Source organism: Momordica charantia (assembly GCF_013281855.1).
Source record: "Momordica charantia cultivar OHB3-1 chromosome 11 unlocalized genomic scaffold, Mcharantia_2.0 BLBB01000011.1, whole genome shotgun sequence".
In the NCBI taxonomy this organism is placed as follows: Eukaryota; Viridiplantae; Streptophyta; class Magnoliopsida; order Cucurbitales; family Cucurbitaceae; genus Momordica; species Momordica charantia.
This window is the reverse complement of record NW_028275159.1, coordinates 4662744-4731726: the sequence shown is the minus strand read 5'-3', so window position 1 is coordinate 4731726 and position 68983 is coordinate 4662744. Positions and strand designations below refer to the sequence as shown.

Below are 68983 nucleotides of genomic sequence, written 5' to 3'. Positions count from 1 at the left end.
TCTCCGTCTCGGCGGTGGAATCGATGGACGGCGCCTCCGATAGCCTAATTTCCGGTGTGAAATTTTCGTCAGTGGTTCCGGCGAAGGCGAGCGGCGAGAACAAGGTCCAGGAACTGACGGCAATGGATCTCGTGATGAAGCTTCATTACATTAGAGGCGTCTATTTCTTCAGGCCAAGCGAGGAAATAAGGAATTTGACGATTTACGATCTTAAGAAACCTATGTTCCCGCTGCTGGAACTTTATTTCGTCGTCTCCGGGAGGATTCGGCGGAGGATCGAAGCCGGCGGCAATCGGCCGTTCATCAAGTGCAACGATAGTGGAGTGAGGATCGTGGAAGCCGATTGCCAGAAAAGTATCGACGAGTGGCTGTCGATGGAAGATGAGAAGTACTCGCATCGCGATCACGGCCTGGTTCACAGTCGAGCGCTCGGTCCCGATCTCGGATTTTCCCCTTTGGTGTTCATCCAGGTACGATTCGCTTTAACAAAAATCACTTTCCGAAACAACAGTTGATATTTAACATAAATAAATTAGTAAAGCAGAAAATAAGATCTTGTGGAACTCTCTGGAATTGCAGATGAATTTCGTTGTATGCGATTTTTTAAATTTTTAAATGGTTTAATCTTTTTTTCCCGTTTTAACAATATGTACTGAGTTTTTTGAATTTTAAAATTTTAAAATTTCAGTTAACTTTACTCAATACTATCTTGTTACGAAAATAATGGTTAGAATGTAACATTTACAAAGATCTCTTACCACGCGCCCATGTTTTTTACAGTTCAATAATATGGAGGGTGAATATTCAAAAAAAATGTGGGGTGAAAATTCACACTTTCAACTCCTTATTTATTAACCAATTCAAGTATAATAATGAAAAATGAATTATTTATAGTTATCTTTAAAGTTTTCAAAATTTTATGACGTTTTTCTAAGTACTCGAAATTTACTAACTTTAAATATAAATGTGTATAAAATATTGTTGGCTAACAAAATGAAGAATGGGATAAATTTTGAGATTAGGACTATAGGTAAATTTTAATGACAAATTAAGTTAATTAATAACAATCTAGCATCTATGTATACTTGGAGAAAGTAATTAGATTTAGTTAATGAAGGATTTAATTTCATTAACGAAATATCTTTCTTTTTCTTAAGAAGAGGACAAATAAAATTTAGATAAAACTTAATTGATTAAGACTTATCTGGAAAAAAATTGAAGGCTTTGCCAATTGATTGTGACATGCTTAAACAAAATATAAAAATTAAGAAATATTATTAATTAAGAATATGACAGCACGCAACTACGAATGATGCAATATAGGAGGTTGGGTATTTAAAGAAAATGTCAAAATTCCTGAAGCCAAAGACTCCTCTTTCAATGTTGACACGTTGGACTAATTTCTCCACCTATCATTTAAAGTTATAGAAGTCTCACGTGATACGATTGAAAACTTTCTCCCTTTTATTTTTTTTTTCGTTTTTGAAATAAATACGTGTAAAATTAATGAAGAGTGCCATCTCGCCATATATCCCGATTTAAAACCAAACCACATCTGATTATTTATATACACCCAACTGTAAAGGTAAAAGTACGATAGACAATAGAATATAAGGAAACGATTTAATAGCTTGTCAGACACTTTAGTTTTAAATTTTAAAATTTAAAATACAGAATTACATTAAAAAAAATAAAATTTTTAATAAATAACTATTTCGTTGTAAACTCATTTTATAATACATTATAAATGATATAATACAGTAAATAATAATTATACAAAATTTATAATAGATGTGAATAAATTAATTAATTATATTTTATATATATTTATAATTAATTTATAAATATATTATTAAACACACATTAAATAATTTAATTTTTTAAAATATTAAAACATAAAGTCTCTTTCATATTTTCAGTATTAAAATTTGAAAATACGAAAGAGACTCAATGTTTTGTTTTTTCCATTGTTTCTAAATTACAACTTTCTATTTTTATATCACCAACTCAATCAAATGCACCTCAATTTTTTAATTTTTAAAGTCATAAAAAAATTTAATTCTCCTTCAAAATTATATATTTTAGTAATTTTTTAGTACACCATGTGGGTCCCTTAACTTTTTAATTTTTAAAGTCACATAAATTTTTTTAACTCTCCTTTAAAATTATATATTTCAACAATTTTTTAGTACAACACGTGGGGATAAGGAACTATTATAGTTTTGGCTAAATTTTTTTTTGATTTGTTCTCTTTTAATAAACCCAAATTATCATCTAAGTTTTTAGATATTACCAAATAACATGGTTACATTAAATCTCCAGTGTCAGAGAAAGTATAATCTAAACAAAAATTCTAAAATTATACTCATGTAAAAAGAAAGTTAAAATATGAGAAATTAAATTGGAACTTTTGTGTACACTGCACCAGCTGACTCGGTTCAAGTGCGGCGGACTCGCCGTGGGACTCAGTTGGGCTCACGTCCTCGGAGACATATTCTCGGCCTCCGCCTTCATCAACGTCTGGGGTCACATCATGAACAACCGCCGCCCGGTATGCCAGCTCCGCACCCACACGCCCACCATCTGCCGGCCGTCCGGTTCAACCACTCAGACTCGGTCTCCGGTTAAGCGGCTCGACCAGACTGGCGATCTCTGGATCGGCTCCAGCGACTGCAAAATGGCGACGCGGTCGTTTCGAATCATGGAGGAGCAGCTGGAGCGAATCTTGAGCATCGTCCGCCGAAATCGAGCAGTCGCCTTCTCGAATTTCGAAGCTCTTGCTGCGATTTTCTGGAAATCTCTGTCCAAAATACGGCCGGACTCGGATCTGAAGACGATCTCGATCTATTCGACGAAATGCCCCAACAGAGAAGGCGAGATCCCGATGAACGGAATGGTGATGAGCGCCGTCAAAGCCGATGCGCCGGTCACCGGAGCCGAGGAAGGTGCGTTGGCGGAGCTGATTCTGGAGAAGAGGATTGACGAGGGCGGAGAAATCGAGGAGCTGGTGGAGAAAGAAATGGAGGAATCGGACTTCATAGCGTATGGAGGAAGATTAACGTTCGTCGATTTGGAGGAAGCGAACATCTACGGCTTGGAATTGGGAGGACAGAAGCCAGTTCATGCGAATTATGAAATTGGGGGAGTTGGCGACGACGGCGTCGTTTTGGTGCTTCCAGGGCCACCGCGTGATGGCGGAGGATACGGCGGTGGCCGTAATGTGACGGTGATCATTCCGGAGAAACAGCTACCGGCCCTGATCGATGAGCTGCAGAAGCAATGGGCGATTATTTGAAATTGTGGCCGCTCTGTGAAGAGGTCAATCTCACATAAAACAATAATAATAATAGTAATAACTTTTGTGATTAAAATTGCAGTTTAAAACAATAAATTATTATTATTATTTTTTATAGGAAAACAGTACGATTTAAAACGAGCTTGAAATATAATAATTACATGTAATTTAAAAAATGTAATTAGATACTTCCCCAAGTTAATTTAGATATAATTTCATCTGGAGCCCACATGGCAATAACTTAATCATTTTAATTTAGTTACTGTACTTTCAAATTATTCATTTTTTTCGCTGTAGTTTCATTGTTTTTCACTCTTTCCTTTCAAAACATTTATTTTGATATCTATTTACAAAATTTATATACCTTACGAAATATTTCATACAAATTTATCGCTACATTTTAAGCATTACATTTTAACCATTTCACTACATTTTAAGCATTACATTTTAACCATTTCAGAGCATAAATTACTTCATTTAAACCTTCTAACAAAGAACGGTCTATATTGTTTGTAAAAAAAAACAAAACAAAAGGGATTTATAAACTCGTGGTGGAAACTATTAATTGTATGGTTCTGTTACTTCTGTACATACTTTGCAGATTGGTCCAAATCCACTGGGAGACGGTCCACGGCCAGAGCTGATGAAGGTGACATGACAATAGAACCATACTAGGAAATACATATTTTTTGAAAATAATTAAATTCCTTTCACTTTTCCTCGTCTTGAATTTCCTGCGTCTTTATCACCATCACGAACTCGTCTTTTTTTTTTTTTTGAGACAAAGACCATTATGAACCTTTAGTTGCCTCTTTAGTCTTCTTACTTTTATTATTATTGCATCTTAATATATGCATATTCAAATTTATATATAAAGTTGTTAGGTTTATTAACATAACTCAACGGAATTGATACATACTTTTTCCATTGAGGTCGAAGGTTCAAAATTTTATATACTTCAAATTTGTATAAGTACATGTTTGGCAAATTACAAATTTGTCTTTGAACTTTCAACCCCAATACGTGTAGAGGCTTGCAAAAGTCGTCATGTCAGTAGACTTTTTTTTAGTACAATTATGTGGAGGGTAGAGATTTGAACTGATGCCCTTTTAGTCGGAGAGAGATATGCCTTAACTAGTAAGCTATGCTTATGTGACGTACGTCATCAAACTAGTATTCGTAGCGGGATGGGTTGAATATTTATTTAATATTATATTATTTTTAATATACGTGCCTTATTTTGTATTTTATTTTTTTCTCTCTTTTCCCCACTTTGCCTCCTTTCTCTCTCTTTTATCTCTCCCTTCTCCCCTCCTTGCTTCTCTCCTCCTCCCACCTGATTCTAATCCATCACGCGTATGGTCCTCATTACTCAATTATGAATGCGCTTAAACATCGTAGGCAGTGATCCTTTTACTTCCCTTGCTTGTTTTGTTTTCTTGTCTAATTTTGGAACAGTTAAAGGGATTTTGAACTTTCGGATTAGCCATGTGGGTTTGTTTCACTCTGTTTTCAGCCCAACACAGAACGTGTTGGTTTGGTTGTTTTAAGCTATTCTGGGAAGTGATAAGTGGGAATTGCTGAATCTTGAAGTTGCTCTGTTTTTTGCTTTATCTCATTACCTGCAGAAGCCATGGCAGCTTGTTTTCACTCGTCCCGCTGCATTAGCGGTGCTTATTGAAACATCTTTTTTTTATTATTATTTTCTTTAGTGTAACATCTTGGGTTGGGAAGGAGATTCGTACTCATAATCTCTTGGAGGTATATGTCAATTAACGTTGAGCTATCTTCATTTTGGCATTGAAAGTGGAAGTTCGAATTCGTGACCTTTTGGTCAGAGATAGCTGCATTAACCATTTGAACTATGCTCGGTTTGGCGCTGTTCTTGTTACATTAAACATTAACAAAATCTACTTAGGCGAAGATGAATACTAATAGCAAAAAATTTTTTAATACAATACGTGGAAGGAGATCGAACTCACAATCATTTGGTTGAAGATATATTAGAATTACGAGCTATGCTCGCTTTGACTTATTGAGATTAAATTGACAATTTAGGACAACATAATATATTTTAAAACCTATACCTTAGATAACAATTTTTATGTGTACCTAATTGTCAAGTATCTTATTAAATTGTCAAATTATTATGTATTTTTTTATGGCTTTTGAACATTTTTTTTAATACACGTTGAACAAATATTCGAACTTACGATATTTTGATCGGAGATAAATATTTAACAAGTTAAATAAGCTTAGGTTGACTAGTATTTAGGCATATTTATTCCATGTGTTTCAAAGTATGATTATTAATTAATTTTTTTGTTGTGTATGTTTTTTTTTTCAAACTAATTAGAACACATAAATGAAATATATTTAAGAAAAATTTTAAAAGTCAATAAAGTAAAGTTTAAAAGAATTTATAAAAATATCAACACCAGCATAACTATTGTATTAAAAAAGTTGGAAGTTTGTATTGGACTCTTGCATATTGATCTAATTTTAAAAAAGATATTTCCTAAAAAAAAATACAAAGATATGAGTTCTCCTATTCCAACTGTCTATTTTATTTTATAAATTTTTAAATTTTTGGTCAATTAATATGTCATCAATTTATATCTTTAATTAACTTATGTAGCTTCGATATTCACTGTATTGGTGAAATTTAAAATGAAATAAACTTAAAGAGTTTTTTATTTTTATTTTTATTTTTTTGTAAAGTTTTATTTAAAAGATTAAAAATCAAAATAAAATAAATCTTAAAATTAAAGAATTTAAATGAGTTTTGTCGAGAGAAAAAATAATAGAAAGGAGATTATTTTACGCTTAGGAAAACAACCGTAACTTCAGAAATGATGGGTAGGAATATTTTCCAATTTTCCTTCAAAAAAAAAATAAAAATAAAATATATATATATATATATATATATATAATTTTTTTTCCCCAATTTGCCCCAAAATCGTTACTTCCAGTTCCAAATAGCGATCTATTCGGTTTCCACGAGCGCCAATTCTCTGCCAGCGTGTCCACCATCGAGCCCTGCACCCTCATCACCGTCGCCGATAAGTCCGTAATTCTGCTGCAACTGCAACGTTTTAATTTCCCTCTCCGGCTTCGTCTCATAACAATTTCCGAGAAGCGATTCGAGTCTCGTCGGCGACGGCCCACTGCCGGTGCACCTCTAGGTCCTTCTTCTCTCTATCGTTCTTTCCTTTAAGTTTTCAATTCATTGCTTCGCTCTTTTCTTTAAGATTCCATAAGTTTCTCTGTCTCGTTCTAGTATTTGCAGGGTTTAGGGTTTTGGCCGACTTCCGATCATAGTATAATTGGTTACTTTTGCTTCTAAGGCTTCTCTGATTCTTGCTCTTCATATGCGATTTCATCATGGGCTCTCTAATGATTGAGAGAAAAGAGAAGCAAAAGAAAGGGATAATTAGTAGTGAGGATGATATTTCCACTCTACTCGAAAGGTATCAGGCCTTCCCATTCCTAATTTCCTACTCTGTAGTTTGTACTCCATATTATGGAATTTTGGTGATTTTTCCATCTGTTTTTTGTTTGTGGTTTATCGTTATTGCTGAGTTTGTATACTATACGTCACGTAATTGGATGCCTTTAATGAGGGCTGTTTTTGGCTTGTGGGGCAGATATTCGGTAAGGACGATACTGACATTGCTTCGGGAGGTGGCCCAGGTTTCGGAAGTGAGAATTGATTGGGACAAGTTAGTGAAGAACACGTCAACTGGGATTTCTAATGCTCGAGAATATCAGATGTTATGGCGGCATTTGGCTTATCGTCACACGTTACTGGAGAATATGGATTGTCTTACTGGTCCACTGGTCAGTGTAGCAGTTTGCCTCAGTGACATGGCTATCCCTTTATTTTTAAGTACAAATTTGTGGACTTAGTTCCTATTAGAAATCAATCATGTGATTTGAAAAACTAGAAATAAGTTTTAGAGAAAGATTTGAAGATGAATATGATTAGTTCTATTTAGATGTTGACCAAAATGCTGACCGAAATGGTAAGAAAATGATGATTTTACTAATATAGCTTATTTTAATCATAATTGTTTAATATCCCTTTGGGGACATCCCATAAAATCAATCATAATTGTTTAATATGAAAAAATAAAATCTTATGAGTAATTCTGCAAAATTGACTATTCTAGTCTTGATTTTTTTAAATTCAAAATCGGACCATTTTAGAAGATTTTACGTTCTTATTATAGTTCTAACTTCCGAGAATGTGTGAAGATATGATCTGTGGAATGAAACTTTGTGGTGCTTAAAAGTTTTCAGCTATTGGTGATACATTGACTCTGTTATGAGTTGTATGATCTCCGAATTCATTCTCATATTTTGCCACTTCATTTATGCCGTATGGAGTGTTTTTGTTTATTTTGTCTGATCCACTGGTCTTGTTCCCTGATATTGTAATTTGTCTCGTTGTGTGGCTGTGAGAGTCCATTCCTCCAGTAACTTATATGATTATGGTTGCATATTCACTTTATGATAGCATTATGAAACAAAATTTTGACGTTTGAAAGACTTTCTGTTTGTTGAAACCACTGGAAAAATTGTTGCATTACAACTGATATACATGGCATGAGTCTAATTTTCTGGAGGAGAAATTGTTGAATTCCATGGTATGTGCTTACAATTGATACAAGCCACGAGTTTAATTTTGCTCAGAAAAGATGCTCATAATTTGAACTTGTTGCATTACATTAGTGATTCTCTTATCTAGGCGTTTGGTTTACAGGATGATGATAGTGATTTAGACTTTGAAATAGAGTCTTTTCCATCAGTGAACAGCGAGTCCTTAAATGAAGCTGCAGCATTTGTGAAGGTCAGTCCATCAGCTCATGGAACAGTTTTTCTTGAACTTTGATGTCCTCAAAATTCGATATAAATGCTTTCCCAGACAGTGATAATTTGCTTGTAGTTCTAGATTTAGCTAAACTATTTTATGTGAACATAGACTGCACCTTTAGTTTCAAATTAATGTCTTGGCAGGTACTGATTGCCAATGCTATACCGAGCGAGTCAGATATTCCTAGTAGTTCTGCAGTTGAGGCCCCATTGACTATAGGTATATCCAATAGTCAATCATCTAGAGCCAATCTTGAAAATCCTCAATCTGGTTGTTTGTTGCAAGAGATGTATGTTGCAATTCCAATTTCCATTCAGAGACAGCCTATTTCTTCTACACCAGCCGTATCAACTGAAGTATTTGATGTGAATGGAGCAGCCGGTGGTAATGCAGCTTCTCGAAAAAGAAGAAAACCCTGGTCAAAGGCAGAGGATATGGAACTGATTGCTGCTGTTCAGAAGTGTGGTGAAGGGAACTGGGCGAATATCTTGAAAGGAGATTTTAAGGGGAATAGAACTGCTTCACAGCTATCTCAGGTGTGTTCTTTCATTCTTTCTTTTCCAATGCAATCTCTGTTTTTGTACATTCTGCTCTATTCTCCAACATTTTTTTTTTATAAGAAACAATTTATTGAATAAAAAGGAGGGGAACAAAAAAGCCTAAGGACAAGGGACAAGACATCCCTCTCCCAAAAGAACGCTGAAAGAGAAGAGCTCTCCAACCGTGTAAGATTTGAGATAGGCTGCAATAACAAAAGAATTTTCTGTTCCTATGACACCACCAAGATGCCGTGATATGGATACTATTACAAAATGAATCAACCGAATTGGCCTTATCCCCTCGAATGACCAATGGTTCCTTTCTGACCATATTTGGCACAAGAGGGCTCTAAAAGCATACCCCCACAATTCTTTACATTTGCCGTTGAAACTCCATCCTTGAAAACGTTCTGCCAACCACTCTTCAATCCGCGTAGGCATACACACAGGTATCCTAAACACTTTGAACAAAAACTGCCGCCCCCTTTCAGGAAAAGAACAATGCAAGAAAAGGTGAGCTAAAGATTCCTCATTCCCCATACAGGGGCAGCAGACAGAAGGGGATATTTGCCACTCAAGGCATCTCTTTTGTAACCTTTCGTGCGTGTTCAAAGCTCTATGAGTGAGGGACCAAAGAAAGACCTTGATTTTCTTAGGTGAATTGTCTTTCCAGATTCCGTTGATCAAAGGGGACTGTAGTTTTGGGGTAGTTTCCATCAACTTCAGAAAAGAGGACTTTGTGGTAAACTAGCCGTCCTCCTCCAAAGACCATCTGGCTTCGTCCACCCCCTCCCCATGAACAACTGGATCCAGAAGCTGAACTAATCTTAGCCAACACTTTTGGTTTGTATTTTGGTACTATGTGATTTTGTAGACAGTCTATCGTCCCCATCCATAAATATATTGATAGATTTTACTGAAATAATGATGTTTGTATGTATCAATTTCCATGGAGGAGATTCTTATGAATCCAACCTTTCGAGATAAAGGGGATAATTCTTTGGCATGCGTATTTGGCTTGAGATAAATGGTAGAATTTTTAGAGGGGTTGAGAGGTCTTGAGAAGAGGTTTGGAAGGTGGTTAGGTTCAACTCTTCCGTTTGAGCATCCGTCTCTAAGCCGTTTATTAATTATCAGTTAGGTCTTATTATTTTGAATTGGAGTTTTTTCTGCGCCGTTAGATTTTGGGCTCCTTTTGTGGGGTTGGTTTTTTGTAGTGCCCTTATTTTTCTTTCTTGGTTTTTCATTAATATATAAATGTATATGTATATGTATATATGTATATATCTATATCTGTATATATATATATATCAATTTCAATGGAGACCATGACTTCTTTAGAAATAAATTATCCAATATTATATCACTTTCACAAATACATTCCTTATATATTCTATCGACATATTATTGGCGATAAACTTCAAAAGATGAGCCTTAAAAAGTTGCTTCCTAACTTGTTGTCTAGTGAGGTCTTGATGTCTGGAATTTCACCCAGTTTTCTGGGTTCAAATCCTGGCAACGGTGTGTTTATCATGTGAAGCTAAACGTTTGTGATGCTCTAAGCATGTAGTTTGTTTAAGCAAAACTTTGAAGTCTTATTTATGTCATTGAATATTCTTTATTCTCCCTTTATTTCTCTATTAATTTTAGTTTCATTTTCTGTAGAGGTGGTCCATTATTAGGAAGCGACGCTGTAATTTGAATGTGGGAGCTAACGCCACAGGTACTCAGATATCTAAAGCTCAGATTGATGCTACACACCGTGCATTGTCCTTTGCGCTTGATTTGCCCGTGAATAACTCGAAAACAGGTTGCTCTATTGACCTTGATTACTCCCTATCGACGTTTCAACTAAACTTCAGTTATTTATGCTTGATAACAACATCATTTTTGTTTTTAAAACGTACGCTTACTTCCTCACAATGGTGAAACATATTTGAATTTCAAAAACAAAAAATAAGTTTTTGAAAATTATTATTTTCAGTTTTTAAAAAATTTGGCTTGGGTTTTGAATTATTCTTAAAAGGTAGGATAGAAAAACACGGTAGAAATAGTGGAAGCAGTGTTTTTTTTTTGTAAACAAGAAACAAAATTCCCATTGTTCCTCTCTGGATATAAAACGCCAAAGGGGAGCGAAAAAGAAAAGAAAACAACCAACGAAAAGCCAAAAAGATGCAAAAATGATTAACTTAGACGACAACTGCACCTGAAAACCTAGACAAAAAATATTCCCGTTAAGACTAAAATCCTTTCTTCAAAACAAACACATAAAACACTTTCTTCAAATCAAACCCAAACATTAGAGGTTGAAATCATTAGTCTTGATTTCAGAGAGCAAATAGTGGAAGTAGTGTTTAGAAACTTAGTTTATCTTAGTGGATCCTCCTTCGGTAAGTTTATTTTATACTCTGGCTTGAATCTTCAGTTTTTCTTCTATAAAAAATAGTGGAAGTAGTGTTTAGAAACTTAGTTTCCATTTTTCAAAAATAGAAAATCAAAAACAAAATTGTTATCGAATGAATCAGCCTTATTTATTAGCTTTTTAAATTTTCATTCGGAGTGAAAATTAACTAATGGATTAAAAAATATTGATGCCAGGACTCAATAAAAAATATTCAGAGATAGATAAGTTAACGTGATATTATTGTTTTAAGAATGATATCTCAAGTTTGAGAAGTATGGTTGTAATATGTTTTGTTGCATTTATCATCTCAATATTTTCTTTGAGCAGAGTATTCAAACATAAACAGTTGCATTATCTCTTCTGCAAGTGGTGCCGAAGCTCCGGTTCAAATGCAGAATCAGTCTCCTCAGATTCCCAAGCCTTCAAGGCCAGTGCTGGTAGAGCCTTTGCCTTCAGCAGTGAAACCTGGAATCGACACTTCCAAGAATGCATTGATGATGAAGTCTACTCACAATTCCGATTCTATAGTTCGAGCGACCGCAGTTGCTGCGGGAGCCCGCATCGTTTCTCCATCAGATGCTGCATCTCTACTGAAGGCTGCACAGGCAAGAAATGCCATTCACATAAAGTCCAGTTGTGCCTCTTCGATCAAACCACCTGTGCATGGTAATGCACCAATTCACTCGGATCCACGCCCTAACATACATTACATTTCCACGGGAAAATTGGCATCTCCAGGTTCGAACTATGTCGGTGGTAAACCGAATGTGGTATGTAATAACTCAGTGAAGGCCATCTCGCCAATTGTTCTGCATCATCGTTCCACTTCTGCTATTTTGATGAATGTGCAGTCAGACCAAAGAAGCCCAGCAACCGAGTCTCCGTCGAAGCGAGAGATTAAGAGTTCAGAAGAACGCAAAATGCCTGAGCCGGTTGCAACTCCGAAAGAGGAGGCTCGAGAATCCGAAGCTGTTCGGGGAGGAAACTTTGCTACCGAAAGATCAGATGGGGAATTGAGAAGTCTTTCAACTTGCATTGAGAATCACAATGGTTCAAATACGGAGATAGATGAAAATGGTATTAAAGCAGGATGTTCCGAGCAGGTCGAAACGAAAAAGAACGCAAATGATGTCGAGATTAGGGGTTCACCAGACACTCAAGGAAGCAAGAATGAATCCGTAGCAGATATTGTGGGCCATAGCACACAAAATGAACAGATGAACTTGAAAGCATATATTAGAAGGTGAATGCATAGACAATTTTTGAAACCATTGTACAAATGATGAATAAACAGTGAAGGCACAAAATTTTCTGTAGGTGTAAATAAAGAGTGAATCTTGCAGTTGCAGTGATACGGAATTCCATGTTCTCTTACTAGAGAGTGAAAATTAATTTTCCAGTTTTTTTTCTCAGAATTTTGTGTAAATAAATATCTCAATGGCAAGACCAACATTTGTAAGGTCATCATATTCAACATTTGTATGTAGGTTTCATTGTAAGTCCCTTTTTTTTTTAAGACTTCATTAAAAGAAAAATTGCACGCAATTCTATAACTTCCACACCTTTTTTTTTCCCTTTTTTCGTGAGTGTTCGGTTTACATGCACTCTTGACCTTAAAACATTTGGTGTCGAAAAACATATAAGAATTACTTTCTAAGGTAGGTAAACTCATTATTACATTCTAGGATGGATATATGCATTTTACAATATTTAAAAGCTTAATTGAAAGTTCGAGACTATGATTGTGCAATCATTTTTTGAAAAATATTTAGGTGATAACCGGTGAGCATTTTTCTCTATGTAATCAGTTCATTATTTAAAAAATATATATATCTATTTTTGCATTTTTCTCTATTATTTGTTAAAATTTTAATAGTGGCCAGTAACTACATATTTTCCTTTTTTTTTTTTAAGAAAGATCACAAAAATTAGTCGAGGCATCTAGACGAGTGTATCCAAAGCCTTTCTCCTATCTCGTAAACAAGAGTGATACAACAAAAGTATGAGTCTTTAGATTTAAAAAGGAAACAGAAAAAGAGAGAGAGAGAGAGACAGAATTTATATCTAGTTTTGAATCTTGATCTGTAATTGAAGGTGATAATTCATTGTTGAAATAATTGGCATTGAGTTGGTTTCATGATATCTCAGGAAATTACACCCCCAAAAGAAGAGCTCATCACTGGGGTAGGGGCCCATTGGCTAGATCACTATATTGTTTCTCTAGTTGAGGACTTACACATGAAAACAGTGATGGCTTCTGCTTCTTTAACTTAACCCCAAACAAGAAAGACCGTAGCGGAATTCGCGTTCGGCTTAGCGATTGTTTCGACTGAGCTTGAATGCTCTTTGCTGCTGAAATGCCAAAGTCTTGGTCGAGTTTTTCCAAAGCCTTCTCAACTTGGACCTGAAGTACACGTACTCGTCCCTGACCCACGTTTAGTTCATCATCGATCTTCCTGTTTTCCTGTTTCATGTTGAGAACTTCTCCTTGAAACTTTGCAGCCTGATACTCACTCAGTTCTCGTTCTGCATTTTCTTCATCTGAACCTTCATCTGTGATTCTTGATATGTCGTTTTGTATGTCGCATAACGATGTGAATCTACTGGATAGTTCATCTTTCAGTACTGCACTGTGTTCCAACCAGAGGGATAATTCAGTTTGAATCTCTCTCAAATGTGTGTATATCGGCCGGGCTTCGGATTCCATCGAATTCTGTTTCACACTTCCTTCTTGCTTGGGGTTTTCTTTCAACTTCTGTATCTCTGATTGCAGATCCTGGATTGAAGTTTGGAACTTCTGAATCTGGTGGACTGTAGTGCTAAATCGCAGCCAGAATTCGAGATTCATCTCCAGTTGCCCGTGGATATGGGAGCGGAATCTTTCTTCTGTGGGTGACATGACAATTGATTTATCAGCCCCATTTGACTTCTTGTTCTCATTCTCTTTTTTTGCAAAGCTTCTTGAATCCCTCAATGGTTTGTGGCTTCTATCGTCTGCAGGCTCGGTTCTTGGTTCACCATACAAATCGCCAATCGTAACTCGAGCTATATATGGAGATGGGGATTCAGAGTACATCGAGCTAGGAGCATCATGAATGCTTTCTTGGGGCTGCTCCTGGTCCACATCTGTTGCATTATTCTCAGATTCTGCATTTGTTTCAGCATTATTCACCAATGATTTTATAACATCGTCTTTTGTGGAAATGGCATCTTTCAATTCTTTAACCTGCATCGCCAATTCGAAGATGCTATCGCGGTTCTTCTGTTCGACTTCGCTCAACTTGTTTCTTACATCTTTATAGTCCCTCAGCACTGAAGTATACTCCTCCAGTAAAAGCCTCTCTCTGTCTTCTAATCCTTTCAAGAACAGCTGCCTCAAGGTTGGATGTTTTTGTTCCTCCTTTGATCCCAATTCATTTGCCTCCTCCATTTCAAGAAGAGTATCTTCTGTTTGAGGCTGTGATCTCTCATGATTTTCCTCCTGCATTGATTCATTTGCCTTATTTTCACCTGAAATTGATTGTTTCTGTTCCTCATCAATGAGATTCTTCAGAGTTTCATCTTTCCTCCCCTCCAATTCTGAGTCTGTTGAGAATGTTGTCTCAGCATCAGGAACCAGTTTATCGGTTTTTTCCTTGGCAGCGGCGGACGCCATCACATCGGGATCGGCTGCCATCACGTCTAGTAAGAAGTCGGAACTTTCGACCTCCTCATCCATATTCATGGTGTGCAACTTGCCAGATAAGTGGTCGAGATCACAACTTGCTTCGGTGAATTTGGTTTGAAGATTGTTGTTTTGTATTTCTACATTCTGGTTTAGGCTTTTGACTCTGGCCAATTCCTCCTCCAATTCTTTTATCCTCTTCTTCATGATCTCTGAACTTTCCAACAGACTCCCCTTCTCCTCTTCCAATTGCTGCACATTTGCTTGGAGCACATCTGTTTCTGATTTTAATCTTTTTACAAGAGATGTCTGAGAAGAAACTTCAGTTTCAAGTGTCACAACCTTATTTACAAGTTCATCAATCTTCTCAGCCAGCTCAGAAATAGTGAATGAACTGTTTGAATTCATGTTGAGTAGATCCCTGATCTTGGGGTCGAGGAGCTCTATAGCTTGTCTTTCTTCTCCCATGGCAGCAAAATGTTGGTCTGAGGTTTTCAGTTCAGGTTCAGTGGTTAGATCCTTCTGTAAATTTGTGGATTCGTTATGGTCTGTTGGTTTTGGAAGGAACTTATGTTTGAGGCTCTCAAATTTTGTATCCACAAACTTGATTCTGTTCTTCTCTTGTCTTGCTTCTTCAACCGTTTTCTCCTGTTCCTGTTGCAATTTCGTCAGAGTTTCTTGGCAGGATTTTAGAGCTGTTGCTGCCATTAAAGTACGAGCTTCGCTATCTTCAATAACAGTGCCAATGCCGAACTCGTCCTGCAAGTTGCAGACTCTTTTTTGCATCGTTGTGATACTGTTTTCAATCTCAAAATATTTCTCGCACTCGCGTTCGTACAAGCTCTTCACAAATTCCATTTCGGTTTGTTTAGCCAAAATTTCTTTCTGTAACTTATCGATTTCTTCCAGTGCTTCAGTTTTGTTGAGCCCAGATTTTGGAGTTGAAATAGCTCTATTACTAGAACTGCTTGAAATTCTCCTCAGTTGTGACTTCTTTATCATGGAAGGAGTTCTAAAACCCCTCTCAGGAAACTTTGGAACCTCTGGAATTCCTGGTTTTGGCGAGCCGTCCAATTCGCTTGAAAACTGGTGAGGACTATTGGCAGAAGGAGATTCTCGAGGGAAGAATTCTACCTCGCAGTCGTCGTCATCAATCGTGTAATGAACTCGTTCGGGAAAGATTGAAGCTATCGTTCGATTTGCTCCTTGAAACTCTTTCGATAGGTGATCATATCTCTCTGCTAGGGCTCGATATGCCCTATAAGATTCTGAGACATGTTCTACCAGTTCAGGCCTCTGCCTGTAATACATTTCAGCTCTCTTTGCAAAAGAATCCCCATCGCCTTCGATGATTCTCATCATGCTATCAACCTTCTCCTCCATGTCTGCGATTGCAAATCAATCCAAAGATCATTTTAAAATCACTAGCAGCTAACGATATTGCAATAAGCGATACATGTCGTATCATCGAGCGCAGATTGCGAAGAAAAGAAAATCAATCAGACAGAGGGTGGTCATTCCAGTCCAATCGAATCAATACACCAAAAAACGCTACAATTTACGAATTGATCATGAAAGCAAAACATTCAATACGCTCCAGATTGAAATCCATAAAACCACATGGACGACGTAGGAGACTCTCCAGAACCGAATCAATTTTAGAAAGAACAGGGATTCATCTCGACAATGCAGAAGCGAAACAAAAATTGCAGAAAGAAGAATTATGGCTAAACGTACCGTGGAGGTTCTGTTCGAGCCATTTCGACTGCTTGGTCCTGATGTGACTGGCCCACCACCACGAATATGCATTACTTGCAGCTCTCTGCAACATCTCTCTCTCTCCGTCTACAGAATCGCAGAAGATCCAAACTCCATTTGAAGAGAACAACCGTCGATAATGATAACGATGAAAACAAGAAACCCGCAATAGATCACAAACATCAGCAGCAGCAACGGGCTACAGTAATGGAGGACAAGAGGATTGGATTGCAACTCTCAGAATCATAAGCATCACGTCTCCTTCTTCTTGCTGCTTATACAGAATCGAAAAACGAAAAGAAAATCGTGGATGAAGATGAAGATGAAGATGAAATCAAGAAACGGCGCCAGCGAGCAATGGAGAAGAGGGAAGTTGAGAGAGAGATCACAGACGGAGCCTCCAGTCATGGAGGAGAGGATACAGCGGCTTGTTTATAGGTGTTGGGAATGGGGGAAGACCAAGCCTTTCAATCTACTGCCACGTGGCAATGCCAGGTTGGCTTATTTTTTCTGCTTCACTCTCTCTCTCTCTCTATTCTGTTTTCTGTTTTCTTTTTTCCTTCTTTTTTTTAATGTCTTGTAAATAAAATTGTTCTAACTTCTAATCCAACCAGTTTCTTCCCCTTCTCAATCTTCTAATCTACCATAATTTATTGCTAAAAAACCACTTACTATTTTACCTTTCAGACAAAAACCACTAACCATTTCAGTTGTCTTTGTTAAATCACTAATTTAATTTTATGGTAGATGGTTATACATACTTTGTGCATCTCTCTCAACTTTTTTTTAATATTAATATATATTCTTTTTAGGAATTATAACTCTGATCTATTAATCATAGACATGTATCAATTCCATATAATCATTTTCTGTTTTTTTAGATTATTCTAGTTTTTCTTTTTCATATATCTTAAAAATATATCTGAATTTTTAGCAAAGTTTTTTTTTTCAAAATTGACCTAAATTTAAAAATATTTATAAAAACTGTCTAAGAAAAAAAATCAACACTTGTGTGAGTAATTATTCATTTTTGTTTCAAACAGGTGAATAAAATAACGGAAGATCTGTGGTGGACCTTCTTGGGCCTCAACTCAGAGGGCTTATGAAAAATTTTGGCCCGATATTATTGACGCAGCAGCCCTGAACTCGGCCCTGAAATATTGGGCCAGGTTTAATGTAGCAAAGATTATTAATGCTGAGAAATTGTGTCTAGTCATACTAAGATTACACAAATGTCCATTTTCTTATATATATTTATAAATTTAGAATCTCAAGATAAATAAGTTTTATTTTTCTAAATTATTATATTTTAAAATTTATTATTTTCCGGCGAGAACTGAGGCAATTTAATGTAAATATTTATATTAATAATTAAATGATAATATTTTAATAAATAATTAAACAAATATAGTAACTAATCATACACTTATTCTTGTTTAATTTTCTGGCATTTATTCTTTACATTTTTCGGTGTATATTATTTTCTTGCGATCTATAGTGTAGGATTTATGGTTCTATTTCTTTATTAAAAAGAGAAATTGTTGGTCTAAGGTTTATGAGGTAGAGTTCGGGGTTTTATTTATATATTAAAAATAGGTGAATATGGGTACCTTGTTAATTTTTATATAGGTCCATCATAAACATAAACGAACTATCTATTTTGACAAATATGTAAATATTAGAGTTTTTAGACAGTGAAGTCCAGTTGTCTGTTACCTGTGTTAATGCAACAACTCCCAAATTAGGCACTTGGCTTTCGACCTTTTCCGTTGAGTTCTTATAAGTATTCATTTTTTTTTTCTCTCCAATATTACATTGGAAAATAAGGAGTGGGAAATCAAATTTACAATTCATATGGTAAAATTGATGTTTTTTGGTTTTATAGTAATTAAAAGATGAATAAATTTATCTATATTTAGATTAGATAGGTAAATTACTATATTTTAAAAAATAAAAAATAAAATAGAATTATGGTGGAAAGTTAAGAAATCAAATGAAATAACATAGATAATGTAGTTTTATTTAGTATAATAAGTATTATTGCGAGTCCGAAGAGACAATTAGTAAATGTCTTTATAACTATATATTCATGTTGACCATAAATAATGTAGATGGTGGTTATAATGTACTTTTTTCAACCCATTCTCTCACAATTTTAGCCTTCAAGACTTTAGGTTCTTAAAATGAGTTCAGCCCTTCCACTTTATGGAGAGGTACGAGAGCGTGAAAGTGTCGCAGTATCTACATAGGTAGCTTCTATACGTTTGGGATTGATCAAATTTCTTTGATACCTATCAATATCTAAGTTAATTATCCGACACTTTATTTTCATGAGTTAATTATCCAACACTTTACTTTCGGTAGGAATCTTCGTGAACATTCTAAATTTTAAATTTATAAGAAAGATTATTAGAGTAATAAGATATATTATTAATATGGGCAACACACCTTGGATTGATATTCGAGTATAATTTGATAAATAAAACATATATTACTATAAAAAATGAGGGAAAAAAGGGTTAAATCATGTAAATGTGTATGTGTCCTGAAAATAAATATCATACGAGAGTGTACAGCTGCCATTTCGCCGACGACTCGCCGTGAGCTGAAGATGGAGGCCTTGGGCAGCTACTCTTTACCCACCGCAACCGCATTTGCCTTCTCTAAACCCTCCGTTTCTTCTTCTAAGCCGCCATTTCTCACCTTCTCTCGTCGAGCCATGCCGGTGTTTGGGGTTCTCAGTGCATCTCGCACCGCCGACGCGGCGCCGTCCGTCGCCGACTCGCCGGACAATCACGCCGACAAGGAGGTCAAGCTTTGGGGCGGCCGTTTCGAGGAGAGCGTCACCGACGCAGTTGAGCGATTTACCGAGTCGATCTCCTACGATAAGCAGCTTTATAAGCACGATATCAGGGGGAGTCGAGCTCATGCTTCTATGCTAGCTAAGCAGGTTTGTTTTGATTTCTCGCCTTCGTCAGAATGTGTTCGTTCTGTTCATTTCTCTCTTTTTGATTGTTGCATTTCATTTGATTCCACTACTATCTGGAAAAAGAATACAAATGCGATTGATTTCACCTGTTTTAGGTAATTTTGTTGTCTTGTCATTGCTGTTTCATATGTTGAAGTAAGTTGATTCAGGAATGCGGACACATTTGAACTCCTTAAGCTTATTGTAGTTTATCAGTTGGCTTGTTAATTGAATCTTTGAGTATTTTCCTTTTCGCTTCTTTAATGAATTGAAACTTATTACTTTAGGGACTGATGAGTGTTGATGAGAGGGACAGTATTCTTGAAGGTTTGGATGAAATTGAGAGGCGGATTGAAAGTGGTGAGTTTGTTTGGAGAACAGATAGGGAGGATGTTCACATGAACATTGAGGCTGCCCTGATTGATATGATTGGTGAACCTGCAAAGAAGCTGCATACTGCTCGGAGCCGCAATGACCAAGTTTTGACTGATTTTCGATTGTGGTGTCGGGACGCAATTGATAAGATATTAGATGCTATTAAGTACCTTCAGGTTTCCATGGTAACTCTGGCATTGTCGAATGAGGGATTAATCGTTCCGGGTTATACGCATTTACAAAGAGCACAACCCGTTCTTCTCCAGCATCTGCTCTTAGCATTTGTTGAGCAGGTAAGGTTCTTCTAATGAAATTACTCTGTTTTTATTTGCCTAAACCAAAGAGCTTATTGTTTACAACTATTAGGATAAGCAAAGAGTGATGTGGGGGTAAATAGACAACATCTACATGCATGAATATTTTTTATTCATTGCGATGGTGCTAGCAGTAGCACTATGCTACAACTTGATGGGGCTAACTCTAGCCTAAAAGAAAATAGAAAATTCTTAAGGCTTGAACTTGTTAGGATTATTACATAAAGCATAAGCTGCATAACAATCAACCTTACTCATGGATTCTTAAATAAAATGTCGTTCTAGGCAGTTTATTTATTCTCTCTAAAATTAAAATCTCTTGAAGACTTGATTGTTTTAAAATCATTGTTTTATAGCTTGAAAGAGATGCTGGTCGTTTATCGGATTGCAGAGTTAGGCTAAATTATTGCCCACTAGGTGCATGTGCGCTGGCTGGCACAGGCCTTCCAATTGATCGTTTTATGACTGCTGATGCTTTAGGGTTCACTGCCCCCTTGAGAAACAGGTACGAAACTTCATTTCTTTCTCTCTTATTATTATTATTATTTATTTATTTATTTATGGTAAGAAATAGATATTTCATTGATGATATGAAATTTACAAAAAGGATTACAAAAAAGGCCTTCAAGCTTGTCAAGAGATCATTAAGACTATAATTACTAATTAGTAAAAGGGTAATAGAAACATCTACACCAACCAAGAGATACAACCATAACTCTGTCAAAAAAAATCTTATTTGAAAGCTATAGAAGTTACTAAAGATGCTGTTTTTATTTGATATATTATTGAAAGTTGTTTTATATATGTATGTGTCTATGGTAGTCTATGGTAGTTTATAATATATCAGTGTGCCAATTTCTTTTTGTCTTTGCTTTCTTGTTCCAAATTGTTCTCAGGTTGTTAAGAAGCTGACTAAAAAATTTTCATACACACACATATTGCCGCATTTATATATATAGCTCTATTATCTCCTACACTTTGATAAATAATTTTGGCCATAAAACAGCTTTGGAATGAGACCAATTTCCATATTAGGAAGTAAAAAATCTTCAGCTGATCCTGCTTTCACTTTGCTTTAGGGAATTTTAATGACTTTCTTTCCCGCATCTGGTTTTGTCAAATCAGTAGTAATGTATAATGTCCGATTATCTTTACAGCATTGATGCAGTTTCCGACCGAGATTTTGCCTTAGAGTTTCTTTCTGCCAATGCCATCACTGCTATTCATCTTTCAAGGCTTGGAGAAGAATGGGTGTTGTGGGCTTCTGAAGAGTTTGGATTTATAATGCCAAATGATTCCGTTTCGACCGGAAGTAGCATAATGCCTCAGAAGAAAAATCCAGATCCAATGGAACTTGTTCGTGGGAAGTCAGCTAGAGTCATTGGAGACTTGGTCACCACTCTCACCTTATGCAAAGGTCTGCCTCTGGCCTACAATCGTGATTTGCAGGTAAAATCTTTTTACGTTTTGTTTTGACCTTGACCATTTGTTATATGTAGGAGAAGGGAACATTTGCAAAGCAAATTTTCTTGTGATTTTAATTCCTCGGTGAATGCTTCGTTTTCTTAATGATGTGGTTTTTAATACGAAAAACGTTCCTATATTGAATAGGAAGACAAGGAACCTGTATTTGACAGTGTAAAAACAATATTGGGAATGCTTGAAGTGTCTGCTGAGTTTGCTCAGAATATTTCTTACAATCGGGAGAGAATACGGAAAGCTTTACCTGCCGGTTTTCTTGATGCCACAACTCTTGCTGATTACCTCGTGAAGAAGGTTGGTTTGACTTGCAAATATCTTTTTTTTCCTCCTTGTAGGCTACTTGGTGAGAAGCATCGCTAGTGATCTTTCTCGCCATCTATATCCTTTAGAATCCTGAACACATTTCATTTATAAGAATACTTGAAAACGAATAAAAAGTTTTACTATTCTTTTTTTGAATAAGAAAAAGGTGATATATAGAAGGAAAAGAACAGCCTAAAGGCGAGGGGAAGAGAATGCCCTGCCTCACAAAAACTAAAGAATGATAACTTTTCAATAGACTGTAGTTACAAAAGAAAACCTTGTGGTTTAAGCACCAAGTTAGAAGCAGTAATGTGTACACAATTACAATTCTCAACCACCATGGATTAGTGGATTGCCCTAGTGACACCAGAGGTCGTGACGTTTGGGGAAATGGGTTCAAACGGTAGCCATCTATCTAGGATTTTAAAATCTTATGAGTTTCTTCACAACTTAACGTTGAAGGGTGAACGGCTGTCCCATGAGACTAGTTAAATGACCTTGTTTTTCATCTTCTAAGAAAAGAAACGAGAAACTAACATCAAATTTATGGCCTGTTTTACTGTATCAGGGAATACCTTTCAGAACAGGTCACGACATAGTTGGGAAGTGTGTGGCCTTGTGTGTCACAAAGAATTGCTGCCTCCAGGACTTGAGTCTCGATGAGCTAAGAAGCATAAGTCCAGTATTCGAAGCGGATGTTTACGAGTTTCTCGGCCCCGAGAATGCCATTAATAAATTTTGTTCATATGGTTCCACAGGAGCAGCCTGTGTTGCTACTCAACTCGAATACTGGGTTAATAAACTCCAAATCGATCAGCAGTAGACGACCTGGTTTTCTGAGCAATCTGGAAATGGCGGTCTTCCTGCAACATTCTTAAGAAGGTATAAATTATAGGTACTGAGAATAGGTGTGGGTTAAAATTAAGATACGTTATGGCTTCTCTATCAAAGGAAAAAGAATTCTGTATGAATGTTTATTGCCGAATTTTTGCTCTGCTCTAAACTGAAATTTGATGCTTGCTTGGTTTTTTATTTAGAAAATTACGAGTTTCTTAAAACCCACATACGTTTTTAACACAAAATTCAAAATGCATCTCAATTTTGTGTCTAATACTTTTGAAGTTTATACATCTACTAAAACAATTTAAATAATAAAATTTAAAGATATTAGTTATAACTCAAGTAGCATGGGGTACGGAGAATTCCGTATAAATTTGCAAAGAAGTCATCAAAGTCATGTTGACATGAAAAATGTGGAATCAATTCTTTCTTCGTTAATATAGTTAACAAAGTCTACAAAACTACATGAGAGTAACGATTATAATTATAAGAATCCCAGGGGAAAAAAAAGATTCCCATCCACAGTGGATTAGTATATGATGAATCAATCATTCTAAAATACACCAACACAACAAATCCTTCCAAACTTATCTACGGTGCATTTGGCCGCCGTTTTCTTCACCTGCGGCCACCGGAAAATGACGTCACAAAGACAGGACCACCTATTTTATTTTACCGGTTGCAATTCTCTTTCTCGTCCACTCTCTTTGGAACAGTAAGTTCATGCTGCTCTTTGTTGCCGCCGACTGAATCTTCCGGCTGATCGGAGTTCCTCTCCCTCAGTAAGTTGCCGCCGTTAGCGGCAGCGGATCGCATGGCTCGGGGAAGTTTCAACGGGATGTTGACAACCTCACTTGGTTCGGTCTCTGTCTTCTGGGTGGTGGCGGTGGTCTCAGAAACTGGTGGTGTAGGAACTAGTTGGATTGTAGATTTTCGCCATTTCTTTCTCTGGTTTGGCTTCTTTACATTTGTTTTCGCCTGTTTGGTTGAGGGGAAAAATGGTATAAGAAGTGAATTAGAATGCTGGAAATAAAATTATCACCATTGTATTGAAACAATTTTCCACCGGTTGAAATTGGCATATATATATATATATATATAAGCTAGTTTAAACACACCTCTACATCTTTCAAGAAACGGCTCCTTAGATGTTTATGGTTCTTCATGTTTTGCAAAAACAATTTATTTTTCTTCGGATAATATATCATATCATAAAATACATGAGCGAGTTCAAACTTACGACGTTTCAAAAAATGACACTACAGGCGAATTACAAGCGGTATAAGGTGGCTTGATAGCACATTTGTTTTTGGTACAAAGTATGACGGGTTCAAATCTAGTCATCCCGGTAGTTAACAACTAAGCTAGCCTCAAATATGTTGGGTATTTTAATTGAAAATTTGTTGTGTATGATTAAAAATTAAATTAGATTATGACAATGATTTCTATAGTTGTTATATGAATAACTGACTATAGAAACAAACTCTAACCAATAAGGAGAATGAAAACATACCACTGTGTTTCCTATGTCTGATAGAGGCTTTCTTTTTGTACCACCATCTTCAGCAGGAGGAGCCTCACTCGGTCTTCTCTCAGCTAAAGCATTCTGCAGCAACCTTGCACCATGAGAAACAAGGTCACGACTCTCCTCGTCGGTTGCATCGTTTTCCGAACCACTTCGAACATCCCCGACTGAATCCGGTCGTATCGACTCATCCCGCTCGCTTTTACTACCTCTGTTTGCACACTTTGATGGTCTGCAACCACATGACAAGCCACACGCACCACCGCTGGCTCTACATTGGCACTTTGTTGTCTTGCAATAAGAGGATCTGCTGCAACTGCAGCATACACTGGTGGTAGTAGCAGTTATGGTCTCATTCACAAGAACTACTCCTTCACCAGAACTATCCAAGTTACAGTTTGTACTGTTAGTGCCATCTGAGACAACCATCATACTTGAACGGCCCTTGGCTTTGGAGACTCTTTTTCTGCCATGTCGTCGTTTCATAGATTTCTCCCAGTCATAATTCGCGTCATCGACATCTGAATAATCGGAATCTGAGGTATCCATGTCTGCTAGTAAAAGGACGGAATTTCGATGCTCCTATTCACAAACAGCATGGAATTCAATGATATAAATAAGAGGCGGGAGATACTTATTTTGCTGGAGGAGAAGTGTTATGTTATCTACCTGCTTTCGTAAATCATAGTTATGGCCCCCACTGTTGGCCTGATCTGAAGAGCTTCTCATGGTATGCTTTTTCAGAGCTGAGTTCTGCAATTGAATCTGTATGTAAATTCAAGCTGTCAGGGCTAGGAAAAGTTTTACATTTTGAAAGGGAAAAACGTTAGAACAAAGGAAGAACATCTTGGAAAAGACAAGGAACTTGCACTAAATGAGAATCTAGGAAGCGGAACTAAGCTAGAAAATTCCACCTGATGAATAAGTTCGGCCTTTTGCTCTTCTGATTTCTTTAGCATACTGCTAAGATTCACTATTTTTTGTTTCAATTCTCTAATTTCCGAATCCTTCTCCCTAGAAGCAAACTCTTTATCCCATAGCAAACACCTAAAAAAAAGGCAGAGAGAAGCACAAGCTCATTATTGAAATAATTAAAATTAGAGACTCCGACCAAAATTTTGTGCTACAGTATAGGGGCGATTGAACTTAGATAAATCATGCTAACCCAACTCAAAAGAACAAAAGTTGCACGGGTCAATTTTCAATACAGACAAAGGATCATTACCTTGAAGAAGATGCTAAATTCATCAAAAAATTCATCATATTCTTTGCATCTGCAAGAGAACGAACTTGATGCCAACGTCCCCTACCACCAAGAACGCGTTCACGCTCTTCTGCCTCCGACAAATGCGAGGCCATAGAAACCAGAGAGCTGGATGAAGTAGCAAGCATGTTTTCAAGAGCAACAATCCTTGAATTTCTTGCACCGGGTGACATTTTTTGGGTACAATCACTGTCCGGACAATTCAGATAGGTAATCATGTTAATATGTAATTATTTTGCACCCAAATATTGCAACCAACCACCAAACAACAATACAACTTTATTCACCACCTTAAATTAGCTCCCCTGTGCAAATCTGCTTCCTCCTTAAGCTTTGCCAACTCCTTGGCCATTTTAGACCTCCTGAAATAGCAAGAATTTTCATTACAATATTGGTTTAGATAAAGATTTATTTGAGGCTACCAAGAAAGTATGAGCTAATTTTCACGTGGGTGAATTTGGGATGATTTTGTAATAATGAAAAGTATTTTCACAAATTTTCATCGTTATTCGATTTTATAGTAAAAATGATTTATTATTATTATTTTAAAAAAAAAGAAACACTGAGGTTGAAAATCCTTTTTCTCAAAAGAATACTTATAGGTAAAGCAATTTTCAAAAGTGATCCCAAACTCGCTTTAAAGCAAACTTACTCTTCCATTTGACGTTCATATTCAGAACGAACTTCATGCACCCTTACTGTGACTTCAAGTTCATGCTCAATATTCTGCATTATAGCCTTCAACAGAAAGGAAAAAAAAAAATATTCATCTTAGGCATCCAACCATATACTGTGTTGGAATGCATGAATTGAATAGTCTTCTTTTTTTATCTTTTGTTACTCAAAAGTTAAATACCTGAATTCCAGGACCGTTCGTTCCGACACCTGCAAATGGAATGCAGATCCCAATAGTTAACAAAGTGAAAAATTAAAAATAAAAATAAAAATAGAAGCCTTCTTAATGCCATATTAAACTTTACTAACTGGAAGTTTCACGTGCTGCCTTTCGAGATTCTAAAAGCTCTTTAAGCCTTTTTGTTGCCTGAGCAGCTTCTTCTGTCTTTCTTTGCAAGACCTGTTATACGGACATATAGGCATAAGAACCCTCCAAAATAAATTTATGATAACTAGTGTGCTAAGAGGCAATCGATTTACCATTTTCTGCCTTTGATTCAAAGCTAAGAGCTTGTGCATTTCGTACTCATTTCTCCTACCCTCCTTCTTCAGCTGATCGTACGTGAACAGATATAAAAAAAAATACGAAAAAGAAATATCTATACCATATACAAATTATGCTATAAAGGAAAAGTTTTATGTTCTCATTTTACCCTTTAGTACCGCACCATAAAGGGGGGCCAAAAATGGAAATACAAAGGCTGAGTTTACAGCTTCAATACCTGTAGAACTTCCTTCTCTCTCGAAGCCTTCCATAATCTAAATTGCTCAGACTCCTGCTTAATCTTGTGTTGCAGTTGAACCTAATATAAAACTGCGTTAGAAGTTTCTGTGAGTAATGTAAAGGTCTCGAAGTCTTTAGGACACAGAGATACCTTCTGGGTCTTAATTCTCTGGATCTCGTCTTGTAATCTTTTTGCTGCCTCATCACTCTTTTGCTTCTGTCGCAACAGTTGAGCCTGAGCATCTTGTTTCTTCTTCAGTTCCGAGACCTAAAATCCAAGATATGAGACTACAACACAAGGAAATGCTTAAAGGTTTGAGGGCCAAAAAGCAACTCAATTTACCTGGGTTTCCAAGAAATTCAATTTCTGAAGATATTCTTGCTTCAACTTTTGCGCACCATCATCAGATGTAGAAGATATGTTTGAAAGATTACATCTGAGTTCCTCAATCTCTTTCTGAAAATCAACAAAGATAAAAGCTAAAGATATTTCTGGTGACAGTTAAGCTTGCAATATATTTTGGATAGAGCAATTACCTGTAAAGCTCTCTTTTCTTGTTCCAATTCATGGACCTTCTTTTCATAATGGTGTTTAAGAACAGATGTATTCGCACCAGAAAACCGTTTCATTTCAGCCTACAGCACATGAGAGTGAACATACATTACAAAGACAAACATATAGGAAACAGAACTTATATGAAACAACCTCGGAACAATCAATCTTATACAAGGCAGCTGTCTAAATGTTCACAGTAGCTTTAGATGAAGTTGACACAAACAATCTATGGATTGGGGGGGGTGCATTAATGAGCTGAGGGAGGAAGGCTGTCCACGCCATGTTGTAAGATTTAGGACAGCCAGGACTCAGGATTGGGTAAAAGTTCTCGTGTGAGAAATAGGCTCCTAGAAAATTCCATTCTTCAAATTATTCTTTGAAATTAATAACTAGATTTCTTTCTGGTCTCTTATTTATTGGAGTTACTATAAATTATAACGGATTAACAGAAATTATAATTTATAAAAAACAGTAAAAGAAAAATTGATCAAATACAGATATCCGCAAAGCCTAGATGCCTGATGGGAGTACCTCCTTCTGCTCAAGTTTCTTATCCAATTCTTTTAGCTCCCTATCGAATCTTTCTTGAATTGTTGAATGTTCAAGCTCCTTTTCATGATCTTCAGTTCCATCTGCAAAAACCAATCAGCCCAACATACTATCAAATCCATAGACATAAAATATAGACGTCAACTGTATCCATAAGACTAAATGATAATAATAAATAATTGGCATCCATCTCCATCAAAAAATAAACGCATCCTCAGGACCTCAACATTTTTAGATAACGACAAAAAAACCAACAAAGAGCAATTCGTCTTTGTTTGCAAGTAGCTTGCTTCGTATTTTGATCCATGATAAGGTACATAATGATAGAAAAGGCCATTAAAGCGAACATTAAACCACAATAACATCTATTGACATATCCATAGAGATTCTCATACTAACCTGAAATATCCACAGCTTTGGAATCATAGTCAGATGAATACTCATTTGCACATGGAAATAAAATATTACTAGCGTGTGGCCTATCATCATCGAACTCAACAAGGTCAGCATATCGACTGTGCTTGGGGTGGTTAAAGCTTTGCAAACGCAGTAGCTCCCCTTCTAGTTCTTGAATTTTTGAAACATAACTCTTGACTAATTCACAATCCTGGAGGGAAAAAGAAGGTCAGGAACTTGCATCTGGAAGATGTGTATTTCTTGGTGCAAGCAAATGTAAGAAAGTAAAATGCATCCGACCTTGTCGAAGTTGGATTCAATCTCATCTAAAGATTTACCATTCCGCACTGATTCGATTATCATGGCCAGTTTGCCTTTTTCAACCTAAATTATTCAATGCATTAGAGATATCATATCTCAACAGTAAACTACTATTGAGTATAGAACCTAATAGAAATTTTAACTAACAAAGAAATATTTAAAAAAACAAAAAACAAACCTGAGCATCAATAGCACGTTGAGACAGATGCTCGCAAGTGACTCGACGTTCTTGAAGCTCCCGCAGTAGCTCTCCATTGTTTGCTTCAAGTAATGATATTTTGTGCTTTAGAATCTAGACACCAGAGCAATGGAAATTAAGCATCTATATCATGTTACGGGGCAGCTCATGCAGACAATTCCTAAGGATGGTATATACCTGAAGTTCCTCAAATGGTAAACCTGCATCACCGCGGTAGAATAGAAGCTCAGCTTGCAACTGCTCAATTTGACTTCGCATTTTCTGTATCTGAGCTCCTACCGGATCCCGGTTGATCTTTAAAAAAAGAGAGAGAGAAATAATAATGAAGAAAGAATCTCAAAGAGAACCAAGAAAGGTTTAAAAAGGGTTAATTGTAAATAAAAACTTACGACTGCTTTATTTTGAATATTACGAGCACGATTAGCATATTTTAGTGTGTTTAGGGTCTCCTCAGCATTTGAGTCAGCAGGACTAACACAAGCTACACATATGGATGATAAATATAATTAATAAAAGAAGAGTGGAAGATACGTGAAGAAGTTCAAAATCCATCAGGAATGCTTCAAGTGCTTTGACTAAAAAACAAAGGTTTACCAATCATCACCGTTCTGCTGTTGCCTCCAAGAGAATCCTGTAAATTCAACTCCCGGTTAGTCAAGTCACGATTTTTGTGAAGTATAATACTACGCATCAATTATTAGACTAAAATTTCTAGCATCTTTCTCCAATAAGGACTACTCCATTGAACTTATTCATTATCGTACTCTACATCCTTCCAGCTTGTTTAATCATGTAACAGCATACCGAACCATTTCCTTAAAGTTCCATCATGTGAACAAAAATTATTGTCAAAGGTCCAGCAACTTTATGACTACTTGGTCTCATACTAAAGATCTACAAGCATAACAATCACATCAACCAGTCACAATTGAATTGTTTCAACTAATTAACCAACATGCAAATGAATAAAGCAGTGTAGGTCAAAAGGTTTTTGGGAAACACATGTATAAATATGAAGTTCCTGTATTTACTTAAAAGAAAAGAAAAACATGCCTGTAGCAAGCGTGTTAACTTGCTATCACGGTAGGGAACGTGACATCCTTCTCTTCGTTTCTTATCATCTCCCAATGCACTTATAACATTGCCGAGAGCCAATAGGCCCTTGTTGATATGAACCCCTAAGAAAGACGAGCAACCAAACAAAAAAAATTTAGTTACCAACATGTGATGCTTAGGTCAACTACCAGCTAAAAAACAGAGGTTTAATACAAAAGTCAGAACAAGTTAAAACATTTTTCTGGGGGTAAGTTTGTCCTAAGCCTTTCTTATTAGCAGGGTAGCTCTCATAAATCTTAATATCTTATACAATAGCATTATCAGCCATACCTTCTTTAAAGCGCATGCCATCAGCACCCGTTCGTTTTGCTCTTTCAGAACCTGCAAGATCCACCAAATGGAGCTTTGCACATAGAATGTCATCGCATGAATCATCTTGAGACACGCCTGCAAGGCGTCCAGGCTTTTTCTTTTGCTCCATGGTAATGGTAAAGATGGCATGTGATCGACTGAAACATAATGCAAAAGGACACCATTACCATACTTTAAAAGATGAACTAAATGAAATATGTCAATTCCACATTTTAATGCATAATAGAAACAAAATTTGACCAAATTCTTGCTGATTGAAAGAGTCCAACATGAGAATGTACGAGCAGCTTAATACCAAAATTAGCTTTCGGTTTTCTATACCTTGTAATTACAATGAAGCAACATAAAGTATTTCAACTTACATTGTACAGAAATTGACGATTCACATCCAAAAGGTCATTAGACAGAGAGAGCTTTTAATTGGCAGAGTAGATGTAGAGTTTTAGAGTATCGATACAAGGAAAAGTCAACAGAAGTATAAATTATGTAAATTCTAGACCTTGACTGACTATTCATGTTGGTACTTCCAGTTGCACGCGCTAATGAACCACGAGACAAGTAAGATGTCATTTCTTCAGTCGTCCGAACCTCTGCCTCAGTGACACCCACAAGCGTAATCCCACCATTTACAGTTTCTCTTATTTGTATTGGAACTCGTGAAGGGACAAAAGGTTTTGTCCCTTCAACCTTTGTGTTAAGGCAAGTATTTGCATCAAGCAAATCAAACACTTCTTCCTTAAATATCTGTCATGAGCATATTCATGAAATATGAACAGATTAGGTACTAGTACATATATCTCAAAACGATCGAAGAAAGTGGGGGGGGGGGGGGGGGGGGGGGGGGGGGCACTTGGGCAGTCAGTTATGTATTACCTCGATAAATGATACTCTAATCAAGAATTCTGTAGAATCTTCCAATGCCTCAACCTTTTTGAATATCTTTTCCATTACTTTGGGTATTACTCCATCCTTACTTCCTCCACCAGAATAATTTGTCCCCATTGTGTATGTCTTTCCAGACCCCGTCTATAGTAATTAGAATAATAAAGATCATCATACAAGCATCAAACCAACCATATAAGTCAAAGTTGAAGCATTTGAAGAAAAGAAGCTCGAAACAGAAAAATGTTTAACCTGTCCATAAGCAAGGACAGTGGCATTATAACCCTGAAAGAGCGCATCAACTAGTGGAGCAACACAGTCGTCGTATAATGCATAAGATGGCGATCCAGCACTACCATACACATTATCATAGGTGAATACGTGTGAACCAATTTGAACCTGTTAAGCACCAACAATTAACACATTCAATTTTACAAAACCAAAATCCCAACCAACTCATCCGTTTCAGGTGCACAAACAAAAAACAGGAAACGAAGAGACATGTTTCCACAGAACGACTCCATATCCAAATGACAATAGAAGCAAAGTATTCCACAAAATCAACATAATGCCAGAAAGAAAAGAACCAACACCTGAGGCTCTCCATGAATAACTGTAATACAATCTGTACATCCAACCATTAGCTCGGATGTAATCAAAGGTCTTATATTAACAGCAACACGAACGCATTGCGAAGAATCTGCTGATTTCCCGTCCAAGTTCTCCATTACAATCAAAACGCAATCCTAAATGAACTAATATCAACCTGTTCCAAGCAAAAACCAAGGAAAATAAAAATTACATAACCTCCAACCACCGATCAGCAGAAAACTTTGCAAGTTTTGGATGAACTCCGGAATTTCTCAAGCACATTTCTCCGGCTAAGAAAAAACTAACCGAATCTGATTAAATTATAAAGAAAATGCGATCCGAAGTTACCTGAAGAAGATCGAGAAATGAACCCGCAGGGTTGGGGGGTGGCGCTGTCTGCGAAGGATTTGAAATTCGTAATAACAACAAAACAACAAGAACAAAGCTGTTCGTGCGATTTTTAAAATGGCAAAGATGCAATATCGGCCGATTTTTATTAATTGAAATGAATAGGGAATTGGCGCCCAGGGCCGGATTCAAATGACGAAGTCACGTGTTGATCACGTGCTGAACAACGGCTTTCGTTTTATTTGAAGATTAAATTTGGGAAACAATCGGCTGCGTGCTGCCCACTTAAAATAGAACTGGAGGTCTGGATTTAATCCACCCAGAATATGTCACGTGCAACTCGCGTGACCTGGCACTGCTCTATACAAATAAATTGCAATTATCGGATTATCTACTAAAATTGAATATCTCATAAAAGTTTATCCATTCTCGTAATTATATAATTATCTTCTTTCATACGTCCTAATAAAAGTTTATAGATTATTTTTCAAAAAAAAAATATATATTGTAGTCGATCTCAATTTTATATTTATATTTATAGTATTCTCAAAATGTGATTATTAAAATATCAAATTCTACTCGACGTCAATCTCCAAGGAGATAGAAATCGTAGAAGTGCTCCAACATTCTTTATATTCTTACGTTATGGTATATAAGACAATTTATTTTAGGGAAAAATAAATAAAAAAGGTAAACAAATAACTTAGAAGGATGGTAATGGTAGTGAAGGAAGCAATAGTTTAAAGCAAGGCTTCGACAAATTATTTATTACAATTCCTGTATTTATTATTATTATCTTTCAAGGAAAACAGTTCTTCTGTATTTATTAATAAAAGGCTTAGGATTCGGGCTCAAACGGTAATAAGACTGGGCCAATGGGGCCCACAAAGGCCTTTTACAGATGCCCACCAAATCAGCCCGTGTTCGTTACGGTTCAAATAGCGGTCTGGTGGGGCCCATGCGGTTTATTTTCAAATTGAACGGGCGGGTGATTGGATGAGTAAACCCAAACTCTTTGAACCAAATCAAATTAGTTTCAATTTATTTGGACGAATAAAATATATTTTTGATGCATAAGATTTAGATTTAGTTTTTATTTTGTCCATGAATTTAAAAATCATCATTTTTTACCTTCAAGATTTAAATTTTGTTTTTATTGGATCCTTAAATTTCAAAAGCAACATGAAATTTGAATTAGTCTATCAAAGTTTGAATTTAGTTTCTAATTGACGCTTAAATTGAGTTGACTTTGCAGAATGATGATGTTGTACAATTAACATTACATTGACCACATAATAAAAGACTTCTCAAATGACTCGATATGAAAGTCGATTTAAAGACGAGCAAAGAGGAAGGGCTAAGGTGTTGTTGGAAGAGTGAAAGAAAGGGTGGAAAAAATAAGGGAGGGAGAAGGACGATGAGAGAAAAATGTTACTAAGAGAGAATAAATAATAATAAAATTTATCCGACTCATTTAAAAAATAGATATCACTTAAGTTTAGTCAATATATATTTGCTACCACATCGTCGTCATGTTAGGTCATATAAAGGTAAATTCAATTCAAAGATCAATTAGAAATCAAATTCAAACCTCATGGATCAATTAAAATTTAAATTTAAATTTCAAGTAAAAAAAATGGTGGTTTTTAAAACTTAAGGGTCTAAGTGAAACCCTCAAGAACCAAAAGTTAATTTTTTTGTAAAATCTCACATATTAATTTTTAATTTGATCAATATCCTATAAATTTATAAAATTTACAATTAAACACAATAGGTTGTTTGTGCAATTTCCCGTAAATAATAATAATAATAATAATAATATTAAAGTTGAAACAATTGATTTTTTTTCCTTAGTTCGACAATTGCAAAGGTGAAAATTAAATTGTCGACCTGTAGGATAATAATTAAGCGCATTATCCACCAAATCATGTTCGAATCTGCATATCCAAATTTAGTGAAATAAATATATAGAACATGATTAGGCATTCAATAAACCGTTCAATATATCATTTACTCTAAATCATATATTTCCACTATTAGGTTTAAGTCATAAATTTAATTTTAGTTCATTTTCGAATTTTTTGTTTTAACTTTAAAATTTATATTTTAGTTAATAAATTCTCAAAAATGCAAATATTTTTTGCGTGTTACTATTGATATCAAATTAATTGTTTATAGATGGGATGATGTAGATTTAAACATTTTTTTTAGTTATTGTTATTATGATATCAGTTGTGATAAACACAATTTACACGTGTCTTGACTAGTTGATATTAGCATATATTAGTAGATATTATGTGAGATAGATATCATATGAGACGTCAATTCAAACTCAACTCGACTGATTAAGACATGTATATTTGATCAACAAATCAAATATTAGAATTTACACCTTATATATTGCTAAACTAAAAAAAAGTTAATCTACGATAAATATTAGGTTTCAAATATGACTTTTTTTTTTTATGGAAAAAGTAATAATAAAACAAAATGCCAAAACAAAAAGGGCAAACCAATACCCACCTCTGCTATGGCTTCTAGTAGCCTAAATGTTATCTTGCTAATAACTTCCTATGCTTACCAAAAGCTGGTTGTAAAAATAATTTTTAGAGTTTTAAATAAATAATAAAATCCAACTTGCAATATTTTAGTTGAAGTTATATGCCAATTAATGTTAGCCAAAATTAAAATATGGAATATATTGATATTGACTTTATTAGTTGGTTGGTAATCTTAAAGTTAAGGTGACTGGTAATCTTAAAGTTAAAGTGGTTTGCTAAAGCCAGACCACCGAGTACAGTTCAAGTGGTTAAGACACTTATTTTTAACTAAAAGTCATGAATTCGAACCTCACCCCACATGTTGTACTAACAAAAAGTGGTTTGCTAAACTTAACTATTGATACATACGTGAATACTACCGCAAATATTATAAAAATTCAATAAAGAATATATTTTTTTTAATAAATTATAAAGAATACTACCTTAACATATCAGAAAAATTTCAAAACAAACATTTGTTAATATTTTAAGTTGAAAGTTGACATGGTAGAATTTAAAACGACGTGACAATTAATATAGAAATTAACATGAACATATTGGTCCAAATTTGTCCAAAAAGTCTTATTCCTCAATTATCTATCTACCCAATTTTGCATTAATCCCATTTAAAAACGATAGATTCTTCGTATAAATTTCCACGTTAATTATCACGTTGTTTTAGATTACATTACATTAACTTTTCGCTCAAAATATTAACAAATATTTCGTCAAATATTATTTTTGAAATGTTTACCAAGTAGCACTAAATTGTTTAAAAGAACATGATTATTTGTTTTTTTCTTTTTAGTACGAATATGGGTTTTTGTATGTGATAATATATATATATATATATATATATATATATATGTGTGTGTAATTTAGCCAATCTTTTTTAATTAGAAAAAAGGTCTACGTATTACGAAATCCTGTACATTAATAAAATACCATATTAATTAATCATTGGCTAAATTTGCATCAAACTAATGGCCAGATGTTCCATCCCAAATTCCCAATAACTTCTTATTCCCACAAAATAATAATAATAAATAAATGGCGGCCTTAAGATTCTCTCACACAAGGCATAGTCCAAATGACGTACATGCCCTTGTATTTTGAGTGGTAAGATAATTATAAAAAAAAAATGTTAATTTTTATTTTTCACAACTTTTTTCCCACTTTTGTAATGTCTATTTAGGATTAGTATTTTCTAAACTACTCCGTACTATTTTTCTTTGAATAGACTATTGATTCTTAAACTTGAATATAGTCTATGTGATGACATACAAAATTAATGTTAGATTTGTAGTATGAAAATTTTGTAATGCTAGTTAAAATGAATTTTGCATAAAGGTTAATACAAAACACTTAGAAATATTATAAACAAAATAAAATAAATATAAAAAATTGATCGTTTAACTTAAATTAGACACATCTACCTCTAAATAGTTTTTGACTTTTAAAATATAGTTTTGACAATTTTTTTAAAGTTATTTTATATTATTTTTAATTTCCAAATGTACTACTGACAAATACAACGTTAAAATGATATTATATGATTATACGAAGAAAAAAACAATAATAAAGCAAAATTTTACCATGTTGAACATGTGAGACATTTTTTAGTTTAATGATTTAATATTTATATTTGGTGAATTTAGAGGGAGTGAATTAAAGTGGATTCCTCTTGAGAATGATTGTTTAAAGATGAATGTTGATGCATATCCATCATATTTGCAAGAAATCGATATGGGTTGAGAGTGATTGCAAGGAATTCATAGAGTTGTATGGCAGTGACTCGATCAAAATATTTGGAGTCTTGCATTGACGTGTTTGTAATAGATATATTGGCTCTTCTTGGTGACATGTAAATGGTAGAGTTTGAGTGCACAAGAGCCTAGTTGAATATGATTCCTAGCTTTGGTACTGTATTATATTAGATTCATTATATTATATTAAAGACTGATAAATAATAAGGAAAAATAAGTTAATTTTAAATAATTTGGGGAGTTTAACAAAATTACAATAATAAAATCAAAACTGATTTTAAAAAATAGAGATAAAATTAAAACTAAGCACCAACTAAAATTTTAAAACTACAGCGATTTATATATTGAAATTAAGCTAAAATGAAAGACACAATAATTTGAGGTATTTGTTTAGAATGGAAAAGCTGCTTTTAAGTTTTAAATAACCTCAACATATTTGAAGGGCAAATGAGTATTTTCGGGATTAAATTTAGCGTTACTTTTCCAAAATTGGAAAGAGCGTGCTACTTTTCAATTGCGTGCTGTATCGCAATCCGTGGCCTCGCCTCTCAGGTAAGGAGAAGAAAAGGAGAAAAAAAAGGAAAAAAAGAAGAAGAAAGAAATGGAAATGGTTCGACGAATGTAAGAGAATCCAACTTCTGCCATTTCATTTCGTGACATTTTCGATCGAGAAAAACAAGAAAGCAGAAGCTTATGCAATAGCAAAATCAGGGCCTCTTATATTTTCTCGGCTTCCAAACAGACCCGATAATTTCGGGAAGAAAAAGAAGAGGAAATTTTGATGGAAAATTCCAATAGGGCTGAGGCAGAACGCTTGCTTGGAATCGCTGAGAAACTCTTGCACAACCGTGATTTCACCGGTTCCAAAGATTTCGCCATCTTAGCTCAAGAGACAGAGCCTCTGTTGGATGGCTCCGATCAGATCTTAGCGGTCGCCGATGTGCTCTTGGCGTCGGAGAAGCGAATCAACAACCACAATGATTGGTATTCGATCCTCCAGATTGAACGGCGATCTGAGGATCCAGATCTCATCAAGAAGCAGTACCGGAAACTTGCGTTACTTTTACATCCCGATAAGAACAAATTTCCGTATGCCGATCAAGCTTTCAAGCTGGTCGCCGATTCATGGGCTGTATTGTCAGACCACTCGAAGAAATCGCTCTACGATGACGAGCTCAATCTCTTCGCTAAGATCGATTTGTCTCAGCAGAACAAATTGCCGGTTCGCCGAAGCCAGCGCAGTGGGAAGAAACAGCAAGGGTTTGAGAGCCCCGACAGCGGCAACGCCGATCAATCTCCGAATCAGCAGGTGAAATTATCGACCTTCTGGACCGCTTGCCCTTACTGTTACGTATTATTCGAGTATCCTAGGGTTTACGAGGGTTGCTGTTTGCGGTGTCAAAACTGCAAGAGGGCATTTCAGGCGGTGTTGCTCCCGTCGCTTCCGCCGCTGGTTCAGGGCCAAGAAGCCTACTATTGCTGCTGGGGATTTTTCCCGATGGGGTTTGCGGCTCAAAATCCCGAGAAAAGTGGGAAGGGCGGCGACACAGCGCCACCAGCAGCGGCGTTCCCCAGTTGGATGCCCCCAATATTTTCGAACAGACCACAAGAAACGAGTAGGAATGGAGAAACCGCCGCTGCGCCGCCGCCTCCGCCGCCGGTGGGTGTAGAGAGAGCGGCAGTGAATGCTCCTCCCGTTGTTAGCGCTCGGATAGTGAGTGGCACAGGTAAGAAGAGGGGCAGGCCACGGAAACATCCGATTGCAGCCTAAGTTGTAAAATTTTTCGAGAAATAATGATATAATATTTATGGAGCCGATTGGGAATTTCTGATTCTCGTTGTTGTAGTTTTAATCTAAGCGGTGTATGTCCAGGCGAGTTAGAACAAAAGAAGGCTGAAGCTGGGAAACCTGAGGTAACTTTTTGGTGTAATGCAGCCTTCTGTTTTTCATGTTAATTATAGGCATCAGATGTAGAAACTAGATGCTAGTTCCTCATTTACTTCTTAATGTTTATATGTAACTTTATTCAAACCATCAATTATAATTTGGAGTTCTTTATCCAACAAATGTGTTCTCATCGTATCATGAACTAAATTGTGAACTCCAAATGGGTCGTTGCTAGTCCGCTCGAATATGGATTCCTTCTTGAACTAAATTATGAAGTCAGTAGTTACTTGGCACAAACCATTGAAGTAGTCTTGCTTCTAACTTAGCTGTTGTATTTTGATGGTTCTGTATACAATTTACAAAAGTTTTCTTCCTTCCCCTTTAGAAAATCTCCATGAAAATGATTAATCTGAACAGAATGGTGGGTGCTTGGGGATCAATTTTAAGGATGTTGCTTTGCTTTCAGCAAGTTGTTGTTGGAGACTAAGCTATTGATCAAGTTATTCATTTTCATCCATGGTCCTTGTTTGGTAACCATTTTTTTTTGGTTTTCTGTTTTTGAAAATTAATCTTATAAGTTATACTTTCACCGATTTATTTCTTTATTTTTGTTAGCACGTTTTTAAAAAATGTTTTCATAGTCAAAATATGAAAACTAAAAAAAGTAGTTTTCAAAAACTTGTTTTGTTATCGCAATTTAACTACGAATTCATGAGTGTTTTAAAGAAAAGTGAAAAACATATCAAATAAATGGAATGGGAGGAAGCAAGCATCATTTTTTAAAAACAGAAAATTAAAAACGAAATCCTACCGATGTTTGCTCTTCTATGCTAGAAAATTTGGATATGGAGAAGTTTTTCCCTTTGGTCAATGCGTGATTGCTGCTTTAACTTTAGTTGGTAATTAGTTCAATATCATGCGTTACATAACTACTAGCATCATGATTTATCAATGTGCTGAGCCCGAATCTCAAACTTATGACTTATATTCTTAATAGTTCTGTTTTGGAATGAAGTGGATATATTTTTAACTCCATGAGACAGTGTCATGAACCTTTTCACTGGATCTTTCTATGGTGTTGTTTTGCAATCTGGTTATGGACCATAGTTGCTTTTGGTTACATTATGTGGGGTCTACACCCTTTGTTTATTTTAGTTGAAGGGAGTTTGTACTATAAATTATAATAGTTTTGGAAATTTCCTATGTAGTATAACATGATGGCCTTTACCGAGCTCCATTAGAAAACTAGTTTCAAACTCTATTTAAGTTCTAAGATCTATATATTTTTCAAAGATGTTTTCATTGTGATCAAGAGAATGTTTCTTTCTTCCAGTCCGTGATGTGTTATCTGCACTACTTTTCATTGCTAACCCGGAGCGACGAGGAATAAAGTCAATTCTGGCTAACTTGGTAATTAGTTTCTGTCTGATGGGTAGATTTTAACCGATCCATACACTGATTTGCTTTCTGTTTTGTGTTGTGTTATACTACATGACTAGATGATGGTGTGAAGTATATATGAATATGATATGCCTCAATTAGAAAACTAGTTTCTATAGCTTCCAAGTTCTAGGATGCATGTTTTCCAAAGATGCTTAGATCACTTGATCAGGAAAATGGTTTCTTTCTTTTGGTCCTCCTGATCTTTAAAAATCTATTTTATCGCTGTCCCGTGGCCGTGTGGAACGAAGTCATTTCTCGGTAACTTGGTCGACTTCTGTCTCTAATGGGTAGAGTTTTAACTGCAAGCTCTGCTGTTGGATTTTTTGTTTGTACTTGGCAGATGATGAAGAGAGGGAAATTATGGCCTTGCCTTCGCTATTCTAGATTGGTTCTCTCAACCCATTTTTGTAATGGGAAAGAGATGTCCCTCTCTTGCCTCCTAAACTTTTTTTTAATGGAATGTCTTGATAGCCACTGGACAACTTGGAGAAGGAGAGAAAAAGGGCATTATGGCCCATAGAGAGACATTGGATTTAGACCAACCTTTCTTGGCCAGTCACTGTTTTGGGTTTTGATAAATAGTTAGAAAGCCAACAAAACTTGACCAAAGCCAAAGCCGAAAGTATAGACCACACGAACTCAAACTTTCGTAGAATCCAGACTCTTTTCGACTTTCTCGATCTTGAAGTTGTATGAATTCAGACTTCGAAGTTGAAAATTTGTAATTTCTGTACAAAACTATTGACTAGGTGGGTTAAAGTACTTATCTCTTGATCATACTGGATTAGAGATCTCAAGCTCGAACCTTTTGATGAGCTCAATATCGAAAAATCTTGATGTCTCTTGGGTCCAGACCTTAGAACGAGCGCAGGTGTCTGGATATAGGAGAGCAAAAGCTCCAACCGTTATTAAAAAAAAAAAAAAAAAAAAAAAAAAAAAAAAGTGGGCTGAAGCCGAATCTGAAGTGGGGAGGGATGATGGTGGGTGTATTTAGTGAGTCATGTTACTTCAAAATCCTTATTGCCTTCCAGAAGATCAAATTTCACATTTCATTATTCCACCCATTCACTCACATGGCTTTGGCAAGAGGACAAAAAAACAAAGTCATGGGTGTGGGTCTCTCCTCTCCCTCTCTCTTCTGTTTGACATTCTACATTTTTTGTATCCCTGCAATCTAAATTTGTTAATTATATTTGAATTTTTTCAATTTAACCGTATGAAAATTGAATTACTGAGTGTCTGGGTCGGTTTATGCATACTACACGTCTAAACCCATGCAACTTTTACTATATTTAGTTACCAAGAAAACTCGTTAAATCTTAAGTAGGTGATTATCATAGTTGAGAACTCATTCCATTTTGGAGTCATTTATTTTTTCACTGGCCCTAATTGATCACGAGACCAACTTAGGGTGGTTATATAGATTGAAACTTTTGATGTTACCCTTTATATTAGATGATAAACTTTGTGGGGAGCTTTTTCCCCCCTTTTTTCTTCCTCGATTTTCATTACTTTCAAAGTAATTCACATGAGAGAGAATCTTGATTTCCTATAGAATTCAAGTGGTTATCGAGAAAATTTGTCTTTGTTTTGTCGTGCTTTGTGTCTATTCAACATATATAACAATGGACCACCGTTTCATTTGGGATTTTATTGCCTCGTATGCTCATTTCTTACACACTTGGAGAAAATATTTCTTAATGGGATTGAAAACTGAAATTATAAATTACGAAAATGACAAATATTTGAGATTGAGAAATAACAATTTTAACTTGAAAAAAATAAAACATTTTCTTAATCATATAGTCCGACAAAATGGAAGTAAGTTCTAAGCCAATAGAATCATATGGACAATGAGAGAGAGAGGGAGAGGCCATGTCCACCATAAATTAATTAATAAAATAAATAAATTAAAGAAGTCTGTCCAAAATCCAGATGTCTGGAAAGTGGGGAAGTGGATATCAAATCTTCCATTTATGGAAATAGTACTAGGATTGTCATCATCCATATTCCAATATTAATATTTTCTCTCTCAATTTGTTTTTTTTAAATAACAAATCCCAAGTTAATTTAATTTTTGTTATGTTAATAACTTTTTTTTTGTTGCTATTTTAAATTCATGTTTTTAAAAATAATGCTTCTAAAGTTGAGGTAAAAGATAAAGTAAAAAAAAAAATTACTTTTAAATTTTAAGCACGATAATCATTATCTTTACAATTATGGATTTTGAAAAAGAAAAAGAATTCTAGATGTGAGATATTACTGTTATTATATAAATGATTCTGTTTGGAGTGGTAAAATAAATTAAATTGACATAATCACCGCATCCAATTACCTTTATCTTTTTATTTTTTATAAACAGAAAATTATTCGTTTAAAAAGTTTTATACAAATATTTTGTTTACTAATGTTTTGGTTGTTTTTTTTTCCTAATATGAGTTATTTTGTTTGTTTTTATCTTGTAAAAATTTTGATTTATTTAAGGTAAAATAGAAAAGTAATCTTCTATTTATATTTACGGAGTATAAATAAATTGTTAGTATGTGTTCAGATAATCAATTTTATAATTAGTCGTTTTCTTATTTTATTTGCAAGCATTCTTTTTTCAATAAAAAGTAAATAGATGACTTTTCAATATAAACCAACTATAAAGTTTATAGATAAGTTCATTCAATATAATTCTATTCACATTCAAAGGATAAACTTTACTCACTAATAGACAAGTTAAATTTATTTATTATCAGAAAACAAAATCTAATACTTTCAAAGTCTATCCTTACAAGTTGCCCAAATTTTATTCTTAATTATTTATTTCAAACGGGAATAAAACTTGTTGATGCCTAATTAGTTTAGAAAATTATACTTATTTTTCTAGCAAATTTTCCAGTATTATTCTATAACCTGTTTTCTATGACAGCTAAAATTTGATAACTAAAAAAGGTAAATAGAAAGATACTAAATCAAAATATGAAATTTAACACATAAAAATTAAAATAAATTATACTCAATAGAGCGTGTCTATGAAAATATCGACATGAATAGATATTTTTTAAAAGATTATAAAAATAAAAATTGATAACATATATTTAAATTAACAATTTTAAAAATTAGTTAAAATAATTAATTGATATATTGTTATATTTATATTTTTAGCAATATTATAAAAATATGATTCACCATCGTAGACCATTGAAAATGTCGATAAAAGTATCGATACAAATTTAATACTCGGCTGCCATTGTATCAATAAAATAAATAAATAATTAGCAATTTCTTTCCCGTTCCCCGGAACATTCTACATACCCTTTCTCTCTCCCAATATAAATATTATATATAATATAAATAATATAAATTTGTTTGAAAAAAAAACAAAAAGAAAATTCATGCAGAATGGTTGTTCGCATAATCTAAATCCAGAGAGCCTAACCCTCAGCCATGTTCCCCAAGCCTCACCACCAACCACCGCCCCATTCCCAATCTTTTCCCCGCTCCTTCTCCGTCGCCGCCACTCCGCCGCGCGATTCTACCGACGACGATGCCGGCGCCGACCCCTCGCCTCTCACCCACGCCATGCTGCCCAAAGAACCGGCCTCCGGCGGCGACGGAGCTTCAATCGAGGTGGTCCGCCGCCCCCGCGGCCGCCCGCCGGGCTCCAAAAACAAGCCGAAGCCGGCCGCCGTCGTCGTCGCCGCCCGGGACGCCGAGCCGGCGATGAGTCCTTATGTACTTGAAGTTCCCGGCGGTAGCGATATCGTGGAGGCTATTGCCCGATTTTGCCGCCTCAGAAACATAGGGCTTTGTATTCTGAACGCTTACGGAACCGTCGCTGACGTCACTCTCCGGCAGCCGTCCACCTCTCCGGCTGCGAACGTCACGTTCCACGGACGATTCGATATCCTCTTCGTACGCGCGACGTTCGTGCCTCATACGACGTCGTTGCCCGTTCCGAGTGGATTCACCATCACGCTAGCGGGACCGCAGGGCCAGATCTTCGGCGGCTTGGTCGCCGGAGCTCTAATCAGCGCCGGAACCGTCTATGTGATCGCCGCCTCATTCAACAATCCGTCCTATCAGCGTCTGCCATCGGAAGACGAGGTCAGAAAATTAACCTTCAGCGACGTCGAAGAAGGCCACTCTCCGCCGATTTCCGCCGGCAAGGATAGCGACAACGCCGCCGAGACCTGCGGGCTACTTCCGATGTACAACACTCACTCATCCTCCGACGTCATATGGACTCCCGCCGCCAGACAACCGCCGACGTCGCACCATCGCCAGTACTAATACTTCGATTTCCCCCTTTCAATTTATTTATTCTCGAATGTTCCTCTTTCAATTTGTGAAGTTCAGTTCCATTAGGGTTGCGACGCTGTGATTATGTTGGATTAATGTCCAGTGTTTCAGATTTAGCTTTGTAGAAGACGGGAAGAAATCGATTGGAATGCAACCTTTAGAAAAAAAAACTTCAATGAATTCAACTATCGCATGCCTAGAATTCCCAATCAATTACAATCCGAAACCTCCAATTCGAGTCACAAGAATCGCAAGTTTCCACTCTGAAATCGATATTCGTGTGTAATCGATTGGCTGATTTCTGATTGCATTGATTTGATTTGATATGATTTGATTTTGGGATTACATGATGGGTAAATGGGAGTCTCTGATTCCTTTTCTTTTTTGTTTTTGGTCTTTCTGGGTCTGTGGAGATAAGACTTGGCGTTTGAATTCAGAGTGGTGGTGCAGCTGAAGCATTATGATTTATGAGTATCTGTGCTGTGACTCTGAAAATTGCAGGTTCTTTTCCTTTCCATTGCCGTCTAGAGAGAGAGAAACAGAGGCTTGGGTTTAAAGCTTACCCTTAAAACTTTGATTTGATCTTTATATTTCTTCATACTCTCTCTGTTTTTTTTTTTTGTACTTTATTTTTTTGTCTGTTTCCTTTTGCATTGATTTCTCTGACCCAAATGGATCAGAACTGGAGGAGAGAGAAAGAGAGAGAGGTGTCTAGAAATTGGAGAAGCAGCCTAGAAAGTAGGGTGGAAGAGATTGAGGGGAGCCTCCCCTTTCTCTCTCTCTCTCTTCTGCCATTGGAATTGGAATTGGAATTGGATTGAACATTGGTTCTTGTTGGGTAAAAGATTGGGGGATCTTTATCCTTTGTGTTAAATTAATATTTTAACTGGGGAAATAAAAAAGGTACAAAAAATGATAATAGAGTTTTTCCTTTTCTTTTATTTTATAATGCCACGTGGGAATTTAGACTTAATGACATGGGATAATAATGTATTAATTACTGGATTGAAGAATTTCAGATTTTAGAAATATATGTTTTTTATTTTTGAATTTTTTGTTAAATGAATTATATACGACTTCGAGACATGATGAGTATGTATGGTTGGTGTTTTGAAGTTGGCTTAGTATGGGAGGTGAGGAAAATGTAATAAGGGTAAAAAGGGTTTAATTTTTTATTGTTTAGAGATGGAAATGAATATTTTTGCAGTTTAGAAATTATAATGGAATAAATTGGTAGGTTTTTTTTCTTTTTTGAGTTTAACAATACGTGGGAGTCGGTATCTTACAACTCAATTGGTTAAAGTACCATTTTTTAATCAAAAGATTGTGAGTTGTAATTTTTATTTCTATTTGTTATACTAAAAAAATTAATATGTAGGAGTTGGTGAAGCGATGAATTTTTGAACTCCACTATGAAAACTTTCAATTTTTTAAGAGGTAAATAATAATTTGATTTCTTGAATTATGTTTTATGCTTAAATTTAGTTCTGTGTTGCGTTTTTCATGGTTTTCAGACATTGAGAGAGATTTCATATTTCCATTTTTATCTTTATCCTTTATCTTTTTTTTCTGAAAAGATTTTCAAGGTTATTACAACTTAGATCTTCAGATGTTGATTCAAATTTGTTTGTAAATTTGGTATTTAATGTTTCGATAAATTACTGAAATCGGAAAATCATAATATTGAAAGGGATTTTTCTGTTTTAAATGATTTAAAATTGATTAATGGTATAATGATTAGAATAGTTCGTTTTTTCTTTTTTATGAGAAAATGATTAGAATAATTCGTTGGCTATTGGCTTACTTTTTTAATCAATTATTGAGGATCCCTTTGATAGTAACACTAATATGTCTAATTTTAATAAATTTGTTTAATATTAATTTATATATTTTAACATTTTAGTAGGTCTATTATCTTAAAGATTTTAAAAAACAAAGTACCAAAAAAAAAAAATAATACAAAATTTTCTTTACAAACTTGTGCCTTCCAACGAACCCGAGCTCATCCACTTGTAATTTTCGAAAAAAATGGAAACATAAAATTGTTGATATCATTTTGAAAAATATAAAAGATGGGTCTCAAAGGTCAAAGTTTATGATAATTGAAGCTAAGATGAAGTTGGATTGCATTTGGATTTTTGGACAAAATTTTTTTTTGGCAAAAGCATAATTTTCTTATCCACTCCCATTGAATTCTTCCTTGGTTGATTTTGAATCATTTACTCTCAAAATAATTATTTTAGGTACTGTTCTGTCACTTTACTTCATTTTAGTTTTTATATTTTTAAAAAAGTGACAATTTTAATTCATGTTTACACAATTTTAACACAAATTTCGTACAGATCATCTGGAGATGCACAATCATTTAAAAAGATATCAAAAGGGGTAAAGAGAAAGAAAATGGATCCAAATACGCTCACATGTCACATTGTAGAAATAAGACCGATAGAGAGTTCATAAGGGATCATTTACCTTCCACTCTCCAGTACTAATACATCTATTGATCATCTCTCACATATCTGTTTGCACTTTCGGTCTTTTTTCTTTTTCGTTTTTTCTTGGGAATCGAGAGGGAATACGTTGCAGCCATGGCTGGTAGGAAAAATTGTAGGCTAGTGTTGTCGAAGTGCTTCTCGGGCAAGAGCATATGAATGTAGAAGATCCTTTGACTTCTCTGCCCTTCAAAGCAGCATGAGAAATCCACCAAATCTACCTATGCGATTCGCACGAGTCAACTTTTTTTTTTCTTTTTAAAGACGACAAGGATCACAATTTGTCATCAAAAGAAGCAAGAGTCGTCGACTTTTGATTAAGCCGATCTATAGGTCTTCCACAGAAGTTGTCGCTCAATCAAAATAATATAATGAAAATAATGTGGTGTTAAAATTATGATAAAAAAAAATGAGATGAAAAATAAAACAAAAAAGTCATTTTGAAGATGGGAAGATCACTTGGGACACTATTATTACCATTCTTCCAAGTTGCCCCAAAAAGGTCAATAACTCTCATCACAACTTTGGGAATTTTATATATAAAAATGGGTATCGACAAGTTGACAATGACATGGGCATCAATCAAATCTTAGATTGGACAGGATCTCATTCAAGTGTTACTACTTATTTACACTCATAAAATTTATTTATTCATTTTCATTATTTATCCCTTTTTTTAATTTTATTTTTTCCTTGAGTCAGTAGTAGTTATAAATTGATGAGGATTTGACTTGGGTGTTTAATTTTTAATTTTTTTATTTTAGATGTCTGTCAATATTTAAAATCTCTCTTCAAATTTTTAGCATATTTTAAATTTAGTTCATGCAATATGCAACAAACATGGGAGAAAAATAGAGAGAGAGAAAGGTAAATGAGAGATGGGCACGAAAAATATGTCATAAAGAGAAAAGTAGACATGAGAAAAATTATATGCAACGAAAATTGGGAGACATACGTTAAAAGAGGAATAGATAACATCCCTATTTGTTTTATATTTTTAAAAATTAAGTTCGGAGACATTGCTTCCAGATATGTGTTCTTTATTTTAGTATATATTTTTTTATAAATATTTTCTAAACTAAGTTAATTTTGAAAAAAAATTCAAAAAATTACTTTCGATTTTGAAATTTGGTTTAGTATTCAAATATGTTTTCTGGAGAGTTGAAAATTTTACTAAGGAAATTGTATAAAAACAAGTCTAATTTTTTAAATATAAAAAATAAAATAGTTACTCAACCGCGCTAAATGATTGAGAGATGGATATCTTAGAAAAGAAAAATTAGAAAGTAAGAGTACTATTTTAGAGTGAAAAAAAGTTGAGAGAGAAAGAAAGAGAAAAGTTTGAGAGAGAAGTTAGAAAACAAAAAGAGGCGTTGGTGAGATAAAAGACAACATGTAAACGAGAGATAGTGTCAACTTGAAAAGATAAAATTTTGAAAAATAGAAATTTGTTCATAAAAGAATTCAAACTCATAACCTCTTAATCAAAGAAAGGTACTTTAACCATTTGAGCTATGCTCGGTTTGGCAAATACATCTTAATGTTATTGGGACTTGAGACAATAAGAACTTAAAAATTAGTAATTAGTAATTAGTTATTTCTATATGTTTTCGGATATCAAATGTAGACGGTTAACCCATAAAATTAATGGAGGTGCGTAAGCTGGCATAGACACTCACAAATGTTATTATTTTTTTAGTTCAACAATTTATTGTTGCTCAATTAAATGTTAATTCTCCGTGAAAATCTCCATTCAAATTGCTAATATAAGGAGGAGTCTGAAATGTCTATAGTAAATTTCACATTCAAATATATATAGACGCAAGATGATTGAACATGGATTCATTTTTGTAATTGAGATGGATAGTAACCCTCTAATTAGAGTGGCAGATAATGAGATGATTTAAAAGACCATCCATATAAGAAACAAAAATCAAATTCATAAATCTCGACTGCCATTTTAATTCAAACATTTTTATCATTTTAAGCGAAGATTAGGAACAATATTTTCAAAGGAAAAGCTCAAGTAAATCGTTTCAAATGTCAAAAATTTTAAGCAAATTACTAAATCCAAACATGAGATTCAAGAGACCTAAAACACCCTTGACCCTAGTTTTGGCGCCCCTTTTGTTGACTTAAAAAAAATATATTGTATTGAATAATTATAATATTTCCTGGGATAGTTTAGTCTTTTCACTTTTAAAGTTGTATCCAATAAAATTCTTGAAATTTGTATAATTAGATTTTTCCACTTTCAATCATACAATTAGATTTTTCCACTTTCAATCTTAAATTTTGTGTCTAATAAATCATGGACATATCATATCATATACACAATTTATGGTCCTATTAGACACTTTAAAACTCAAGTGAAATTTTAAGAACCTATGGATACAATTTTTTAATTTATTGTAATTTAACCCAATTTTGTCTATTAAATTGTTGAATAATAAAAAATAAAATATGAAAAAATAGAGGTCACTACAATCTTAATATTTCTCTCGTTACACGTTTGCCTATTTTATATTTGGGTTTCTTAAATTTCTTTAAACATGAGAGATACATGGTTTTTTTCCTCTCTTTCTCAACCTTTTCTTAAAATTATATTTAATATTTAACTAAGTAAAAGAATATTTTAAAAACTAATTGAAGACTTCTTTCCCCTGTTTGAAAAATTTCTTAATAAATTTCTCGTGGGTTACAGTGAATTCATCATTACTATTACCATATAAGCTAAAGTTCATCAGCAGCAAGAAAGCCCCTAATATTCTGTCAAAAAAAAAAAAAAGCTCCTAATCTTAAATTCTTTCTCTAATTTTTACAAATATACTAACCTCAGAAAAGAGCTTTATTATCAATGGTTTATACACTGATTCTTTTCAAATATTTAACTGCTACTCTTCTAGTTATTCCTAATTCATAAATTCAAAAGTAGAGCATTGTCCCAACTCTTATTTACCAATTTCTAACTCAATGTATATAACAGTTAAATAATTCAGTATATCGTTTCTTCAGTTGATTTTCTAATACATACACTACACTTTACATTGTTATAACCTACATGGTCAGTGTTAGTTTCCCAACTATTACTACTACTACTACTTACTATTTTCTACCTCGTCTACTCGAGTCAGATGGCAAAATCGGAACGCTTCCCCTCCCCTTGCCTGCAAGACCTTTAATCCCCACAGCAGGCTCGACACGAGCGGGAGAAGCTGATGCGTACCTGTCCTGATCAGCTAGAGGTGAATGACTGAATGCTTCTTCAAATTCACGGGAGATGAGTTAGATTCGGAATGTTTTGCCAAGTGTTCCATACACGCCCCGGATCGCCAAATATGTAATCTGACAACTCATCGGCACTTGTAGAGTCGCGAGTGCTCTCGGTACTGTAGGAACCTTCATCAGAAGTACTGCTGATGAGAGATGAATTATCACTGGATGAGTCCTCTTCAAAAATCCTATGAATCTGGGGATGTCCAAAATGGAAGGAACCAATGCTTCCATGTTCACCAGGATGTTCCTTCACGTATAACTGATGTGTGGAAGTGGTTGTGGTTTTAGTTGCTGCATTCCTTTCATCGGTCCTGGAATGCACTCTGGCCTTAGGATCGGGAGTAACAATGCCGTGCCGTATCAATCTCGGAGCCTTGGGCAGGCACCTGAAATATAGCTGATCAAATCAGAACAGATGGAAGCAAAGAAACTAATTTGATTTTAATAGTTCCCGAGATCGGTTACCTCGAGTAAAGAAGCATGTAAGCCCCTTTCGTCAATACAGTTTCAAGGTCCACAGGAGTTACCTACCAATTACAACAACAAAAAATTATGAAAGAAAGCTTGGAAAAAAAATACATGTTAAAACTGTGAGTTAGATTAGAGGGAAATCCTGGCTTGTCAAATGATTTTTGATAAAGCACTAATTACTAAAAATTTGAAATCTGTTGAAAGGAAAAGAGAAGGCTACTCTAGAAAAATTGTTGAGAATTTTTAATCAATGCCCAAAATGAATCTGGAAGGATGATAAATGAAAAACGACATTGAAACGAATACCGTGCTATCATCAATCTTGAACCACTTATTTTTGACATTCTTGACATAGCACACATAGTGCCCCGAAAATGATGAATTCAAAACATCCAAGTGAACAACCACTCCATAGAGCCGGTATAATAGTGATTTATCACTGGTTCCACGTACAAATGGTGTCAAATCTAATATCTCAGGGAACTTGATAGGCTTATTGAGCTTTCCAAAATTTCCTGACTGCAAATACACAACAGATAAAAATATAAGCAGCTATATACGCAATACAGAGCAAATAGCCCATTAAAATTAAAAGAAAGTACCTGAAAGCGCTTCAATACAACAGTAAGAATATTGGGAGCTTCCAGTATTTTCAATTTCTTTTTTGCCCTTACATAAGATTTGCATCTGAACAATATTGTTGAGATTAATGTCAAGTAAATATATTGTAAAGAAAGACAATTAACAGTTGATGGTCTGACTTGACCGAAGATGTCAAACATAATATAAGTAAAAATTACAAACATCAGGAGAGAAAATAAACACCAACCTGCCACACAGATACTTGTTGTCACCGTCCAAAATCTCTGTGCTGGTAAATTTTCGAAGAGCCTCTTCTAGTCTACCAATATCCCCTTCTATCTCAACTGTAAGGTCCATAATTCTTTCCTGCCGTTCTGACCTGCTCTGGCACCTTGTGCATTTTATCTGTTGATAGAACAATAAAAGTTGAACGTGAAATTCACATTCTGATGACCTATTCTCTTAAAAATTACTGGCTGGTTAAAATTAAGAAAAGTCATAAAAGCACATATACAAGATAATTATGGAATATCATTAATCCCTGTTACATATGCATTATATGTTACAAAAAGAAATAAAATAATCCCTGTTACGTATCTTTCCCTCTAAGAAACAAGTCTCGCTTCCAAGTTCAAGTTTACCTTTGAGAAAAGGTAGCCTCCAAAAGTAAGTCCTACTAAAGTTGTTTCTTCTTCCCAAGAGCCTGATGATTTCACTCCAGATTCCATACAGCAAACAGATTGCATTGTATCAATAGCATACCTGCAATTTTACATTGTCAATATTATTGTTTAACAACATTCAGGAGTTATAACATAATAATTAAGGCATGAGTGACCAAAGACAATTATAGCCACACACCTCAGAAATTCATGTGCGTCCTCTTCCTTCCCATTACCAAGTTGACGGCCAATACTAGGCAGCTGAGAAATTATTCCAACAGGAGATAATGGGGATCTCCCTTCCTTGACTTTCAAAATTAGATTTTCAAACTCACAATTAAAACACCACCCCTTCTTTATACCTGATATTGGAAAAAATATATATACATATATATAATGTAGTGGTCAGAATATTTGGAAGTTTCAACTGCTAAAAAGAGGTCTATTGGTCTTAAACTTACATGATCTGGAATGAAGTCCTTGGAGAAAATAAGCGGTCAGAGGTGGAGTGAATGCAAGGCACTGGAGCACAACATTGGCATAGCAGCTGAAGGAAAGTAGACCAAGAAAGGGTTGAAAAAAATTATAAATATAAGATGCAAGAACCCAAATCAAAAGGGCTACTAAAATCCTAGCTATCTCTCCAAGCAAAAGACCACAAAAAAACAGATTGCACTAGTAATTGATTGACCTACATTCAATTACAACCTTTACAAGGAGCACAAAACCAAATCTAGACTTGGTCTTAGCTTGTTCCATAATACAAAAAATGCACACCTCAGCAACTGAAGGTTGTATGGGTAAGCAAATAAAAGTTTAAATTATAACATGTTACAGGAAGATACTAGAAGTAGGAACATCCACAGTTGAACTCATTCAACATAAAACTAGAAAGGTTCTATCACTACGTTAATGAAATGCACAAAATGTAGAAAATGCCAGTAAACAATCTTCTACAATAACTAAATATGGGAAATACACTGCAAGGAAAATTAAATAAAAATATATGATGTATTCGGGGTCAACCAGTCAAGAACCAGAAGATTGTTCATAATTTCCATAGACAGCAACAACTAGTTTCATAGGATTCAAACAGAAGCCCATATTTTACCTGTTCCCACAATTAATGAGGCCAGCCGGTTGCAATTCCAACTTGTTCCAATTATAAAGCTTAACAAAGTGGTCATAGGAGAAAAGCCCCTAAGAAAGAATATAATCATTAATTTCAAGGCTGAAATAGATTTCACAAAAAGAAAGGCGAAAGTAAAAGTAAACAGAATAAAACCTTATAATTAAACCTTCCTGGAATTTCAGTGACGGTACAAGTATGATTGTTTTTTAACAACTTGGACCCTCTAAACTGATCAACAACTTTCAACATGGATGTTTTCAAGCCGTTTTTTGAGTTCAGAGTAGATGCAACTTGGGAGGGAATGCCAGAAGTTGCCTGCACGCTGTCTACTCTGCCTGACTGTATGCGTGAAAGTGAAACTGATGTCCCACCAGCACTTGAAGGTAGAGAACAATCAGAATCAATTTTTCTTTGTGAGAAATTCCCATCTTTACCCTGTACCTTTGAAATAGTGTCAATAGGGCCACCCACAACTTTACTTGACCTTTCAGATCTCAGGGGTGGTGAGACACTGACATTTGAATCAAGTGCTTTTCCTCCTAAACCATTTAGTGGACGAACACTTGAAGTTGACCTGGATCTAAGTCCATGAGAATTTGATGTTGACTTAGTAAAATTACCAGTCTTTTTATGCCCTTGATGATTGGAAGGCGCAGAGTTGCAGACATTTGAAGGGCTATAATTTTTCGATAAATTTTCCCCATCCAAAGGCTTCTTATCTTTCTTAACTTCTGGGGCACAAGGAAGGGTGATGTTGGATGCATTCTTATCCTCAAAGCTGCGTGCTTGCAAAACATTTGATGAGTTGAATGAAAAAGGCGTTGGAGATTGCAGATTAGACAACTTCCTACTATGGCCTCCACTGAGATTGGGTGAGGCAGACTCACCCAGGGAATCTCTTGTAGATCCCCTATGGTCGAGAGTTCTAGCCCAAAAATCAGAAGAAACCGTCGAACCAGAATCTTTATGATTGCCATTAATTACAAAACTAGAAGAATTAAGGGAAGAATGTGAATCCTTCCCATGACTGCCACTGGATTTAAGCTGATTCAGTTTGCTAGAAGGCAGAAAACTATCCATAGAATCAACCAAGTTACCAAACTTGGGTGACAATGGCTTAGTTTGATCAGCAATGTCAATGCCTCTGGTAATCTCGAGTGAGTCAGGTGTTCCATCAGCAGACATATATCCATCAAATTTCTCGGGTTCTATTTGACTACTACCATCACTAGTAGAAGTATCATCAGATGATTCGCCGCTTATATTGGAAGTAGAGAATCCAGAAAACGATGCAATAGATGAATCAGAAGTAGATGATTCATAATGATCCTGTTCTGTCAATTTCTGCTCGAAATCTGTTCTAGATGCAATAGCCTGATTGGAGATGCTGGGAGGATGGCAATTATCCTTATGGCCTTGACGCCAGTGTATGATTTGACACTTACCAGAACTGAAAAAAGTTCAAAACACTCAATATAGATATAATGAAGAACGGCATACAAAAAATTTGCCAGGCATATCCAAGAAAATAAGACTGAGGACAAGGTTCACAAATAGCACATTAAACATTACTGTTTTATCATTTCCTGATTGACTTCAAGCACACCAATTCCAAAATAATAAATAGTATCCCAACAGCCATGGAAATTCAAATTACAAAGGCAACCTAACTTTGGTGTTATGATTCTGATTAGGAAAAAAAAAAGCTGTCAGGGCTGCTTCATTCCATACATGGAAGTTCACAATGATTGAGTCATGCAGGAAACTAAGCAACACATTATGGGAACAGAAAGACAAGTGACCAAACCTGTTTCCATCTATAACAAGCAATATTTGCTGACACGGAATTTTGGGTGGTGGTATGATTTCCTTAATCAAACTAATAGGCATATTACTCAGTATTGGTATTACAAGAAGAATCTACACTTTTCGACAGTTTAGCGCCTCCATCAAACAGGAGAAATTTTATTTAGTCAAAAATACAAATTAGAAAGCTTCAGATACCTAAAGAAAGAAATAAAAACCTGCAGTCGATTAAATGGAATTCAAAAAATAGATTATTGAATACTCAACCCGCAGTTGCATCTCTTTGGGTACTTAAAATCCAACTTCAAAAGATAAGAAAATTGAGATGCATATACTAGAAACAATATTTCAACTCCAGAAGTAATTGCGTAATGTATTTGAGAAGGTAAGCCAATGCCTCTATGCTTAACCATTTACATTCCCTCAAGAAAGTTTTGCTGACATCAATGTTATAGCCTAGCCTCACCAACAAGTTCGAAGTTGAACTAACATTAGTACGTGAGAGGTTACTTCTCGATCTCCCGTTTACTATAATTAATTCAAGCTAACAAATGTTCAAGAAGAACAATAGATGCATAGTACCCAAATCCTAATGTAACAATATCTCAAACATTAATTTCAAAATGGACCCGATCTAAAACTCAAATGGCGAGGTAATAAAGTTACTACAGGAAATAAGAGAGATACGACCCCTACAACGAAGATTCATAGTTTCAGGTATCGGGAATTGAGGATAAACGTACCAATATCGAACCGCTTTGCACCGAGCGCAGCGTGTGGTCGTTGGACAGTAACAGACCGCGCACTGGTGACCAGGAGGAGTAAACGATGAAGAAGTATACCCAGCGGAGGCCTCAAGCTCAGCTCTATAAGCCTCCTCAGACGACAAAACTAACAAACGATTAATTTCTTCCTTCCTCGCTACTGAGAGCCGCCATTTCCGCCGGATTACCAAGCAGATTACTGGGAAAATCACAAACACGAAGAGGACCTGAAGCCCTATATTTCCCGAAACAAGCATTTATCCGCCGGCACCAACAGACGTCCACCAAAAGCACCACGCCCTAAGCTCCTAACCTCGCCACCACGCATAAATTCCACGATTGTGGTGGTAAGAAACCCAACGATACCGCGAATAACGCCGATTATGCATAAAGAACCCCACGACTCAGAACCACATACAAATAATTTCAGAGCCAAGAAAAGAACAAACGCAAAAAAGGGAAGAAAGTGAAATCTCCGACCAGGAGAAAAATGTTTCCCAGTTCAAGCAAGAGACAGAGCAGGAGCTCGCGAGGACATTAATCTCTTCGATTCGAACAATCCACGCAATAATTGCAGCAGATCAAGAAGAAATTTAGGGCTCCTTCAAATTCCTTGAGAAAGAGAAAACCAATCAGATTCTGAAAGGGAAACAAAGGGTAGAACGCGGAAAATAAAATTAATGTGAATAAAATATTCAATATTTCTCACAAATAAAATTCAACAGAAAGAAATCTTTTTCTTTTTTTTTTTTTTGCTTTGGCGGTCGGAGGCAAAGAATTCCAATTCCCTTCTCCTTGGTATTGGAAAGCGTGAATTCTCCGCTCCTCAAATATTCCCTTTTTCGCGTAGGTCCGGTTCGGACCGCTGCCGGTTCACCTTTAATTGCGGTTCCGTCATAGTCGTGCAACGTCAACTTTTTTTTTTAATTGAAATAAATAAGAATATATTTCTATTTTCTTTTCTGAAAAAGGTTAGAGAATGATACGGAGGGACAACTCGGCAGTGATGGGAATGGAATGGGGTCGAAAGAGGAGGAAGCTAGCATCCACTAAATCGTCAGATTCGCTTCCGTTTTCAAACAAAAATTCTACTATCATGTGATTTCATATAACTTTTTATTTACCGTTAAATTATAAATTCGGCCCGAGTTCTTAACCTTTAAAAAATGTAGCCAATTGTTCGAATTCTCACCCCTATCCTTACACAATGAATTAAAAAAATTAAAAGATGCATAATAAATCCATGAACTTCCTCCAAATTTTATTTCTTCGGATAGTTTTAAAATTTTCAAGACTTATTAAATATTTTAAGAACCTATTGCACATTTATCAATATTTATGGATTCATTGGAACTATTTTATGTTTAAGGTAAAAGTTTAATCCCCTCCCTCTATATTTGTTGAACTGAAAGGGAAAAAAGTTTAGAATATTAAAATTATGTAAATGACACATAATAAATCAATGGTTCTCAACCTTCTAAATTATTATTATTAGTAGAAAAGAAAAAAATAAAAATAAAATTTTAATTATATTATTATCTAATTATCATTCGGTAGATCTTACATATCTGAAAATACTAATTATGTAGCTATAAATTAGTATCTGAAAGAATTCCATACTTAGTATTACTAAAAATATTTTCATTTGAAAAAACAAAAAAGGGTGGGTATCATAAAAGCTAGCACATGATTTTATTTTATTTTTATAAATAAGAGATAAAAAAAATGTTGAATCTTAAGAGTGGTTTGACAATTTATTCTATAGCACAATTGTTATAAATTATAATTGAATGGCTCAATATATCAAGGTTAATATGAAAATTATTTACAGCCTCATTATTCTCTAAAGGAAAATAACTTCAATTGTTTCAAGAAGCATGATAAAGAGATTAAAAGTTTGTTATCATAATTGAGTGGCCTGAAATATGATAAAAATAGTTACATGTCAAAAAAATATTCAAATTTTTTGGCTCTTACAAGGATTGTTAATATCTTAATTATTAATTTGAGCACGAATCATCACATTAATAATCCAATTAAATTCAATATCAAAAAGTTATTTGTTAGGTAGTTAATGGTCCAATTGATTTTGTTTCAATGCATAGTTAACTATATTCATTTAATAATGATTTTATTCTTTTTATTTTTTCTTTAAAAAATATTTGTATATGTCAACATGAACTTAACTAAAAAATGTTAAAAATAACTATTGAAGGTTGAATCTTTATTAAAGAGAAAAAAATTGAATATAAATCAATTTCTTTATTGTATAATATACCTTTTAAAACACCCTTAAATTCTTAACTAAATTTCAAACCTACAAAATTAAAGACATTTTCAAAACTTTTTTTTTTTAAAGTAATTTTAACACGTGAACAAGTTTAGGAAACTCATTTAAATCTTAAGAAAATGTTAAGGCAACTTCTTATTTTGGTCTAGAATATTGTTGTTACAATAATAAAAAAAATATTGCCAACTAACTCAACAATGAAGATATTTACCTTTTTGTTTGAGGTCTGAAGTTTTAAACTCTTCAACATTTATTGTATGGATAATAATTAATCATTATTATTGATTTTAAATAACTTTGATTCATTTAATCCTTCTACTTTCAAAACTATCATTTTGTACTATACTTTCAATTTTTGTTCATTTTAGTTTATGTACTTTCATAATGTTCATTAAGATTCCTAGACCATTTTAGTCCTTTCGCTTTCATTTTTATCTCATTTCTTTCAATCATAATTTTAGCATTACCGTTCATCATTAAATTACTTGGAATATATCCACAAATTTGTTTTAAGAGGTTTTTAATGTACATAAAATTTGAACCAAAATGAATATTTTTGAAAGTACAAAAACTAAAATAAACAAAAACTGAAAATAGTGGTACCAAAACAAACGTTTTGAAAGTAAATGAACCAAAATAGTATTTATATTTATATTGTTAATATTACTATTATTAACATTTTATTAAAACCAAAATTGGCCAAAGAAGATACGAGAGAAAGAGGGAGAATAATTGGCAAGTGGAGGAGGTGGGAGTCATGAGGAAGGGAAGGGAATATTGGTACATGGTCGGCAACAAAAATTGGCCCCCACGTTGGAAGAGCAATTTGGATGGTTCAAACATTCGAAAAGACAAAACCCAATTTCCTCTAATTTACTTTGACATCTTTTTTTTCCCCCTTTTTTTCCTTCCAGTTTTGGATTCATATGCTACCCCTTTCGAATTCGATTATTTTGAAGAAATTCGACTTGTCCATTTCTCTGTTGGAAGGGTATCTAATTCCAATCACTGCCAGAGTCGAATTGACTTCAATTTTTTTTTTTTTATCAATATTCCAACTAAGACTTTGTTTTAAGGAAATGAAGAAGAGATTTGCAAGAGAGAAAAAAAAAAGGCCATCTTTTTACAATAAACAACACCAATGGGATGGGACTTGTCAATACAACTAACTATTCTTATCTGCAAAATAAAAGCCTGTCCTTATCTGCAAGAGATTGGCAAGAAAAGCCTATATATGCCTTCATTTTATATCTGTAGTGAAGTTGGTGATGAGGCAATTCTGAAGGAACTTTGGGGTACATATGAGAAATCTGTTGATAAGATATGCCTCTACCCTTCCATAACCTTTTTGGAGAATGTCTGATGTGGCATATTTCTCTTCTTCTTTCTTCTGTTTTCGTTTTTCTAATACTTTGTGATCTATAGCTTTATGTGAGGGTTGAGAAGTGAATCCACGAACTATTTGGAGAAGTAGAGATGTCTTAACCACTAAGTCGTACTCATATATTTTCTAGAAGTCGTCTAATTTTGATCATAATGTGTAGAAATAATCTATCCAAAATTGTTTAGGACCCGTTTGATAATATTCATGTTTCTTGTTTCTCGTTTCTAATTTTATTAAGAAATCTACGAATTTAACAAGTATTTATGTTTCTTGTTTCTTTTTTTTAGAGCATTCTCAAAATTGTATAAAAATTTGGGAAACAACAAAAACAAATTTTTTGTTTTTTGTTCCAGTTTCCAATTTATTCCAACATAAATAAAAATCTAGTTTTATCATTTTCTAATCTATGGATATTGGTGGGTAACAGGTCCAAACCAACTCTTAATATCTGATCTTTTTCAATTCCATATTAACTTGAAAGCTATTATGGGAACCTGAGCCTCTCCAGCATTTTAAGAAAGAGAGAAATTAGCAATGGCCAAGCCACACTTTTTTTTTATTGCCCCATTTCGAAGATGGAGTAGAATCAGGAAAAGGTCAGATTTGCAGGCATATTAAATCTTGAAGCCGTGAGCTAAATGAAGAAGCCCAATCTTAAGTCTAATGAGAAACAGAGGGCTGATTGGCATCCGATTAATGAAACTTGGAGCTCTTGGATTGAAAGGCCTTTTGAGGAGGAAATCCAGATGGCTATTTCTTCCAATTTTCCATTTTGGTCCTTTGGATAATCAAAACTAATGTCCCCATATTTGTTGATCTTAAAATAAAATATTGTACATTTTCAAGGTGGTTTCCTTTTTAGGCTTAGGATCAACACCAATAAGTGTTCTATAGTGGGCATTAATTGTAAACCATCCAAGTTTGCTAGTGGGCTTGTTTAGCGAGGTGTGAGGTATCTCCATGCCTATTACCTACTTTGGTCTCCCACTGAAACTTAATCCTAATTCATACCTAAATTTCGTTTTGGAATCTAATGGAGAGAGATTTGAAAGCACATATTTTCTTGGAAGAAACGCTTTCTTCTCAGACAGAGAGATTGACTCTGATTTAGTCCATGTTAAGTGGGAACCTGCTCTATTATATACCCGTATGTACGATTCCCATTCAATTCGTGTTATTAAAAAGAGAGATTGTCATCGTGACTTTTCCTCTACCAAGGCCACTTTAAGTAGCAAATAGACAGAGACAATGGCCATTTCATAATGAAGAAATGAGTGGGCAGAAATTTATAACATGAAGACGCAAGATCAGCATATTGCAAGACTGCGTTTTTTTTTCTAATTTCAGTAAAAATAACAAGAACAAAATCAATCACCTATGTTAAGAACACTTCTAACGTACCCTTTTTGCAGCATTCGAAATTTCAGATCGAAATAAAGGAGTTGCGTATGTTTCCATGAACACCATCCAACACTCAAATCATAGAAAACACTACGTATTTAGAGGGAAAAATTTAATGGCTGCACATGACAATATTAGCACATCACGCGAGATGCATATAATGTTTTCATGCTGGAAAATAATAATGATAAATAACTATCCTACCGTCACTGCATAATCATGCTAAACATTAAAAGAACAAAAACAAAAACAATAAAAGGATGATTAAATGCAATAAGGATAAGACAGAAATGAAAGATGCATGTCTGTCTCGAATATATCAAGGATTGAGTATCGGTTTTTGTCGCAGAAGCCAGATAAATAATCGATAGAGGAAATTCAGGCACAGTAACAGTGTAATAATAAAAGCATCCGTTTGATCCTAAGCGAATTTAAATCAAATTATCGTCCAATCTAATAGATGAATTTACGATTCCCACGAAATCTGACCTGACTTAGGAGCGGGAAGTAGTCCAGCACATAGAAGCCAGAAGAAAGAGCATTGGCACGCTTCTTCCGATCCGATCGGCCCCATAGCGTTTCTTTTTCGTGGCTTCTCCCTTACTTTCGTGAAGCCTCGAATCGGTCAAGAACTTCTGAGAATTCTGGCGCCTGATTCGGCAATAGAACCGGAAAGAGAGAAGAATCCCTCCTGATCAGAGATTGTAAGGGAATTTTACGCCAAAAAAGGAACAGAGGAACGAAGAAACCCTAAATTTGGGAAGTCTGGAAATATGAGAGACAAAAGGCGGGAACTCCTCAACCCCCGCGCGCATCAGTCGTTTTCCCGGTTTCAATTTTTTTTTTTTTTTTTGGTGAATAATTTCAATTTCAATTTCTTTTTGAACTATAATTTTTTTTAGTACATAAATATATTAGTATATGTCCATTGAAAAATAAAATTTTTAACGTGAATATGCGGTAATAAATTGATAATTACCTCCATTATTGTTGAATTTGATCGCACTGGCACTGGCACGCAAATTATTCTAGATATATATATATATATATATATATATATATTATGCAGGCAAAGACATTCACAAGACATTTTGGGAAAAAAATCATATAATTATAATAAATTAATTCATGTGGTTGTTAAAATTATAAATTGAAAATTAAATCACATCTTACACTTTAAATATCGTGTTTAATGATATTTTATAGATTTTTTAATTTTTTATATTATGTATTACAGATTCATAAACTTTTAAAATGACCTACCAAGCCTCTAAACTTTTATATTTTATTTTTTAGGTTTATGAACTTTAAAGTATATCATGTATGGGAGATTTTGTTAGATATAAAACCGAAAGTTTGGGATATATATATATTTTTTAAGTTCAAAAAGGCTTATTAAACCTAAATTGAAAGGTTATGACAATAATGTAAATAAGTATTACTATGATATTAACTACAATATATATATATATATGTTTGAGGTGCCAACTCGCGATTATAAAGAAAAAGTATATGAATTAAAATCTACAAGATTATAATTCATTCATCAAATTATAATCAAACATTGCTAATATTACATAGCGTAGATCCTATACTAACATGAACTTAACTCAACTAGTTAAGATATTTATATTTCATCAAAATATTGTGACTTCAAATTCTCATTCCTATATATTATTGTATTATAAAAAGTAAATAAGAAAATCATATTAGTATGGTAGGTAATTTATAGGAAAATTATATTACATTTTGGCTTCTATCAATGATTAACACTACCTCACGTGATATAAAAAAAAGCACTACCTCATGCATTTCCTTATCAATAGAATTTGACAGGAGAAACAAATATATAAACATTCATCAATATAGTCACGTGGGGTTGTTAATAATTCTCTTAAAATTATATATGTATTCACATACATATATACATCCATATACATATACAAAAACATATATATTTCATTTTAATTATTAACAATTAACCAGACAAACGAATACATTGACTGATAGAAATGGTGATTGTACCTCTCATTTTAAAAAATATAAAACACAATAAAATAGTTATTAAAATGGACCAAAAATTTTAAAATCGCCTAATTTTAAAACGGATAGGTTGAGAAAAATGCAGAGTATTATACAAATAAAGGAAGAGATATAAATATTTATACAACGTACACAAAAAAGGCAAATTAACAATTGAAGACTTTCTCCATATCACATTCACAGCTTACAGGCCTTCCCTCCCTCACTAATTTTCCCGCTCCACCGCCATATCATAACAATTCAAATTTTAAAAAAATTAAAAAGAAAAAAGGATTTTTTTTTTTTTTTGTACGAAGGCTTAAAAAAGAAAGAAAAGAAAAAAACCGCACAAGCAAGAAAAGAGAAAAAGAAAAAAAAAAGAAAAAACAAAGAAAAGGAAATCAAATACGTAATGTAATAATGGCCCTCCCTCTCGTCTCCACGCTCAGTCTCTCTGGCGATTCGATTTCGATCCTCTGATTCATTCAGCCCCACCATTGATGAACCGCTACACCTTCGTCGCGGAGCTGGCCGTACAAGGCCAAGCACTGCCAGTAAGCTCGCCCGCCGCCGCCGGAAACCTTCCGGCCGCCGGTTGTCTGTGGCTTGCATTCCAAGAAAAGTTCATCGACCAACCGTATGGCCTTGGTTTTCATCATCTCCTCCACCACCTCGGCTTCTGCTTTCATTACGACGTAGTCTTCGGCTCTTACGTTCTTCGATAGCCAGTCGGAGATTCCGACCTGCAGCGCATTCGACGATGGCTCTTGATCGGTACTCACCGTCTGGATCTTGTACATTTCGAATTTCTTGTTTCTGGTAGGGTAGTTGTTTGCGAACCAGCTTGTGCCGCTTCCGCCTTCCTTCTCTGGAAGTCCGACGTCGATGAAAACATGGCGGGGATAGCCTTCGAGAGAATCTCCCATCAAATCTGGAAGGTATCGCGTTCGCTGCAAGTACCGCCTCGACTTTCGCGACGCCGATCGCGGCGGTTCGAGGAGCACATCTTCGAGTTCGTTTAGGGCTGCTCTTTTGGCGTCAGATTCGTACGCAAGAAGTCGTCTCCGAGAGGGGGAATCGATCTTAGTTTGGCCTTCGGTCTTCTCCACGTCGAAGGGAGTAGAATCAGATTGTTCGAGGTAAACGATTCTGTAGCCATTGGACTTGTCGTTGAGTCGAAGAGCGACGATGCCGATCTCATTATCAGAGCCGAATTCGGCATTGGTTAGGAACGATTGCGATGCGCTAGAGGATCCTTTGAGAACGGATCCGAAATAAGGCAATGAAACAATGAACAAAGCCAAGAGCACAGCTCGAGCAAGAAATCTCAAAACTCTGGATTCTGCTGTAGGGTGCTTGATCACCAAATACAGACCATCAACGTGGTCGTAGTTGTGGGGTTTTGTTTGGAAACCTCGAACCAAGCCGGGCGCCATGGATTGCTTGAACTGAAAACTTCGAATTAGAAGGACGAAAAAACTTTCGTATGTTGTGCGGTTGAATTAGGGCAGAAAACAGAATTGAAGAAAATTTCGCAGACAGATTATGAGCAGGCAGAGAGAGAGAGAGGGGAAAGCTGAAGCAGGGGAAAATGGGATTTTAGCGAGTGCAAAATCTGGCAGCGGTGTGATTTCCACCCACGAGGGCCACACGGGAGCTTTGAATTCTAGACCATAATAGCATCAACTGCCTCATCCGAAGCACCTCCATGGTTTATCTTCGTCAGTCCCCAGATCGATGGTGTGTGATTTACTCCACAAAAGTTTCAGTTTCTGCCTAATGGCAGAGACGACACGTCGGCCGAAACCACACCACCACCGATCAGAGAAACATTTGGTACACAGACACAGAGATCAGAGCAGAGCCTTTGGGATTTATCCCTTTTCCCCCTTATTTGTTTCGGACGGATCTGTGGAATTAAATGGGAAATTAATGTAGGGAAAGAGAGAAGAGAGGCAACAGAAGATTTTGTTGTGAGGTTTAACATTTTTGGCGGAAAACAGTTTGGGGTTTGGCGTAGGAAGCTGAGGATTCATGGCTAATTTTCATCCGTCTCTCATTTGCTTCCATTGAAATTCCTCCGATCACATCGCTGGACGCTGGGCATTGGTTATCATTACAACACAATTAAGGTATGTGTATGGTGCTCAGTTTATTTTACTCTCTCTCTCTCTCTCTCAAATACATCATACTTTATATTTAATTTTTAATAAAAACCATAAGTTTTGGGCTAAATATATCGATAATGTTTTAACTAGTTCTTAGGTCTTAATTTAGTTCCCAATGGTTTAAAATTCTCAATTTCATTATATTTTATTAGAAAATTTTAACACCAATTATGTACCCAATAAAACTATTAACTCTCTTTGATATAAAATTGTAAATACGTTTCAAGAAATTTATCAAGTATAGTTCGTTTTGGAAGTATAAGAATCAAAATAAACAAAATTTTAAAGTACGGCAAACAAAATAGATGTTTTTAAAGTATAGGAAAAATAAACAAAGGTAGAAAGTATATGGACCAAAATACTATCTAAACTAAAAATCTATTAATATGAGATTGATTGTGTTATTAGATTTATTTTTTAATCTTTTTGCCAAATTTCATATTGGTGGATTTCAAAACATTAAAGTGACATGTTTACTTTTTTTTTAAAGTGACATCTTTATATATCTAAATATATTAATAAAACAATAATTTTAATGTATGATTTAACATTTGTTTTATTAAAGGATCTAATTGAGAAGTTTTAACGCCTTAGTAATTAATTATGAATTTTGATTAAAGTTTTTTTTTTTAAGAAAATGGGTTTGGTTTTTAACTCAAAAAAAAAAAAAAGGTTTGGTATTTTGTTAATGTCCGATTGGTTGGTTTCTTTGGCCAAAGGGGACTTTTCAAGTTCTTGATTTATTTGTTTCCTTTCTAGAGGAAAAAAAACGCTTCAAAATTAAAATTTTAATCTTTAAAAAATTAAAGACAGAAATTAAGAATTGCCTTGAAAACTGAAGGGTCCGGACTAACCGTTTTTATTTTATGTTCAACTTCAATTTTAGTAATTAATTATTAGGATTAAAGTTTTTTTTCTTTTTTGGTCAAAGGAAAAAGAGAGAATTTTGGGAGGCATGGCCTCGTTACTTCCAAAATGATATTGTAACTTGTAGCTTCAAACATGGTCCATGTTAAGGTTTTCTCATCGTGTCAATAAACAACCGCATCAAATATTCTACAAAATTATTTCTGAAAATTAAAAATAGTTTTTTTTTTCCATACAAATGTCTAAAACAAACTAAAAATTTGGAGACAGAACGATGTTGAAAGGCAGACGAGTAAGGATTTAAATCTATTTTTTATTTTTTTCATTATAAAAAACCATTCATTATACTGTGTTCTCTATTTTTTTTAAGGGGACGGGCGATAAACACTTTGTTAGAAATTGTTTCTCAGGGAAAAAAAAAGAGACTTTGTTAGAAAATTAATTTTGAAAACAAATTGTCTCTTGAGGGTATATTTTATCTACTCTGGCAGCTTTGCTGACATCATAAGATCGGCGTACTTCTCTCTTGGCTACTCTAACATGTGGCAATTATTTTTTCCCTAGTAACAACCAACACTAAAAATACAATGTCAAAATGAATAAACACTTTGTTAGAAATTGATATATCATTAAATTCTGTTTAGGACTAAGCTTTCTGCATTTAATGGTCCTGGTCTTCTTCAGAGCCTTACTGAGACATCCAAACGGATGGCTTCTTCTGCAGAGTAAAGACAGAAAAACAAGCAAAAACAGCTGCAACATATTAGCAGTTCGAACCATCAACAGTTGAACCTCTCTGAAATTCTCCATTACTCTTTTTTTAGAACAAAAAAATTGAGAGTGTGGGAGTTGAACCTCCGAATTCGAGAAAAAAAAAAGATGTCAATTATCGCTAGTTATTTGGCGAAATTCTCCATTACTCTTCTCGTCTTCAAGCACACGGTTCAGCATTAGGCGCCTGAAATTCATGATGGGAAAATTTCCATCCAGGTATCTCTTCGGTCCTTCCTTCTCGAGTCAGCATTTTGATGTTCAAGAAAATCAAATATAACAGCTTGCATTGACTTAGTCTTGTCTCTTAGCACAGCATTAAAGGAAGCATGGATTACTCAAGCTGGTGAAAGTGGGTATATAATATGCGTTTCTGCTTGTTTTTGTGACATTTAATCGAGATAGTGGCTACGCTTACTGTTTGTACTTGAAGTTACCTTGTTGACTTTTGCTTAAAAATATGACCAAGTTGCAGATTTCACCACTAACCACGAAAATCTACGCTCTATTTGGACCCATATATGTGGACTTAACGCTCTCTTCTATTTTCACACATTGATTTTGTTCAAAGCTAATGGCTTATTCTTGCAGGTTCTTGTTTCTGATACTCTTAGCCCTTTTCATCTCTTCATCTGCTGCTCATGCTGATGATTCTCTCATCAATCTTGTCTCTTTAAGACACATTTGCAACTTCTCCACAGATTCTTCTTACTGCTTCTCTGTGCTTCAAAAATCCTCTGGGAATAATGTCTATGACTCCGGGCGGTTTTCGATCCGTCGTTCGTTGTCTAAAGCCTCTAGGTTCTTTGACTTGATTGACCAACATCTCCATAACAGTTCATCTGTCCCAAAATCAGTCATTGGAGCTCTCAAAGATTGTCAGTATCTTGCCCAACTAAATATCAATTTCTTGTCAAATTCATTCAGGGCTGTCAACGGCACTGATAGAAAGCTAAGTTACTCAAAAGCTGATTATATCCAGAGTCTTCTTAGTGCCATCTTAACCAACATTGATACTTGTCTTGATGGCCTAAGAACTGTGGCCTCAGGTTCCAGTTTGGAGAAGGATCTGTTGGCCCCACTCATTGATTGTACCAAATCCTACAGTCTTTCTCTGTCTCTTTTTACCAAGGGTTGGGTGCCCAGGAACAGAAACAGGACATCTGAGGGGAAGCCCAATCATCTCCAGTTTAGAAAAGGACCGCTACCATTGAGAATGTCGAGACACGACCGCACGGTTTACAACACGGTGGCAAATCGAAGAAGGCTTTCGTCTTCATCAGATGATGGAGTTTTGGTTAACGGCATTGTGGTTGTGAGTCAAGATGGCAGCGGAAACTTCCTCACCATAACAGAAGCTGTTGATGCAGCTCCAAACAACTCTGTTGCTGCCAATGGCTACTTCTTGATTTACATCACGGCTGGTGTTTACCAAGAGTACGTGTCCATCCCTTCAAAGAAGAAGTACTTGCTGATGATTGGCGATGGTATAAACCAGACCATAATTACGGGCAATCGGAGCGTTGCGGACGGGTGGACGACTTTCAACAGTGCAACTTTTGGTAAGCATTGAGATTTAGAATTGTGTTATATATTAAAAACTTGTATGAAAACAAGATAGACGGAACTCTAAAAAGTTATGGATCAAACTTGTAATTTAACCTTTTAACATTACTCAAACATGCAGCTGTGGCAGGGGAAGGATTCATGGGAGTGAACATAACTTTCCAAAACACGGCGGGAGCGATAAAAGGGCAAGCGGTTGCCGTAAGGAGCGGGGCCGATATGTCGACCTTCTACAGCTGCAGCTTTGAGGGGTACCAGGATACCTTATACACACACTCCCTCAGGCAATTCTTTAGAGAATGTGACATCTACGGCACAGTAGACTTCATATTTGGGAATGCAGCCGTTGTGTTCCAAAACTGCTACATATATCCCCGTCTACCACGCGTAGGGCAGTCCAATATGATAACTGCTCAAGGTCGATCAGACCCGAACCAAAACACCGGGACCTCGATCCACAACTGCACGATCCGAGCCACGCCCGATTTGGCTGCAAGCAACAGGTACATGAACAAAACATATCTGGGAAGGCCATGGAAGCAATATTCAAGAACAGTGTACATGCAGTCATTTATAGATGGGTTTATAAATGGTGCTGGATGGGATCCATGGTCAGGTGAATATCTGAACACACTATATTATGGAGAGTATAATAACACAGGAGCTGGATCCAATACAACAAACAGAGTTGCTTGGCCTGGTTACCATGTGATTAATAATGCTACTCATGCTTCTAATTTTACAGTTTCAAACTTCTTGTTTGGGGATGTGTGGTTGCCTCAAACTTCTGTGCCTTATACTGGAGGTTTGCTTTGATGCCATAAAATGGTCAATTTTTAGTTTCCCCCATTTTCAACTTGGCTAATAAAGTTGTCTGTGCCATTTTTTGAGTAAAAGCATTTGCAAGTAGGTTAATATATAGACTATAGTTTAGTCCATAATATTTTAGTGCTTTTTTATTTTATCAACAATTGGTGGGTGAAGGGAAAGCGAGCATAGTTCAATAGTAATATATATTTCTAATTAAGAGGTTGTGAGTTTGATCCAAAAAAAAAGTGCGCCGAGGTTTGAACTCTTCAATCAAACTGGTATATATTTCTAATTAAAAAGTTGTGAGTTTGATCCA

General features: G+C 35.2%; 9 protein-coding genes, 1 long non-coding RNA gene and 1 pseudogene across 16 annotated transcripts in view; 6 read left to right on the top strand and 5 right to left on the bottom strand.

The window, feature by feature from the left end:
• Positions 1-4129, top strand: part of CER2 (HXXXD-type acyl-transferase family protein) — a 4354-nt gene extending 225 nt beyond the window's left edge. The window contains exons 1-3 of one of the 2 annotated variants that reach the window (XM_022281709.2): positions 1-470; positions 2429-3318; positions 3897-4129. The exon at positions 1-470 is cut by the window's left edge and continues 225 nt beyond it. In XM_022281709.2, the coding sequence (XP_022137401.1) occupies positions 24-470; positions 2429-3295 (1314 nt within the window). In that variant the 5' untranslated portion in view covers positions 1-23 and the 3' untranslated portion in view covers positions 3296-3318; positions 3897-4129. Of the gene's footprint in view, positions 471-2428; positions 3544-3896 lie in introns of those variants that run through there. The other variant, XM_022281626.2, reaches the window with a different exon arrangement.
• A 2110-nt stretch (positions 4130-6239) lies between these two features.
• On the top strand, positions 6240-12613 carry LOC111008703 (uncharacterized). Of its 2 annotated transcripts, none has more exons than XM_022281489.2 (7): positions 6240-6480; positions 6585-6765; positions 6943-7135; positions 8061-8147; positions 8315-8707; positions 10376-10520; positions 11442-12613. In XM_022281489.2, exons 2-7 carry the CDS (start codon positions 6680-6682, stop codon positions 12359-12361), a joined length of 1824 nt encoding a protein of 607 aa, XP_022137181.1. In that variant the 5' UTR covers positions 6240-6480; positions 6585-6679; the 3' UTR covers positions 12362-12613. The 2 variants fall into 2 exon arrangements, with proteins under 2 accessions (XP_022137181.1, XP_022137172.1); XM_022281480.2 differs by having other exon boundaries at positions 6576-6765.
• A 542-nt stretch (positions 12614-13155) lies between these two features.
• LOC111018167 (spindle pole body component 110) lies at positions 13156-17009 on the bottom strand. Its single transcript, XM_022294176.2, has 2 exons — positions 16516-17009; positions 13156-16163 (listed from the first exon to the last, which is right to left on the bottom strand). Exons 1-2 carry the CDS (start codon positions 16607-16609, stop codon positions 13291-13293), a joined length of 2967 nt encoding a protein of 988 aa, XP_022149868.1. The 5' UTR covers positions 16610-17009; the 3' UTR covers positions 13156-13290.
• Positions 17010-19072: 2063 nt separating this feature from the next.
• LOC111012263 (argininosuccinate lyase, chloroplastic) lies at positions 19073-23019 on the top strand. The gene is made up of 6 exons (XM_022286350.2): positions 19073-19486; positions 19792-20172; positions 20550-20698; positions 21351-21642; positions 21805-21969; positions 22547-23019. The coding sequence occupies exons 1-6, from the start codon at positions 19148-19150 to the stop codon at positions 22799-22801; spliced, it is 1581 nt and encodes a 526-aa protein (XP_022142042.1). The 5' UTR covers positions 19073-19147; the 3' UTR covers positions 22802-23019.
• A 198-nt stretch (positions 23020-23217) lies between these two features.
• LOC111009034 (P-loop containing nucleoside triphosphate hydrolases superfamily protein) lies at positions 23218-32424 on the bottom strand. Its single transcript, XM_022281951.2, has 28 exons — positions 32277-32424; positions 31931-32103; positions 31590-31736; positions 31329-31481; positions 30955-31199; positions 30414-30592; positions 30081-30205; positions 29622-29658; positions 29417-29508; positions 29205-29321; positions 29007-29120; positions 28808-28891; positions 28511-28718; positions 28094-28194; positions 27544-27642; positions 27350-27463; positions 27158-27274; positions 27005-27085; positions 26763-26834; positions 26592-26682; positions 26464-26492; positions 26260-26345; positions 25898-25969; positions 25569-25796; positions 25258-25390; positions 25013-25108; positions 24332-24925; positions 23218-23796 (listed from the first exon to the last, which is right to left on the bottom strand). The coding sequence occupies exons 2-28, from the start codon at positions 32063-32065 to the stop codon at positions 23491-23493; spliced, it is 3855 nt and encodes a 1284-aa protein (XP_022137643.2). The 5' UTR covers positions 32066-32103; positions 32277-32424; the 3' UTR covers positions 23218-23490.
• Positions 32425-37126: 4702 nt separating this feature from the next.
• Positions 37127-38650, top strand: LOC111013029 (Chaperone DnaJ-domain superfamily protein). Of its 2 annotated transcripts, XM_022287353.2 has the most exons (2): positions 37127-37891; positions 38006-38650. In XM_022287353.2, the coding sequence occupies exons 1-2, from the start codon at positions 37364-37366 to the stop codon at positions 38351-38353; spliced, it is 876 nt and encodes a 291-aa protein (XP_022143045.1). In that variant the 5' UTR covers positions 37127-37363; the 3' UTR covers positions 38354-38650. The 2 variants fall into 2 exon arrangements, with proteins under 2 accessions (XP_022143045.1, XP_087976428.1); XM_088120302.1 differs by having other exon boundaries at positions 37129-38650.
• A 4613-nt stretch (positions 38651-43263) lies between these two features.
• Positions 43264-45234, top strand: LOC148208034 (AT-hook motif nuclear-localized protein 17 pseudogene; annotated as a pseudogene).
• A 4393-nt stretch (positions 45235-49627) lies between these two features.
• LOC111005823 (ubiquitin carboxyl-terminal hydrolase 16) lies at positions 49628-56080 on the bottom strand. The gene is given in 13 exon segments (XM_022277462.2): positions 49628-49801; positions 49804-49978; positions 49980-50357; positions 50437-50498; positions 50749-50961; positions 51045-51129; positions 51272-51429; positions 51666-51786; positions 51886-52048; positions 52148-52233; positions 52798-52886; positions 52972-54268; positions 55368-56080. Coding segments are annotated over 13 exon segments (3216 nt in total). The 5' UTR covers positions 55646-56080; the 3' UTR covers positions 49628-49690.
• Positions 56081-58320: 2240 nt separating this feature from the next.
• Positions 58321-61285, bottom strand: LOC148208033 (uncharacterized). The gene is made up of 2 exons (XR_015788841.1): positions 60953-61285; positions 58321-59136 (listed from the first exon to the last, which is right to left on the bottom strand). It is a non-coding gene; the product is annotated as an uncharacterized LOC148208033 (long non-coding RNA).
• Positions 61286-62635: 1350 nt separating this feature from the next.
• LOC111009513 (uncharacterized) lies at positions 62636-63921 on the bottom strand. The gene has a single exon (XM_022282610.2). It carries the CDS (start codon positions 63919-63921, stop codon positions 62971-62973), a length of 951 nt encoding a protein of 316 aa, XP_022138302.1. The 3' UTR covers positions 62636-62970.
• LOC111009492 (putative pectinesterase/pectinesterase inhibitor 20) lies at positions 63896-68753 on the top strand. Of its 4 annotated transcripts, none has more exons than XM_022282588.2 (4): positions 63896-64617; positions 66245-66510; positions 66883-67853; positions 67979-68753. In XM_022282588.2, the coding sequence occupies exons 2-4, from the start codon at positions 66488-66490 to the stop codon at positions 68671-68673; spliced, it is 1689 nt and encodes a 562-aa protein (XP_022138280.1). In that variant the 5' UTR covers positions 63896-64617; positions 66245-66487; the 3' UTR covers positions 68674-68753. The 4 variants fall into 4 exon arrangements, with proteins under 4 accessions (XP_022138280.1, XP_022138294.1, XP_022138286.1 ...); XM_022282602.2 differs by having other exon boundaries at positions 66608-67853; XM_022282594.2 differs by having other exon boundaries at positions 66205-66510.
• The last annotated feature ends 230 nt before the right edge of the window (positions 68754-68983 follow it).

What these genes read in the sequence shown, in the direction of transcription:
- LOC111008703 (XM_022281489.2), top strand. Translation starts at nt 6,680, where the DNA reads ATGGGCTCTCTAATGATTGAGAGAAAAGAGAAGCAAAAGAAAGGGATA. An exon ending in AAGCTGCAGCATTTGTGAAG is followed by an intron (nt 8,148 to 8,314) that starts GTCAGTCCATCA and finishes ATGTCTTGGCAG; the next exon opens with GTACTGATTGCCAATGCTAT. An exon ending in CGTGAATAACTCGAAAACAG is followed by an intron (nt 10,521 to 11,441) that starts GTTGCTCTATTG and finishes TTCTTTGAGCAG; the next exon opens with AGTATTCAAACATAAACAGT.
- LOC111018167 (XM_022294176.2), bottom strand. Translation starts at nt 16,609, where the DNA reads ATGTTGCAGAGAGCTGCAAGTAATGCATATTCGTGGTGGTGGGCCAGT. An exon ending in GCTCGAACAGAACCTCCACG is followed by an intron (nt 16,164 to 16,515) that starts GTACGTTTAGCC and finishes TTGCAATCGCAG; the next exon opens with ACATGGAGGAGAAGGTTGAT.
- LOC111012263 (XM_022286350.2), top strand. Translation starts at nt 19,148, where the DNA reads ATGGAGGCCTTGGGCAGCTACTCTTTACCCACCGCAACCGCATTTGCC. An exon ending in CTTCTATGCTAGCTAAGCAG is followed by an intron (nt 19,487 to 19,791) that starts GTTTGTTTTGAT and finishes TTATTACTTTAG; the next exon opens with GGACTGATGAGTGTTGATGA. An exon ending in CTGATTACCTCGTGAAGAAG is followed by an intron (nt 21,970 to 22,546) that starts GTTGGTTTGACT and finishes TTACTGTATCAG; the next exon opens with GGAATACCTTTCAGAACAGG.
- LOC111009034 (XM_022281951.2), bottom strand. Translation starts at nt 32,065, where the DNA reads ATGGAGAACTTGGACGGGAAATCAGCAGATTCTTCGCAATGCGTTCGT. An exon ending in GGCAGCACGTGAAACTTCCA is followed by an intron (nt 26,493 to 26,591) that starts GTTAGTAAAGTT and finishes TTCCATTTGCAG; the next exon opens with GTGTCGGAACGAACGGTCCT. An exon ending in AGGCCGAACTTATTCATCAG is followed by an intron (nt 25,109 to 25,257) that starts GTGGAATTTTCT and finishes ATTTACATACAG; the next exon opens with ATTCAATTGCAGAACTCAGC.
- LOC111013029 (XM_088120302.1), top strand. Translation starts at nt 37,364, where the DNA reads ATGGAAAATTCCAATAGGGCTGAGGCAGAACGCTTGCTTGGAATCGCT.
- LOC111009513 (XM_022282610.2), bottom strand. Translation starts at nt 63,921, where the DNA reads ATGGCGCCCGGCTTGGTTCGAGGTTTCCAAACAAAACCCCACAACTAC.
- LOC111009492 (XM_022282588.2), top strand. Translation starts at nt 66,488, where the DNA reads ATGATGGGAAAATTTCCATCCAG. An exon ending in ATGGGAAAATTTCCATCCAG is followed by an intron (nt 66,511 to 66,882) that starts GTATCTCTTCGG and finishes TTATTCTTGCAG; the next exon opens with GTTCTTGTTTCTGATACTCT. An exon ending in TTTCAACAGTGCAACTTTTG is followed by an intron (nt 67,854 to 67,978) that starts GTAAGCATTGAG and finishes TCAAACATGCAG; the next exon opens with CTGTGGCAGGGGAAGGATTC.